At 36.2% G+C, this 72,089-nt stretch overlaps 3 protein-coding genes across 5 annotated transcripts; 2 read left to right on the top strand and 1 right to left on the bottom strand.

The window, feature by feature from the left end:
- Positions 1-1,312: 1,312 nt before the first annotated feature.
- On the top strand, positions 1,313-22,802 carry si:dkey-65b12.6 (IgGFc-binding protein). The gene is made up of 15 exons (XM_049467442.1): positions 1,313-1,852; positions 2,022-2,072; positions 8,128-9,309; positions 9,417-9,757; positions 9,887-10,460; positions 10,610-11,214; positions 12,148-12,718; positions 14,129-14,727; positions 15,587-16,151; positions 17,330-17,526; positions 17,649-17,784; positions 19,003-19,331; positions 20,743-21,301; positions 22,422-22,463; positions 22,557-22,802. The coding sequence occupies exons 1-14, from the start codon at positions 1,762-1,764 to the stop codon at positions 22,424-22,426; spliced, it is 5,805 nt and encodes a 1,934-aa protein (XP_049323399.1). The 5' UTR covers positions 1,313-1,761; the 3' UTR covers positions 22,427-22,463; positions 22,557-22,802.
- A 180-nt stretch (positions 22,803-22,982) lies between these two features.
- On the top strand, positions 22,983-38,955 carry cd22 (cd22 molecule). The gene is made up of 8 exons (XM_049467532.1): positions 22,983-23,266; positions 26,270-26,623; positions 28,514-28,780; positions 30,553-30,822; positions 31,332-31,422; positions 33,916-34,015; positions 36,248-36,369; positions 37,284-38,955. The coding sequence occupies exons 1-8, from the start codon at positions 23,206-23,208 to the stop codon at positions 37,375-37,377; spliced, it is 1,359 nt and encodes a 452-aa protein (XP_049323489.1). The 5' UTR covers positions 22,983-23,205; the 3' UTR covers positions 37,378-38,955.
- Positions 38,956-39,842: 887 nt separating this feature from the next.
- ncam3 (neural cell adhesion molecule 3) lies at positions 39,843-57,540 on the bottom strand. 3 transcript variants are annotated; one of them, XM_049467528.1, is made up of 16 exons: positions 57,316-57,539; positions 56,025-56,096; positions 54,536-54,733; positions 53,679-53,846; positions 53,071-53,217; positions 52,827-52,944; positions 51,715-51,869; positions 51,163-51,287; positions 49,949-50,069; positions 49,690-49,857; positions 48,801-48,920; positions 46,748-46,875; positions 45,641-45,803; positions 44,684-44,885; positions 43,519-43,638; positions 39,843-41,691 (listed from the first exon to the last, which is right to left on the bottom strand). In XM_049467528.1, exons 1-16 carry the CDS (start codon positions 57,377-57,379, stop codon positions 41,646-41,648), a joined length of 2,115 nt encoding a protein of 704 aa, XP_049323485.1. In that variant the 5' UTR covers positions 57,380-57,539; the 3' UTR covers positions 39,843-41,645. The 3 variants fall into 3 exon arrangements, with proteins under 3 accessions (XP_049323485.1, XP_049323486.1, XP_049323487.1); XM_049467529.1 differs by having other exon boundaries at positions 53,709-53,846; positions 57,316-57,536; XM_049467530.1 differs by lacking the exon at positions 43,519-43,638 and having other exon boundaries at positions 57,316-57,540.
- Between the last annotated feature and the right edge of the window lie 14,549 nt (positions 57,541-72,089).

Genomic DNA, 72,089 nt, shown 5'->3' on the forward strand with positions numbered 1-72,089 from the left:
GGAAATAAAGTCGAGCACAGAAAGCTTGACAAAGCTCACCAATTTTTTTTCGCAGCAGCAAGAAATGAAACGTCTGACGAGGATGAGGTACCTGAGCTGTGTGCAGGCGTCAGCGCCGGAGATCAAGTCGATGTCCGGGGCTGTTTGCCCGGCGTCAGCACTGTGGAATGAGCCGATCTCCAGGGCTATTTGCCCGGCGTCAGCTCTGTCGAATGAGTCGATCTCAGGGGCTGTTTGCCCGGCATCAGCTCTGTGAAATGACCCGATCTCAGGGGCTGTTTGCCCGGCATCAGCTCTGTGAAATGACCCGATCTCAGGGGCTGTTTGTCCGACGTCAGCACTGTGGTGAAACAAGGCAATCCCAGGGGACTTTTTCAGTAAAAAAATGATTGAAAGTTATTTGCCTAGTGATCTTTTGTATTACAGTTTCATTATTGACCCAATCAAGTTGGATAGGTGATACATTTTATATCATAATCTTTTTTTTTTGCTTTAATTTAATCTCACACAATACTGGTTCTGTTTACATAAATATAAAACCATCTCTTTCAGTGTGACAAAAAGCTAATAAATAATTTTGAGTATATGTATGTATAAATGCTCTCAACTCACCCCCAAATTTGACATACGGTAACTGCTCAATCAAATGAATAGGGTAAACATGGTGTGAAGAACATTGGTATTGGTATATATGAATTGTGTGAAACTGACACCAATAAATCCAATAATAATTCCTGCTATTTACTTACTTAGAAGTGTTTTGTTTCTCAGTAGCATAGTCTCTGTAAAGTGTGGAGAATAGTTTTGCGATATATTGAATATCGCTGAATCACATTTTTTTTAGATATCACTGTTATCATTAATTTATCACAACTGAAAGGTGCTGGAAAAACTTAAAAAATGGGCATTGAAAGTGCTTGAAAAGTGCTTGAATTTTACCTTGTAAAAGGTGCATGAAACCTGAATATTGCATTTTGCTATACAAAAGAATCCATATGATCAGGGCCCCCGAAAAAAAAAAAACATTGCTTATGGCCCCAGAACTTCCAGTTCTGCCCCTGGGCACAATGTGTTGCTTTTTGAGATATTTTATCTGCTTCATGTTGTCAGTGAGGTTCTATTTAAGGTATTTCTTGATTTTACAGGTCTGGAAGTAATCAGGTTGTGGTTTAAAAAGTGCTTTTTATATTTATTAAGGTTATATTTGTTGGACATATATATAGGGCAATCCCTATATATATGTCCTATATTTTTTTTTCTTTTTGCAAGGTGGCAACGCAAGCATCGACATACATTTCATCGACCTAAAACATATTCTATACATATCTATACTGTGTAACCAGTGTGAGGGGTATAAATGGTCTGAAGGTAACAGAGTTTTTTCCCTTAGAGTCATCCAGAAGTGCCCCAGGCTCAGGCAAGGAAAAGTTAAATATCTGTCTGTAAACAATTTTTTTGGTCCCCTGCCCAACACACACACACATATACACTCATCTAGCTACACCGGTATCTTACTGCTGTCCAAATCCTTTCCACCTCGATACATATTTACTCTGTTAGAAATACATGTATCACAGTTTTACTTTTCACTCAGGCAGATCCATCACACTCTATTTGTTTTATTGGTGGTATGAAAGTTGTTCTGTTGGACAGTTGTTTTTATTGCTGCATGTTTTCCTCTGACACCACGTACATGTGTATATTCATAATTGTGCTCTCACAAATAGGGATGTGCCACTCGTTAGATCCTGTTCCTGACACATGCCTAAGCAAACAGATGATTATTTGTCTCATCTGCTGCACTATTTAAACCTCCTGCTATCACCCATCACCCATTCATACAGGCTTGCAGGTATGTATGCATGCTGCTTCACCTACTTTACAGAATTCAGATTATGAGAATATTAAAACTATAACTATATTGGAGAAACATACTGTATTAATGAGTAAATTAATATAAATGTGTCAGTTATGCAGTGACTTTATTAAATATGGTGAAAACTGATCTTCTGTGGTTGCAGAGATGGGGCCGCAGAAATTTCTACTCTGGTTTGGCATCCTGACAGTAGCAGGTAAGCTGATGCCTTTGCTAGTCTTCAGAAACAGTTACACAGATAAATAACGGTTTTGAGGAATGACTATAATATAATTATTCAAGAATTCAAGGATTTAAGGAGATTTTATTGTCATTCACATCACATGTGGCACATAAGGTGGAATAAAATTGTATTCTAATAAATACATTTTAAAATAAATAAATAGAATAAAATAATATATATTCTAATAATATAGAATAAAATAAAATAAAATAAAATAAAATAAAATAGATATTAGGATAGATGAACAAAATATAAAGGAGAGTAGGAAAGTAGCAGCAACATTAAGTCCAAAGTGCAAGTTTGCTAATATTATTATTATAATAATACTATCAGTGCTATTGTGGTAATGTGATAATATGTTTATTTAAATAATAAAAGAATAGAAATATTCATTTTCAAAAGTGGGGGTGTAAAATAGGTGTAAGTACCTGACCTGAGGATTTAATAATTGTGGTTATTTTAGGGTCATTCTGAATGTTTTTGAGTGTTTAAGTGTTTAAAAATTTGAGATTTAAATTATATAATACTTTTTTATACTTATCTGCTAAAACTGCATTTATCATTTACATTTAAAGTGGGCTTTAATTCTATATATTTTTTATTATTACAGTACCAGTCAAAATTACCAAAAAAAAAAAAAAAAATGGACACACCCCCTCTCTTTTTACTTTCTCATTTATTTTCTTTTATTATGTAGATTACTATTGAAGACATCAAACATATGAAGGAACACATATGCAATTATGAAATTATAAGAATTAAGTGTTAAACCAGCCAAAATATGTTTTACACTTTAAAATCTTCAAAATAATCATATTTGATAATATTTGATGCCTGAAAACTGTGCCCACTCCTGACTGATTCTCTTAGTCGGCTTCATAAGTTGTGAAATGGTTCTCCAGCTGTCTGGGTTAAAGGTTTTTATCTCGTGTGTTTGTGAAGGTCAAACACTTTTTTTGTCCACTGCCTGATTGCGAATGTGCTATTTTATAGTTTAAAAAAAATCTTTAACATTATTCTACAATGTTAATGCATGGTTTAATTGTATAATTGAATTAGAATCATTTAATCATTTTCCCTGTGAATGCTGGCAGCTTATGATAAATTAATGGTTGTATAGCACTAAATAAATATACTGTGGGTAAATCACTCTCTTTTTTTGTAATTAATGTTTTATCAATATACTTAACAAGTAAATATATATAGATCACAAAAAAGTCAACAATATGTTCACAGTTCTTCACAGCAAATGTATTACATTTTTTATATTACCAACAATAAAAATAATATTTTACAATAGTATAGTTATAGCTATTGGTATATTCATATTAGAGGAAAATACATACGTATTAAAGCAAACAACAAAAAAAAGCAAACAAAAACAATTAATAAGTAAATAAGCTTAAAAGTCATGTCCATATATTTTGAACAATACGTTTATGATTATAAGAAATGGTCATGACAGGCCTCTTAAATTTGGAGTGCCACAGCAATAACAATTGATATTTATAAATTTATGTATATAAACACAATTTTGAAGCTCAAATAACTAAATTTGTCATGCTCACATTCATTCCATCAATTCTTTCTCATTATCTGTCTCTAAATCCCAAATTTATCAGCTTGTTTAATAAAAAAAACATCAGTTGGTTGGTGGTTTGTTTGGTGGTGCAGTCCTTTTTTAACTGCATTTTAATTTTAATTTAATTTAGAAAAAAATATTTTAAATTCAAGGGACTTCCTGGTTAAATAAAGATTAAACTGCATCCTTCAGATCTGTATGTTGATGGTATGGGTATGGGATTTATTTTTACACTCCTAATAAGCTTGCATTTACAGAGCTTGCATTAAGTGTAGATAACACAACACTTTTTTTCTGTGCATTAAAATAAGTTATATACACTTTGGAAACGTTGAGGGCGTTTGGAGACCTCTACAGGACACTTGGAGAAACTACATGTCCACTTTCTACTGCACTTAATTTTATCAGATCAGGATAAATCCTTCATGTTTGAAAAAAGACATATACAGTAGATAACTATGGAGTGAATTTTGTGCCAAAAGTTTTACGTAAAAAAATAAAATCCACAATCAAAATTTTAAGAATCAAAAGTAAAACATGTATGTTGCAAATTCAAAAGAGAAAAAATATATATCAAATATATATATTTAAATATACTTGGTTATTTTATTATTCTTTGCACTTATTTGAAAATTATTTTAGTTTGGATTTTGCCAGTCTTTGCTTTCATTTTTGGATTTTTTTGGATTTTCTGTGGATTTTCTGTGGATTTTGCTGCTAAAGACTTTTGCTTCTGGAATCTCTCCTTTGCTTCTGCTTCATTTTTTTGGTTCTGATTTTTGGCACACTTTTCACGGGTGGGCGGGGCTTAGAAGAAGGCGTTCCCCTTTAATCTCTATTGGTCACCTACCCTGAACCCTCGTCTGAGACAGACCACGCCCACCCCGCCAGCTTCAAGCGCTCTTCCAAACATGGCGGAGCGAACGGGGTTCAGCTCACAGCAGCACCAGCAGGTACTTTTCCAATTAAATTTCATACAGACGTTATGTTTAATGTTATATTTCTTTTTTAAGTAAGTGTTTAACTCTATTAAGATGCTCATGTTAGCGGGGTGTGCTAAATATCCATGCTTAAATTATACTAGTTAGTTAGTGAACACTAACCTACCTAGTAGTCAGTGAGTTAGCTAGTTTACCTAGGTCATCTGGTCAGTGAGTTAGTGGGTTAGCTAAGCTAGTTAGGTTACCTAGTCAGTGAGTTAGCTAGTTAACCTAGGTTATCTGGTCAGTGAGTTAGCTAGTTAACCTAGGTTATCTGGTCAGCGAGTTAGCTAGCTACTTAACCTAGGTCATCTGGTCAGTGAGTTAGCTAGCTACTTAACCTAGGTCATCTGGTCAGTGAGTTAGTGGGTTAGCTAAGCTAGTTAGGTTACCTAGTCAGTGAGCTAGTGGGTTAGCTAAGCTAGTTATTATGCCCCAGGGTAAAGCCAAGTAAGTGCTGGTTAAGGTTAACTAGCTAACTCACTGACTAGGTAACCTAACTAGCTTAGCTAACCCACTAACCCTGCGTTCACACTGGAAAGCGACAAAGCGACAGGCGACCATTCATTTCCTATGGCAGGGCGTGATTTGTCGCCGCGACACGCGAGAGGCGACAAGCGACAAAGCGACAGAGCGACAAGCGACACGGAGATGAATTTTTCTCAACTTTATGCAAATGAGTTATGACGCGGTGAAGCGACATTCTAACCCGATTGGCTCCTAGCTTTTCTTTGGACCAATCACAAACAAGGCGGTTCGACGTCCTCAAGCTCCTGCTCTCTGAATTTCTAGTTTCTTTCCCGGTTCTTTCTGTTGAACGGGGTGGACCCACATCAGTCTGTGGGAACGGCTGCGTTTCCAGCGCAGTTAAATCACAGAAACGCACAAGAGTCCAGCAAGTTTGGGAGTTATAGCTGGAGAATAAAGTGGCCAAGTGATTCCTTTTTTGTGCCTTTTTTCTTGTCGGAGGCTGGACCATGATAAACGCGGGCGTTGAGCTTGACACGCCCACAAGCGACAAACGCTGGGCGACACAAGCGACTCGTCGCGTTCCAGTGTGAACGCAGGGTAACTCACTGACCAGATGACCTAGGTAAACTAGCTAACTCACCACTGACTAGGTAGGTTAGTGTTCACTAACTAACTAGTATAATTTAAGCATGGATATTTAGCACACCCCGCTAACATGAGCATCTTAATAGAGTTAAACACTTACTTAAAAAAGAAATATAACATTAAACATAACGTCTGTATGAAATTTAATTGGAAAAGTACCTGCTGGTGCTGCTGTGAGCTGAACCCCGTTCGCTCCGCCATGTTTGGAAGAGCGCTTGAAGCTGGCGGGGTGGGCGTGGTCTGTCTCAGACGAGGGTTCAGGGTAGGTGACCAATAGAGATTAAAGGGGAACGCCTTCTTCTAAGCCCCGCCCACCCGTGAAAAGTGTGCCAAAAATCAGAACCAAAAAAATGAAGCAGAAGCAAAGGAGAGATTCCAGAAGCAAAAGTCTTTAGCAGCAAAATCCACAAAAATCCACAGAAAATCCAAAAAAATCCAAAAATGAAAGCAAAGACTGGCAAAATCCAAACTAAAATAATTTTCAAATAAGTGCAAAGAATAATAAAATAACCAAGTATATTTAAATATATATATTTGATATATATTTTTTCTCTTTTGAATTTGCAACATACATGTTTTACTTTTGATTCTTAAAATTTTGATTGTGGATTTTATTTTTTTACGTAAAACTTTTGGCACAAAATTCACTCCATAGATAACGGCAGTGAAATTATAAGGTTTGGAGAAAATAAAATCTTTTAATTCAGATTTGTATTCAGGATATATTTTTTTAAATGAAACTTTATGACTTTTATTATTTAATTACTTTTATTTTGAAAGTTGCAGATTTACTTCAATTATTCAAATATTTTTAATTACAATTCTAATTATTTAACAAATCATATTTTGAAAGTTGCAGATTTACTTTTAATTTTTTTTACTAAAAATACAATTATATAACGACTCATATAGATTTGATTATATTTTATTACAATAAAAAAATATTTTATGACATTTTGAAAGTTTCAGATTTACTCTAAATATTTTAAAATATTTTCTATTGCAATTACAATGAGGTCTTTCATTAACATCAAATATGAAACCTTTTTATGTAATGCTTCAATAGAAATCCTTAAGATTTAGTCATGTTATAACATTCAGAACATTTACAAAAATGACTGTAAAAAAGTACTAGCTGGGCTGTTGCACTAGAATATGTGATGCTGTGATGTATTATATGTATCTGTTTTAGGCCTAATGTAGCTTTGCAAATACACATACTATTTTATTTGTTTAATTCTGATGACTATTTAAACAAGTATAATCAAACAAACACTAAAAGCCTGTATTAAATAAAACCCACTGGTTGTGCCAGTCAGATTACATAGTTAAATATCAAATGGTTGCCACAAGACTCTCATATTTTATTATATGGTCATGAATTCTTATTTATATGTAGAGTATTTTGTATTGAATATGACTATAAACAGTGCTGATCTATTGTAAGACTTGTACAGTGCTGTTGAAAGGTTAGTTTAACCTTTTTTTCTGGGTGATTTTTGCTATATATTGCAGTATTAACTCTTTCAGACCTGAATTATATCCAGTGATGTGAAAAAAATGTAAGAATGCTGTTTTCTGTCTGTAATGCACAGAAAAGAAGACTCTAATATTCTACAATAAAATCTATATAGCAAATAAAAAATATATATATTTAATAGTTTTTTTTTATTTCCATTGCATTGGATGCCTGTGTGCAATATTGTATATTTCATATTGATCTTTTTATTTCATAAACTATACTTAAACATTAAATAAACATGATAAAAAGGGCTCTAAATCACATTAAATTAGTGAAAACTAGCTGTTACTTTTTTCAAAGGCTCTTTTACAACAGTTTTTCCAGTTTTTTTGCAGTGGGTGGGGCCAAGTTACTGTTTCATTGGTTTATAAACTTGTTCATTGTCTGGTTCATTGTCTATTCTGATGGACAGATGCTTTTAAACTGTGTTATTTGCAAAAAAACATTTTAAAATAAACAAAATACATGATGTCTATTGTAATGGATGCAGGGTCTGAAAGGGTTCATTATATTTATGTTAATTCTTTCATTTTAAGACATCTTTATGTCACTCACAGACTGATGTAATAGTATATAGTAATAGTATAACAGATGGATAATTATTAATAATATTTAGACACTGGAGTTGATTCATGTTAATTGGCTTCCATTAATAAAAGCAGTGGAAAATGTTGAAAATTAATAGTCCATATATTATATAATAATAATGTATCATGACAGGCCTCTTAAACTTGGAGTGCCACCACATTAACAATTGATAATCATTAGAATTTTTTTTATATAAGCACAAATTCGAAGCTCTTTTTGTTTTTTGATTATTTCCTCCAGCAGTCAGTGGATGTCCAATCGGCCGGGAGTTCATCACTGCTTTCATGCCCAATCATGTAGCTGGTGATGGTACAGCCAAGCCCACCCTCACCATCACAGCTCAGCAGGCTACAGCTAATGTATTGGTTGAGATCAAGGGCCTGAACTTCAAACAATCACTAAAGATCGAAAAAGGGGCCACCAAATACATCACCTTACCCGCCAATGCCGAGATCTCCCAGGATGGAGTCTCTGCCAAGACAGTGCTAATTACATCAGACACGGACATCACAGTAATGTCCGCTCACATCAAGCCTTTTACTGGAGACTGCAGCGTGATCTTCCCCAACACCCAGCTCGGCAGGAGCCATGTTGCCTTTACCCCAGACGGAGGTCCCATGAAAAAGATTGTGGCCATTGTCAACGGCAAAGACGTGAACACGGTTGACATCCTGCCGTACTCTGACCTGGTGCTTGCAAGCTTGAAACACTTGCAACGAGGGGTTAAATTAACCATAACCTTGAACCCCTATGAAGTTTATCTACTTAGGAGTGATAAAACACTTTCAGGAACCAGAATCGACTCAAAGCTTCCCCTGGCTGTGCTTGGAGGACACGAGTGCCTTAGCATTGATGGCACCTGTGAACACGTCTACGAGCAGCTGGTGCCGGTAGAGTCACTCTCTGATGAGTATCTGGTTCCTGCCATGCACTTGATCGTTGGAACGGACACTGCCCATGTGGTGGCAGCCCAAGACAACACCGACGTGACCGTCTATCACGGACCCACTCCCCAGCACAAGACCCTCAATGCGGGAGAACTCCTGAACATCAGGGTTCAAATGCCCACCATAATCCGGAGCAACAAAAAGATCATGGTCATGTACACCAGTAGCAACACGCCCTTTGACGAGTTCCTGACCAACATCATTCCCGTATCAGGCATGGCCAAATCCTGGACAATCCACCCACAAGATGACTACCAGAGTTTTGCAGTTATCGTCTCTGAGGTGGAGACTAAATCTTTCTTTGGCTTCCTGACGTTGAACGCGTTCCCTGCAAACAAGAAGTATTCCTGGTCAATTAAACCACTCCTACTGCAGAAAGGACCCAAAACCATGTCTGGGGACTCACTTCAGGCCGTCTACGTTTTTGGTGGGAAGATAAGGCACGGCTACAGCACAACAGGAATCTGCAACACACGTAGGAATCTGCAAAATTACTCAACATTTATGCTACATTTTTAAACCTTGGTTTCACATATATTGTATATACAGTAGCTTAAAACTGTTGTATTTTTGTCCTTTCAGCTCCTCTGCCACCTCCACTGCCAGCTGATCCTTGTGAAAATGTGAAATGCAGTGAAAAAGAGCAATGCCAGAAGGGCGTCTGCGTACGCATCGAATCAGCGACATGTTGGGCCATTGGGGATCCTCACTACCAGACATTTGATGGGAAGCGGTTTGATTTTCAGGGCACCTGCACCTACACCATGTCCGCCACCACAAAGAAGGTTTCTGGGCTTGTACCCTTCATTATTCTGGCGAAGAATAATCACAGAGGGAGCAACAGAGTGGCCTATGTGAGGACAGTTTCTGTCAATGTATATGACCAAACGGTGGTTGCCAGCAAGCAAGTGGGCGTGGTTGAGGTAAGGGTATTGAATGAATGAATGTAATGAATGGCTACATAAATGCTTTTGATACTTTATTTTGATTTAGATAAGACAGGGTCACCGGTTGAACAAATATGAGACACCTTGCTTCTGTGCCCTTTCCAGGTGAACGGTGAGATCACCCACCTGCCCATATCTCTAGCCGGAGGGAAGTTACAAGTGGTGCAAAGGGGGTGGAGCGTGTTGATAACCACAAACTTTGGCCTAGAAGTGAAGTACGACTGGAACATGATGCTCTACATCACTGTCCCAAGCACATATTTTGGTGCTCTGGGTGGCCTTTGTGGAAACTACAATGGTGACCGTGCAGATGACCATTCAGATTCCAAGGGAACAAAACTCTCCACCATCCTGGAGTTTGCCAAGAGCTGGAAGGTTGAAGACAACGACTTGTTCTGCCATGATGACTGTGAGGGAAAATGCCTCAGCTGCCCTGCGGAACTTCAAGAAAAGTACACTGAGGAGAAGCACTGTGGTCTTTTGGCAAAACCCAATGGGCCGTTTGGCAACTGCCACAAAGTTGTCGATCCACATATCTATATGGACAACTGTGTCTATGATGTTTGTATCAATAAAGGTATCAGAACCTTCCTCTGTGACAACATGCGAACCTACGCCGAAGCTTGTATGACAGCTGGTGTGAAGATCGACGCAAACTGGAGGGTGCTGTCTGATTGCCGTAAGTGATTCTTTCTGCAAGTATGTTCGTATGTTTGACATCTTTGATGGTATAAGCAAATATGACAGCGTGCTTTGCTAAGCTAGTGTGTAGTATCACTTAAATCAGTTTATTCATGTAAATATTTGTTTGCATGATTCTTTTAACAGCACTTCAATGCCCAGAAAACAGCCATTACGAACCCTGTGGAACGGCCTGTCCTGCCTCTTGCGGGGATCGAGATGCACCAACCAAATGTAAAAGTCCTTGCTTGGAGGGCTGCCAGTGCAATCCAGGCTTTGTCCTGAGTGACAGCAAATGTGTGCCAGTGAAGCAGTGTGGTTGCACCTATGAAGGCCTTTATTACCCTCCCATTGATGCATTCTGGGGTGACAAGTCCTGCACCAAGAAATGCTCCTGTAATCCAGTAACCGGGCAGGTCAAGTGCGCAACCACAAAGTGCAGGCCATCCGAAGTGTGCGACATCCGGAACGGTATAAGAGATTGCTACCCGCAATCCTTTGGGCACTGCCAGGGCGCTGGGGACCCCCACTATAAAACTTTCGATGGCAGGGCTTTTGATTTCCAGGGAACCTGCACTTACTATCTCTCCAAGCTGGTGGATGTGACTGATGCCACACTGACATCCTTCGAGGTTATGGTCAAGAATGAAAACCGAGGCATGAACAAGGCCGTTTCCTACACCAAGACTGTACAGATCAAAGTGTTTGAATACACTATTACAATGAGTAAAGACAACCATGGAAAAGTGATGGTAGGTAACATCTAACAACAAGTCCATTTATCATTAATCATTTATGTTAATTTTTTACTTCGCAGGTAGAACAACTCAAAAGAAGAGTTCATTGGAATTAATTCTTCATGTTTATTATTATTATTATTATTATTATTATTATTATTATTATTATTATTATTATTATTTTCTAAAATTATTTAACTTACAATGTTGCACTAATATTGTAGCATCACAGCAGTAAGGCACATTAATGAGACCAGGCCATGGTCCCCTTAAGCAATCTTAGAAGCTTATTTAAAAGCAGTAGTTCTCATAAAATGGAGGTTCATGGGTGGAGACCCTTATCCATCGTACAACCCAACAACAAGAGGGTTAACACATAAACACATGCACATAAGTATAACCACCACAAACAACAAATAAAACAATTAAAAAAAGAAGAAGAAGAGAGGCGGCACCCTGTGATCTCCTAAGCCCCTCTTTCTTGCTCTTTTGGGTATCATTTTATTGGGACGGCCCATCTTATAAGCCTTGTAGATGCTCGACTGATTTTCAACTATCATTCAACTGCATGTCTATTCAATGCAACTGAACTTAAATTAATAATGAAATTAAAAAAATCTTTATTGAATGTAAACCTACATCCAACTCCAACCCAAACTCTAATCTTAACATTTTAAAGCTGGGTTTATGGTCAGTTGAGCATCTATGAGGCCTCCACAGGCCTTTACAGACCATCCAAATAAAGTTTAGAAACAAAAATGAACATATTTTAATATAACACTTGCTACAGAGAATGCTTTTTTTCATTTTGTTCTTAATACATACATACATACATACACATATAATAATACTGATAAACTAATAATTACACTGTGATTTTCACACTACAGCTTTTACTCTGCATTGGTGGTGAAATTAAAATTTGCCTGTTTTCCTTTGTTTTCAAAGGTTAACGACCTGTTTGTGAATTTGCCATTTGATGGGCACGATGGGCAGCTGTCTATTTTCCGCAGCGGCTTATTTGGGATCGTCAAGACAAACTTTGGCATGACAGTACAGTTCAACTGGGAAAGTCATGTAAGCATCATTCTTCCCAGCACCTACAGTAACAAGGTCGGCGGACTCTGCGGAAACTGGAACGGCAATCCAAAAGACGACCTGACCATGCCCGACAAAACCCTCGCATCCACTGTTATTGCGTTTGGAACCAGCTGGAAAGTCAGAAATGACCCAGGATGCACGGAGGAGTGCCAGGGCAAGAAGTGTCCCAAATGCGATGCTGCCGAGCGGAAGAATAGCGTTTTTACCAAGGCCTGCGGACTTATTACAGACAAAAACGGTCCATTCAAAGGATGCCACGCCAGAGTTGATCCCACCCAGTACTATGAAGATTGTCTGTATGATATGTGCATGTATGGCGGTCATTCTACAGCCCTCTGTAATGCTCTGTCCGCCTACACAGCTGTGTGTCAAACTGCCCTCACCGTCGTGGAGAGCTGGAGAACTGATAACTTCTGCCGTAAGTAACCTAGTCCTAATCTGACCTAATTCTTCTACAGTGTTTATCCAGTGTTTCCTTTAGAACTTTTCATGCCCCAGTTACCAACCATATCCTCCCTGTTTAAACAGGGCAACAACATACAGTATGTTGCTTGAACTCATACAAAAACACATTTTAAATACATTTAGTGTCATATTAATATTTTTCACATCAATTACAAAGGATAAATGACAGTGGATAAATAACTCATTTACAAAATTGTAAAACTTTTCTCATATTAGTACATTATATCTTGATAATTGTTTTCAAGATATGACATTTTTTTTCTAATATATTTCACAATATTTAAATATATACAATATACAGTATATTTAAAAGTTAATTGAATGTTATAATATATAGTAGAGCTGATAAAGCTAAAGCATTAATTCCGCCTTAATCTTCCGCCCCACCCCCGCTCAACATGCAGATTTCATTTACTTACGGTGAAAACGTGATCTGGTCTCTATATAAGACCCAGCTTTCAAATATACTTCTTTTTAATTGAGCTAAACTGCTGATAAGCCGCAGTTTAATCTGATACGTTAACCAGATAATATGCTGTTATGAAAGGCTGAATGCTGTCTTTGCTGCTCCATGCTGTTTACACTCTGAGCTCGGTACATGCAGCCTTCATTGCTAATAGCTGTGACACTCCGAATATACAAGTACATACTAGTATTTTAATAGACACCACTAATATAAAAATAATTGCATTTTTCTTACTTTTCTCGCATTCATTATTTTATTTGCATTTAAATATCCACTATTAAAACTTGTGTTTTAAGAAGAACAAGTGCATTTAATCGCATTTAATCACAAAATATCGTTTATTAGTTATTAATTAAATTAATCGATTGATACTACTAATATGCATGTATTATTTTTTTTACATACAATAATAAGCATTGAAAATGAAAATGTTAATGAATTTGCAAACATTTTTCTTTATTCTTAATTTGACCTCATTCTTGATTTACATTCACATATTAAAATTGTACTGATTTAGATGTGAAACCTGTTAAATTGGAATATTATCAACTTAATCAAAACTAATGTTGGTCCTATATACTGACATGCCTATATACTGTCGTGAGGTTGAACACTGGCCAGTGTGCTCATGACAAGGCGACATGAAATCTCGAAGCTGAAGCGAAAGTGGGTGCTGGATGAATTGGACGTTCCAGGGCATTTAACATTTCTCGATCCACAGTGTGATGTGTGTACTGGATATACATCATAAAAGGCATTATTACCACCCACAGTGGACAGTGCAGTGGGTGGTAATGATCATGACCCCACCTGCATATCAGATTATTACTGAAATACACAGAAATCTTCTACCATGTGCATCTGCTTAACCGGTATAATGATTTTTTTTTTCCACAGCTGCTTCCTGCAAAGCTAACAGCCACTATGACATATGCGGTGCTGGTTGTCCCCAGACTTGCAGTGGTCTCGCTGAGCCCACAGCCTGTGAGGTTGGTCCGTGCATCGAGGGCTGCGTGTGTGACGAGGGCTTTGTTCTGAGCAATGGTGAGTGTGTGGCTATGGAGAGGTGTGGCTGCACCCAAGAAGGCCTGTACTACCATCTGGGCCAGATCTTTTACCCCAAAGATGAGTGCAGTCAAAGATGCACCTGTGGCGACCAAGGAGTTGTCAAGTGCGAAGACAGCTCCTGTGGTCCTAACGAACGGTGCGAGATCCGCGATGGGGTTCACGCCTGCCACCCTGAGGGCAAGGGATCCTGCTCAGTATCTGGCTCTGGTACCTACCACTCATATGATGGCAACCACATCAGCGTCCCAGGGAACTGTGTGTACAGGATGGTGGAGATGGTCCAGATTGTAGACCTGAAGAGGACTCCCTTCAGCGTGTCAGTACAGCAGCTGTCTGCTCTTGGAGAAGTGATAGTCACCAGGAAAGTCAATGTTGTAATAGATGGATACAGTATTGCGCTGCTGCCTGGTCTTCTTTGGGAAATAAGGGTAATTTGTGACTTTTTTTTCAACTAAGTGTTCTACCAAATTGTGCCTCTCTGCTGGAATCTGACTCCCTTCAAGTAGTTCACACACCTGACAGAGTAGAATGAGTATAATTAAACATAACTAAGGTTTATTCTGGGTCTCTGAGTGTTCCAGCGGACTAAGGTGCTGCCACTATGATAGGTAGAGCGCTGGTTTGAATCCTGTTTATGCAGCTTGCCATCAGCTGCCAAATCCCTGAGTGAGCACAATTGGCTAAGCTCTCTCTGGGTGGGTAGATGGTGTTCTTTCTTCTCATCACTCTAGGGTGATGTCGATCAGCACAAGGCTGCATCTGTGAGCTGATGTATCGAAACTAAGTCGCTGCGCTTTCCTCCAAGTGTGCAGTGATGCTACTCGCCAATGCTACATCAGAAGCAGTTAGACAAGAGTTGGTGGCTGACTAGGCATGTGTTAGTCTTCACCCTCCTGGTGTCACTAGTGAAAGGGGAGTCCTAATGAGTGGGTTGAGTTTATTCTACAGTTACAGTAGATCTTTTACAGTTACCATACCTTTTTCTTCTTTTGTTGTTGAACTGATACCAACAGCCTGTCTCTTCTTGTGTTACGAAATCAAAGCCAACCAAAGAAACAAGTGTTTTCACACTGCAAACAAACTGAATCACGATTCAGCAGATTCAGACAAAGACCTCCTTATTTGGTCAAACCAAACTGTGGTCTACTGGACCACTCACATTAAACTAATTACATTTTATTAGCTTTATAAGTTGTCACAATTTGTCTGTCTGCTAAGGTACCATCAATTCAATCCAATTCTGCTGGACCAGATTGGGCTAAACCTGTTCTGTTTTTTCTTGGGCAGGTGGACCAGGTAAAAGCAGTTCTTCCACTGGTTCTTGAAGAAGGCCTGGTGAAGGTCTATCAAAGCGGGGCCTTCATTATTCTGGAAACCAGCTTTGGACTGAAGGTAACCTATGACACTGTGTCCATGGTCACTGTTGAAATCCCGTCCACTTACAAAAAGGCAGTCCGGGGTGTCTGTGGCGACTACAATGGCAATAAGGAGAATGACTTGACCTTGCCAGATGGTACACAGGCAGCCTCTGCTGAAGCATTTGTGCAAGGGTGGATATCGGTTCAGGAGGAAGTAATCTGTCAAACAGGATGTGGCTCCAGTTGCACAATTCCCAACAAGAACAACGAAACAAAAGCAGAGAATGCTTGTAAAATCCTAACTCAGGAAAAGGGTCCATTCACTAACTGCTATTCCAAGGTTTCACCCACACCAATCTACGATGCTTGCGTGAAAGATGTTGCATCAAATCTTGATGATAAGACACTTGTTTGCCGTCATATCCAGAAGTATGTTGCCCAGTGCCAAGACTCCGGCATCTCCATCAGCATCTGGAGGAATGCAACCTTCTGTCGTAAGTAGCATTCTGTGGTTAGCTTCTGTCCTCTTTAAAATATTCTTTTATGTGTGAGTATAACAGATTTGTAATAATATTGTTGGATCACCAGGCCATAGTCCAGTTTGAGTCCAACAGGAAATAGCATTAAAGACTCCCAAACAAACAGTTCAATCATGAAATGATCACTCAATAGTAGAGACCCTTATCCACCCTCCAACCCAACACCCATAGGGCGACTAATGCTCCATCAGCAGAACTGCAACAACCTAAATCCATTTATCTAGAAAAACACATAAACACCCATAGCACCCCCACAGACTCAATGGACATGAAGTGCCCAAATAACCCAATCAAATGCCAGTAATAAAGCCAGGATCATTGGAGAAAACTTTATTTTGAACAGAAAATAGTGTGAATGACCATCAAACAAGCAGTACTTCACTCACAAGACGATGGCTCACCAGTGAAAACCCTTTTTCACTCTCCAACCCAACACCAAAATGGTGAATAATGCTCGATCAGCAGAACTTCCACAACTAAAACCCAAATTAAACTAAGTCCCCCAAATAAACCCCAATAAAGGCCAATAATAAGGCCAGAATCAAACTTTAGTCCAATTGAAGCAAACTTTATTTTGAGTGAAAAATATGTTTTGAATGGCCACAAAACAAGCAGTAGTTCACTCACCAGACAATGGCTCACCAGTGAAGACCCTTATTCAGTCTCTAACTCAACACCAGAAGGGTGATTATTGCTCCATCAGCAGAACTGCCACAACTAAAACTAAGTCGCCCAAAAAACCCCAACAAAGGCCAGTTATAAGGCCAGAATCAAACTTTAGTCCAATTGGAGCAAACTTTATTTTAAACAGGAAATAGTGTGAATGGCCACCAGACAAGCAGTAGTCTCACAAGACGATGGCTCACCAGATTCACTCTCCAACCCAACACCAGTTGGGTTTTATCAGCAGAACCTCCACAACTAATACACATTTAACCAATATAACCTCCCTTTCTCCACCCAAACAACATGATACCCCCAAAATAATCTTAACAAAAACATTGCTTGGAGCTCCATACAAGAATAAACCTCTCCAACTCAGTACCACCACAATATAGACAATATTTGTTGGTACTTTATACAATTTGTGTAAGCCAGTATTTCTTACTTTTTTTCTCTATTTCTTCTTACAGCGATGACATGCCCCGCCAAAAGTCACTACGAGCTCTGTGCAGACACCTGCTCATCCACTTGCGCCAGCCTTACCATGTCACAAACCTGTCCAGTGTGTCTGGAGGGATGCCAGTGTGATGAAGGCTTCGTGTTTGATGGCGGCGAGTGTAAGCCTGTAGATGATTGTGGTTGTCTGGTAAATGGCAGATATTACAAGGTAATGGACTTTGGAAATTTGTAATCTGTTTATAAATGTCACTAATGCAGTCTCACTTCTTAGCAACACAAGTTTGCCACAAAAAAGGGCAAATACGACTTAAAAATATGATTTCTGTGCAGTCTGGAGAGTCGTCAGTCTCTGGAGACTGTGTGGAGGTGTGCTCCTGCAAGGCTGGGCAGTTCACCTGTAAGCCCATGAAATGCTCTGAAGTCGAGGTTTGTCGCAAGATGGATGGCATTCCAGCATGCGTGTTTGGTAAGTCCAGCCCTATTCTTACCCATGTGACTCAATTGTCTATGTATAGTATGTTCAGTGGCTTGCAAAAGTATTCATACCCCTTTTCATATTTTGTCACATTACAACCACAAACATAAATATATTTTATTGGAATTTAATGTGAAAGACCAACACAAAGTGGTATACGATTGTGAATTGAAAAGAACGTTATGCATGATTCAAAATATTTTTTATATACAAATAAATAAATTAAAAAAGTGTGGTGTGCGAAAGTATTCACCCCCCTTTTCTTTGAGTGAAACCAATTGCATTCAGAGATTGCCTGATGACTGCTAATGACTAAAAAGAAAAAAGTCCACCTGTGTGTAATCTAATCTCAGTACAAATACAGCTGCTTAAAGTAAATAAAGTATTGTAGCATCTGGCTGGACGCTGAAAGAAGGACCGAGTAGGAAGTTTAAGTGGCTTTATTGCAAACTTAGAACACAGGTTGCTGTTGGCCGCAACCACGCCAAAAAAAATAACGGAAGGCTAGTGCTAACTCTAGCTCTCACTCTCAGCATACACACTCACGGGCAGCCTCTCACTCACTGCCGGCTCACACACACTCTGAGACCCACGGTTTCCTGCTCTGCCCCTTCCCCTGCTCCCCCCAATCACAAGCCCAGCACAGAACAGAACAGTGAATTAACAGTAAAACAGAACATAAACGCAGATTCGCTACAGTATCTATCTATCTTCGTGGCAGCCTCAAAGGTTGGTTAAGAGAATATCGGGGAGTATCATCATGAACAGTGTCATGAAGTCCAAAGAACACACCATACAGGTCAGGAATAAGGTTGTGGAGAGCGTACGGCACAACTGTAAACCTACTAGGACAAGGCCGTCCACCTAAACTTACAGACCGAACAAGGAGAGCACTGATCAGAGATGCAGCCAAGAGGCCTATAGTGACTCTGGATGAAATGCAGAGATTCACAGCTCAGGTGGGGGAATCTGACTGAGCTTGAGCGGTTTTGCAAAGAGGAATGGGCAAAAATTTAAGTTACTAGATGTGCAAAGTTGGTGGAGACATACCCTAAAAGGCTTGCAGCTGTAACTGCAGCTAACTGTGGTTACACAGAGTATTGATTCAGGGGGGCTGAATATATTTGCACACTGCACTTTCAGTTTTTTATTTGTACAAAAAATAATAAAATTAATTAATATTAAATACAATTTTCTACATTGTTCTAGACCCATGCAAGAATAAAGACTGTCGTGAGAAGGAACAATGTATGGAGAAGGAGGGTAAGGGCATGTGTGTCCCCAAGTCTAAGGCTTCGTGCCGAGCCGTTGGAGACCCTCACTACCAGACATTCGACGGCAGCCTGTTTTCCTTCCAGGGCACCTGCTCCTATGTACTGGCCAAGACATCAGGCGAAGACAAAACCCTCACAAATTTCACCATCATCCACAAGAACGAGCTTGCTCTGGGAGCACGTGGCTCCTACATCAAGTCTGTTATCATAAAGCTCCCAGGTCATGACATAACTGTTATTCACGGAAACCGTAACAAAGTGACAGTAAGTAAAGCTATTATTTTACTGTAGAGTTTAGAATAGGGGTGTAATGGTACAGAAAATTACTTAATATAGCAATCTGCCAAAGTCAGAGCACACCTGGCTCTTAAAGGGAATAGCACATATTTCACGTTATGCCCAAAAAAACTCCCATGATCAATTAAGAGAATTAGTACATGCCTTTTGCAAGCTTCGAGCCTTGTAATGTGTATTTTTTGCATCCTCAGGATATAAAACACACTGCCACGCCCTAAATCAAGCTGCATGGTGCACGGTTGATGTCTCATCTATAGATCGCTAAAATAGGCCTTTAAAATTGTGTACTGTACGCATGGCTTAAGTCAACAGTTCTCACTCCTGCTTCTGGAGAAACATTGCTCTGCGTATTTACAGTATAATCTGACCACCAATGCACCTCATGCTACTGATGACATACTTAAGCCTTTCTTAAGCCCGGGTAAACTGGGAGTGTTAGAGCAGGGAAAACACTGATGTATGCAGGATTGTTTTTTTTTAATCCAGGGCCACTATTAAAATGTTTTATTTCGTTGCATCACTAAATACGATAACCCAAACTCTTTTCCATGCAGTGCATAACTGCCGTGTTCATTAGACTAAATTTCACAAACAAGGACTGTTGAAACAATGTCAGGTAAATTTAGGAATTTTAAGGCAAGAATCATCTTTAGTATAGCACTGGAAGATGCTCAACCAATGAACAACTGGCTGCCACATATCAAGAGGTTATCCTATCCCATTCTAGACAGCAGTCGAATTTTGATCTCACTGTCCATAGACACATTTGACTGCCAAGTGTAAATTAATGTGATTAAAATTGTGTACATCAGAGTACAATCCAGATACAAGTCACATAAAGTGATCAGATGGTAATGGGGTCTATAAAATCCAATAAATTAGGCATGATGTTAAAAACACTTTAAAAAGCTTTTTTTAACCGTAATGATTAGCTATACAGGAGAAGATCTTCCACCAACCTACAACTGCAATCATCCTTAAGCCAAGTATACATGTGCAAGATTGGAAGTGTTGTTCTTTAGTGATGACTCAACACAGATGTATAGCGAAGCATATTTTGGCTTCATTTTCATTAAATGAATGGGAACGGCAACACGGCGTCCATCTTTTTTTACAGTCTCTGAGATAGATAGATAGATAGATAAATAGATAGATAGATAGATAGATAGATAGATAGATAGATAGATAGATAGATAGATAGATAGATAGCTCACTGCCAGGTAGTGGTGTTATCCACTGTGCCATACCACCCAGAATACAGTATATTGGTGTGGTGTTTATTATGTGGTAAAATGTATGCTAAAGCTGAGCAAAGTGGTTCTTTGTCTTTAACAAAGAGCATTGCCTAAAGCACTGGTTTTCTCTTCTGCACCTCCAGGTTGATGGTAAAGAAACCTCTCTCCCGGTGTATCTGGACTCTGGCGCCATCAGTATCGAGCAGTCAGGCCTCCCAGGAGTTCTTAAGACCGATTTTGGCTTGGAGGTCACCTTTGACTGGGGTGAGTTCTTCCTGGTGACGGTGTCCAGCAGCTACTACAAAAACCTGGAGGGCATGTGTGGAAACTACAACGGCGAACCCAGCGACGACTTCGTCACACCAGCTGGAGAAACCACCGACGGCATCACGGAATGGGCCGCGTCCTGGAGCGTTCCCGACAATGACCGCAACTGCTGGCACTTCCCCGCATGCACCGACGAGCAGAAGAAGCTCTACAATGGGCCGAAATACTGCGGCTTGCTGGTGGACCCAACTGGGCCCTTCGCTAATTGCAACGAGACGGTCAGGCTGTCCCAGTTTCCCAACGACTGTCTCTTCTACGCCTGCCTCACTCACGGCAGCCGCATCACCCACTGCAAAGCCCTCACCAGTTACGTAAACTCCTGCCAGCTGGCTAATACAAACGTCTCGCCAGAGTGGAAGCAGATCACTAGATGCCGTAAGTATTAAGCCATAAAACTGAACAAAAAATTGCAATTTTCTGTCATACATTTAAAAAGCTTAAGACCAGCTTTTGCTGAAATCTAACTGTCATTTAAGTCTGTATTTATCAGAACCGAGTCGCTGCGCTTTCCTCCGAGTGTGCTGTAATGCTACTCTGCAAAGCTGCATTAGCAGCAGTTTGAAAAGAGGTGGTTGCTGACTTGACGTGTATAGGAGGAGGCATGTGCTAGTCTTTACCCTACTGGTGATGGGGCATCACTAGTGATAGGGGGAGACCTTATGAGTGGGTTGGGTAATTGGACTTTTAAATTGAGGAGAAAAATGGGAAAAATAAAATATATAAATAAATAAATACCGTAAGAGTTTAGGAATAAATCTACACTGATGGGTGTGGTGGTTCAGGTAAATTTCAAGCCTGTCTCTATCTTGACTACAAAAAATACAGGTGTACCACTTACTGATTAAAACCCTGACAACAGTCAACAGTCAGCCGCCCAATCCTATCTTAGCCATGTAACCTTTTACACCCCCGCTCGTTAAATGCACACAAATATACAAGGTGTAGCATCCAAATCCACAAATTTTACTCAACAATAAACAGAATGAAGAATAAAATAACATTACTGTTCCCTTAAATAAACCGCTGGTGTGTCTTCACAGCGTGAACGCGCAGATCAGTTTCCTCTGCTGAGACGCACAAAGCGCCGTGCTGTTAAGATAAGAACACGCCAAAGTCAGAGCTCACCTGCTTCTTAAACAGAATGACAACTGGCACACTGATTGGTTTATTTCACGTTACACTCCCCAAAAATTTGTGTTTTTGCGTGGTCAGGTTATTTTTTTCTTGTAGATCAGCTAAACCTTCACAATCAACAAAATCAGACCCTATATACTGATCAACTGGCTTAATCAGCTTGGGCTGACTAAGGCTGTTATTCTATCTTCTTTTTAGTAATATATATTTAACAGGATGAACACGTGGCTGTTATTTACTACTAAAGACATTGCATGAAAATTAGCTTACACATTTTAGAAACTCCATCATAATCCAGTGTATAATTGTTCATATTTTAACATCCTTTTCTCTTTTCTATCTCTCTTTTTTACACCAACAGCTTAAAAAGATGTTCTTCTAAAGCCTTTCATCAACGCAAACAGTAAGAATGAGTTTTTTTGAAAAGTAAATAAACACATAAGATACATTATTTATGTCCTTGTATAATTTTTCTGCTGTTATTACTGTTTTACAGATGTAATAAAATATCTATAGACCTGCAAATGAAGAGGAGAGTGTCTGAGTCCTGACGTCTATTAAGATTCACAGAAAACGGCTGTATTTACATTTTTTGTTATTCACCTTCTATCTGTATCCAGTGTCAACAGTTTGACAATTATTCACTTCATCTAAATGCAAGTCATCTAAATATTTCACTGTAAGATTCAACTTTCACTTGTGTTTTCTCTTCTTGTTATTAAATGCCTACAGCAACATTAAAGTTTACTGTGTAATTTCCTCCTTCCTCTTCTTCTTAATGTCCTTTATGTGTAATCTTGCCTTGAGTCAGTAGATCCTGTTGTAACAGGAAATTCATGTGAAACTGTTTTAATAAACTTTTAGAGCAAACAATGAATTAAACATAGAAAAATCTATGAAGTACGTTGATTAAACTAGTTTACTTTAATGACATTCCCACACTAAAACATTTTTAACTATTAGTTTAAAAAAGAAAAACTGCTCCGGAACCTGAATTAGCGTGATAATTTCCTATTTCATCAATTTCATGATGAAAGAGCTTGAAAACCTCTGCATGTTCTCATGTAATCAGCTTGATAAGTCCATCATATGGGGCTGAAGAAGGAACTCTGAAAAAAATACTATTGGATAAAAAAAAGGTAAAAATGCCTAATAAATTGGGACATCTGCTTGAATTATGGTTTTTGGTGCAGTTTACAATAAGAGGTGAGTTTTAGTCACTTTAATATTTCAGTAATTTCCAATAATATTTAAAAGTATTGGTTAATATTTAAAATTTAACAGCAAAGTAAATTTATATTTTGTGGAACCTCTTTATTATTGAACCTGTATATCCATGGCTTATATTATTAAAATAAGATTTTTACATTTATATAATAATATTTTGTGAAAGATAAAAAGTGAGAAAAAGTAGATTAAAATATACTAAGCATTGTTATGCTATAGTGCACTAAAGTGTTCTTGTAGCCACTTTATTATTCAGTATATTTAAAGAGTGCTAAAACAGAACAACTTTTTTTTGTACTTATTAAACTTTAATTGTATAAAAATAGTACAAAATCTTACTTAAATTCTGCTAACTAAAATAGAACTATTTTAAATATGCTTACAGTAAAATTATAATACATTTAATGAGTATTACAACTGCATCACTAATTTACACCAGGTATATTAGAAATGTACTAAGAACTGATGTTAAATATCTTTACATTAGGGCACACATACGCTTCTTGTTTCTGTCTTTTGTAAGTAGCACACTTCTAGTATATTCTTTGGGTATACAAATATATTTTTATATACAAATTGGCTTTATAATTTTTATTTTTGAAAAGTTACATGATAAATTGTACTTTAAGTGAGCTACTGTAACACAGTTTTTAACACACCTTGCTAAAAATGTAGAAAAATATTTAGAAATAAGTATTTTAGTAGTATATTAAACTACATTAAACTAAAAGTGTACTTAATAGTAGTCTTTTAAAAAAAACACTATATTGTACTTTTTATCAAGGATGATCAAAGTTTACTTTCAAACATTTGATGAAAGCATAATATTAATGTGCTTTAAATATATTTTATAAGTACATAAATCTGATATACTAAATATAAAAATATAAATACTTAGACATTTCAAAATATGTTTTAAGTATTTTTCTTCACCAGAGATCAAAGATCTGAAGATTCCTGGTCTAATTCTAAGTCTAAGTTTCAGCAGTGAAGAGAAGAAGTAGGGGTCTGATAGGTGAAGAGCAGTTATAAAGTCATTGCTAAGATGTTATCATTGAAAAAGTTCTACAGCATGATAAACACTGGTTTATCCTCTTTATGTGACTCAAAAAGCTTTAAAGTATTAAAGTATGTTCTTATGTGATGCTATATGTAACACGAGGTGGCAAATATAATTGTTCTGTTTGACAGAAAACCTCTGTATGTATGTTCCCTATCAGTCAAATCTTTTAGAAAACTCATTATTGTTTAGTTTTCCAGTAGCACTGCTGTCTGGTCCAGACAAGCTGCTTTTTATTTTCTCATCTTAGCAATTACTTCATTACTGCTTCTCTTCTCTGCTAAAACTGAGACTTAGTACAATGTTAAGCTGAGCTAAAGGCACTGTTTCCATGTGGGTCAGCCAGACGTCTTCCTTTACCAGTTTTCTCCAGGTTCCAGAGTCTTTTGAAGGTGTAGAAAACAGTACTCACTGCACATTATTGGCTTTATTTGTAATTTGTATAGATTTGTATATTGTGGACATAAATGCTGCAGTAGAGAGTGCTGCTTTACTACAGACAAAGGCTTTGTAATATACAAATATATTTAGAACCTATTCTGATTACCTTATAAATCAATCAATCAATCAATCAATCAATCAACCTTTATTGTCACTCTGTAATACATTGAAGGTAACCCTCAGTTTTAATGCAGCTGTGCATTACTTAAAGGGACTGAAAAAAAAAAAAAATTTAAATCAAGTATTTAACCAGGTGAGCTAAAGTAAGGAGCTTCATAAAAGCTAACATAAAACTAAGATTATAAAGCATTATAAAAGTAAGTAATGGAAATAAAATATAAGTTAAAACATAAAATTAAAGATAATGGCCTTTTCACCATCCTTAACCTATTTACCCTAACTATTATATTTAAGTCCCTTTTTGAAATCACATTTTAGTATATTAGTGTTACAGCACCAGTTTTGAGTCTATGTTAAGGTGTTAAGGTTCTATACATATGGTAACAAAAATTGTACATTTCTGTTAATAAATGTATTAATTTAACTACCCAGATCTATCTATCTATCTATCTATCTATCTATCTATCTATCTATCTATCTATCTATCTATCTATCTATCTATCTATCTATCTATCTATCTATCTACCTACCTACCTACCTACCTACCTACCTACCTACCTACCTACCTACCTACCTACCTACCTATCTCTCTGTCTGTCTGTCTGTCTGTCTGTCTGTCTGTCTATCTATCTATCTATCTATCTATCTATCTATCTATCTATCTATCTATCTATCTATCTATCTATCTCTGTCTGTCTGTCTGTCTGTCTGTCTGTCTGTCTGTCGAGACATATATCTATTTGGCAAACGACAGCTTACTCTTGCTCTTTCTATTTATGTGTTAATGATGTGTAACTGATTATTAATGTATTATTATAAGGTGTTAAGGTTCTATACATATGGTAACAAAAAATGTACATTTCTGTTAATAAATGTATTAATTTAACTACCCAGATCTATCTATCTATCTATCTATCTATCTATCTATCTATCTATCTATCTATCTATCTATCTATCTATCTATCTACCTACCTACCTACCTACCTACCTACCTACCTACCTACCTACCTACCTACCTACCTACCTACCTACCTATCTATCTATCTATCTATCTATCTATCTATCTATCTATCTATCTATCTATCTATCTCTGTCTGTCTGTCTGTCTGTCTGTCTGTCTGTCGAGACATATATCTATTTGGCAAACGACAGCTTACTCTTGCTCTTTCTATTTATGTGTTAATGATGTGTAACTGATTATTAATGTATTATTGTTTAAATATATACAACCTAATTAATAACCATTAATAACTTTGCTTACAAATTATGTATAAATTCTTTATAAAGAGCCTTATTATAAACTGGTATCGACTAGCTAAATGTAATAATAAATGTTATATGCTGATATGATATAATTTCAGCTGTGGTCTCTGGTGAATGGGCGGTTTGGTACAACTCCAGAGAGCTGTGTGTGTTTAAAAGTTCTTCTGTGAGCTTCAACTGCACATATGACTACCCAGCCGGCTTCAGAGTGAAAACCCTCCAATGGTCCAAACCAGGACCTCAACCAGGCCAACCCATAATAGTGTTCCACACACAGCCTGACAAGATACACGCTTCATACAGAGGCAGAGCTCAGATCACCAGAGAGAACAAGAACTGCACTCTGAGTCTGACCAACGTCTCCAGCAGCGACGTGGGGACATACTTCTTCCGCTTTACCACATTCTCTGCAGCGTGGTCAGGAGCAGGAGGAACATCTTTAAATGTAGCAGGTAAACACAGCATGTTTTCACTCTGTTGCTACATAAAAGTTACACTACACTGTGCACACACAAGCCAAACTGCGGTTTAATAAATGAAGCCACACAGTGCGTATTTACAGTGAAAAAGTTCCTTGGAAGTTCAACAGGAAATTTACTGTTTAATTCCCAACACAGCTGCCACATGACCAACCTTCCCCACTGAACTGTGGATGAAAAAAAATATATATTGAGCTTTTAGACCTCAAATAATGCAAGGAAAACAAGTTCATATTCATAAAGTTTTAAAAGCTCAGAAATCCATATTTGGTGGAATAACCCTGGTTTTTAATCACAGTTTTTAATCACAGTTGGCATGTTCTCCTCCACCAGTTTTACACACTGCTTTTGGATAACTTTATGCCACTCATGGTGCAAAAAGTCAAGCAGTTTAGTTTGGTTTGATGGCTTGTGATCATCCATCTTCCTCTTGATTATATTCCAGAGATTTTCAATTAGCTAAAATCAAAGAAACTCATAATTTTTAAGTGGTCTCTTTTTTTCCAGAGCTGCATATATATTCTTTATTATTTTTTTTTATTATTAGCATTTTATTCTATTGTAATATACAGTAAGACCCGTTTAAATATCTTAATTACACTGTTACAGCTATGAAACAACAACAAACTTTAAAAAAGTAAAGTTTGTAAACTAAATTTTGTTTCGATCTGAAGTTTTTCAGATGCAGTTTTTCAGTTATACAGAAAAATTCACTGATAGCAAAGAAAGTTGAAATAAAAAGTTAATTTTTCATTCATTTTTGGTTCTTTTAATTTTAATATTGACAATAGAAAATCTTTAAACAAGCTTTATTTAATATTGCCTATTTGGTTTAATTTAATATTAATAAATTAATATTTAATATTGATTTGATTTAGTGTTAAAATTCTGCGCTGATTTGAAAACACAGATTTATTGTAAACACAAATCCCAAAGGGATTAATGTACACAGTACAGCAAGTTAACAAAAGTGCAGCAATAAATAGCAACATACCAGAACATAGAGAGCTAAATCAGAGTCGGTACATGGGAGAAAAAGCAGGATAAATGGGGAGAGAGAAGTCAAAGAGGAAAGCAACGTCAGTAACAAAAGATCCACAACAAAACTAGAGGACTAGTCTAGAGAAAAACTAAGAACAGAAAAGGGTCACTAACAAGAAGGTTAGAAAACAAGGAAACGTGTCGTAACAGAGCTAGAAAAGTAGATAATCACTGCAGAGAACCAAGAGAACAGAGGACTATATATACAAGTGAAAACAGGTGTGAGCAATCTGTAATCAGAAGATGGAGGAGGCTGAACTGCAGTGTCATGTGTTCAGCTCAGTCATTGTAGTTTATGGGCTGAGAATGCTGGGAAATGGAGTCTTTGGGAGAACAATTGTCCTGAATAGGCAGACTGACAGCATCAGGGTTGACAGGTAGCACAAATTCATTATTATGCATTTACACATTACTTGTATAGAGCAATTAATTTTTTGACTAATAAATGTTTAAATATATATATATAAAAAACATACAATATATTAAATAAAAACACTGTTTTTACTTGTTCTTGCTTAGTAGGTAATATTGAGATCATTAACAAAATTATTGAGATGTTCATATGTTCATGTTCATATATTGTTCATTATGTCTACAATGTAATTAATGTAACAGGCCTACGTAATGTTGAACCAATGATGGATTAATGTTGAATCAATGTTAATACATTGTGATTGGATAAATCAGTTCTGAGGCAGGAGATGGACGCTGTTTTAATGCAGCAGAGAGGGACAAATTAATATTGATTCAATTTAATGGTGCTATATTTGCTGTCTTTAATAAACACTTGGACAATTCCTCGTTATAACATCCTTTTTTCAGTTCTACCCTTTAGAGTATCTGTGAATTCCAGCAGGGAAGGCGGCTTCATCCAAGAAGGGGACGCAGTGAATCTGACCTGTGCTGCTCAAAACTGCACCCCACCAGGGGTCCATGTCACCTGGTATAAGAACAGGGTCCCAATTTCCCAAGTCAAATCAAAGACCCTCAGTTTGGTCTCAGTGTCGCTTAGTGACTTCGGCAACTACACCTGCGGCCTGAACTACAGCGACACCTCGACAGCACCTGAGATTCTGCTTAACGTGAGATGTACGAGCTTACAGTCTATTCTGTGTTTCTCATTTTTTAATATATTAGTGTCATTAATAAAATCAGTAGTTGACAATTAAACTGAGGTTTTGGTGACGATGAAAATAATATATTATATTATTCACTTTTTTTTGTATTTAATTATTTCTGTGGTTTAGCTGGCAACAGCTTTAGGTAATTTAACAATGTATCTGCAGTAAATGGTCATTTTATCAGAAGCACCTACCATATACTTTAGGGGAACTTGGTATGTTTCCGGTAACTGTCTTTAACTGTCACTAAGTGCTGCCACTACGATTAGGAGATCGCTGGTTCTAATCCCAGTCATGCAGCTTGCCCACAGCTGCCAGAGCCCTGAGAGAGCACAATTGGTCTTGCTCTCTCTGGGTGGGTAGATGGCACTCTTTTCTCTCATCACTCCAAAGGGTGATGTCAATCAGCACAAGGCTGCGTCTGTGAGCTGATGTATTGAAACCGAGTCGCTGCATTTTCCTCCAAGCACGCTGTGATGCTACTCAGCAATGCTGCATCAGCAGCAGTTAAAAAAGAGGCGGACTCTGATTTCACATGTATCGGAGGAGGCATGTGCTAGTCTTTACCCTCCTTGTGTTGAGGCAGCACCTGTAATGGGGGCTAAATTGGGGAAAAAATAAAATAAATGAATAGAATCCTGTCTCTACCCCATTTTTTATTATAGACTCTTAGAAAACAGGATACAGTATATGCACAAAGTGTTGTGACACCTGCTGTTTTATTGTTCTTCTAAAAAAAAAATCTAAGAGTTTATCATATTTTTATTTGAGTAACTGCCTCTACTCTCCAGAGAAGACTTTTCTACCAGATATTATAACATTGCATTAAGCATTTCATTAATTCATTAAGAAGCGTTAGTAATGATTCGTTTTTTTCAAGTAGTCAATTAGTCATGCTTTCCATCACTTTAAAATAAAAGAAAGAGCTAAACCTTGAATTAAATAAACGTCCTTTAAATGCCCAGATGTTTAAATATGGAATGTTCTGTTGTGTTTGGGCACTTTTGGAGACACAAATCAAGTTAAGTGTAAAAGTCTGAGTGAGCGTATTACCCCTCTCCCACTGTGCTTTCTTTCCCCTATTTATTATGATTTTGTTGAAATGTTTAAATAATTTTATACTACTACTTTTATGTAAATTTCCCCATTGTTGGATTAATAAAAGATTATACCTTTATCTTTTAGTACACCATTTTAAAAAGTAACTTTTCATAGTTTGAAAAATGTAGAAATTGTAATTAAAATTATATTACATATGAATAAAATAAAAAACACTGTTTTTAAATAAAGCTCAATCACATTAATAAGATCTCCTCAGAGACATGGTGTGAACGAAGGACAGCCTTTTTCCTGGGTTTTACACAGGAAAGCGAAAACAGTTTCTGTTTGTCTCTCATTGGAACAGAAGCTACAGATGTGCCTGAATCGCTTTATGAAACAGTGTGAAAGACTACAGCAGCAGTAGAACTGTACTCTCTGTGTTTGTGTGTGTGTGGAGTTTGTGTGAATAGCATGTCTAAAAGTAAAAAAGCTAAAAGTAACATCTCCACTTAAATACACTCAAGTGATCACAGTGAGCAGTTTTGAGGGCAGCAAAATCATCTGATTAATCCATAACATAATTATCATGACAATTGTTGCAGTCCTATTTTATACATATATGTTTTTCCTAATTCTATGAACCTCACCTTTATTCTCTAGTTCATTCATACTAAAATATGGTCATTTTTATTTCCTTAGATGGACCGAAGAACGTTACTCTTGCTGTTCATCCAACGAGCACCATACAGAGTGGGAGGTCCTTGACTCTGATCTGCCATGGCTATGCTAACCCACAGGTGGAAATATACACTATGTATAAAGTGAACGAAACAGATTTGCTCCGGATTGGATGGGGTTATAATCACACCATCCCAGTTGTCAGTCCTCGAGATAGTGGACAGTACATTTGTTTGGCTGAAAACGCTGTGGGATCGCAAAACTCTACAGTGATATCTGTTAGAGTAGAAGGTAAAAATAATAATTACATTATCGACTTATCGTACCATAAATGAATATGACCTCAATAATATTTGATAATCGTGATATCGTCTATTATGTTCATTTGAATGTTTGTTCACATATATAACAGTGAACAGTATTTTATCCAGTCATGGATATGGTATGGATGGTATGGTATGGACTGCAGTAGGTACAGAAAAATATATATATATTTTCCGAACTATGATTATTTAAAATGTTGTTGTATTTAAAAGAGTATAATTGCTTTGTTATTCTATTCTATTATTATTTTGTCATTGAAATTGAAACTGTTTTAAAATGACAATTATATCGTTTACCGCAATAATTTCTGAGATGATATATCGTCCACAAAAAAAATTACCGTGACAGACCTAGTACAAGGTAAAAACAATAATTAAACATGTAAATATTAGCAGCTGTGTTTTTTGGCTAAAGAACTGACTATTATTAATATTTCATATTATATCATATTATATCTTCTCTTTTTAATTCTGCAGATCCTGAATACTTGTCGTTTCTGCCGGCTGTTTTGGGCGCTGTATTATTTGGAGTCATTGTAGCAGTTGTCCTGTTGTTCTTCATAAAGAGGTACGTGGCTTTAACTGCATTACCCTGCTGAAAACAAAAAAAACTGCATTTTACTCAGGATTCTGGGGGAAATTGCAAGACAATTCTATATGATATTTCACAGTATCTGTGTTATTAAAGAGGATAAAATACTCCTGAATAGGCAAATACCAAGAATATGGATATGGATTTATTGGTGTCAGTTTCACAGAATTTGACAGCCAGTATTCTTCATCACAGGTTTCCCTATTCAATTCAGTTTGGTTCAGTTCATTTTTTTTCAGTTTGTAAAAGTTACACACTTTTGTGCAAACTGACAATAATACAGGATTGGAAAATATTAAATGCACAAATGCTTTCACACAAAAAAGAAGAAAAAAGAAAAAGTAAATTACTATAAATAATAATATTAATAATTAGTATTCAAAACCTCTCAGGTAATAACATAAAAGGTGTTGTCTGAAGCTATTGCGTATTGCGACTACCCTTTTTAAATCTTATATAGCAATCTTATTTAATCATATCATACACATAAATAATACAGAAGAATGGCAACATATCGTTACTAATAGTTGTTCATTCCTAATATTTATAAGTGTTTATCTGCTTATTTATAAGTGCTTATTTATTTGACTTGCGCCAGCGTGTGCCGTAACTAAGCAATAGAACACTGGAGGTCATGTGTTATTGCGAATAACATCAAGGCTGTGATTTGGTCTTGATCAACAGAGCCATGATATTATTCATGATATTATTTTTTTTACAAAATGAAAAAAGAAAATACATCAAAGAACCTCAAGAAATTCAGAATGAATATGCTTTAATACGGACTGTGTCTTCTGCCAAATTGTATTTCCACAACAACTGTAACAGAAGTGTTACTGCAAAACGGGGTACGGTTTCTACAGAGTAACACCACAAACGTTAGCTTAAAATCTTAATTGGGAATGAGCAAAGATGGTAAAAGTTAGGACCGTAAAATATCGCTGAAACTCTCCTTTCCTGCTCCATGGAGTCGTCTTCAGGTGAAAGCTGTGTGTTTGTGAGCATTTCTTCCTGTTTGCTGGGTGGTGTTAGTTAGCTAGCCAGCTAGACTGTAGTGGTTAGGTTAGCATAGCTTGCTTTAGCTTAGCATTAGCTTAGCTTAGCCTAGCTTCTTACCTTTTCGACTATCAGCCGGCGGCCAAGGTGACTAAAGGATTGTCGAGCCAGCGCTGCGGGCTGTGGGTGACTGTGCATTGGCTGAGCGCTGAGCGCAGAAGGCCGTGCTATTATCATAAATATCAGCACGGTTAGAATACTTCTCAACCAATCAGATTGTAGGGTCGGAACCAACTGTTGTATAACGAAGCAATAAATGGCAAGTCATCGAGTTTAGAGCACCTATGTTTTAATATAATTATTGATATTTAACCCCATGTATCGATATTGTATCACAAACAAAAACAACACAATACTTTTCAGTTTCAATATTTTGTGCCGACCTTATTGACTAGCATAACCAGCACTATTCCAGCTAACAGAGAACGTTATAAGAATGTTTAGCAATGTTTTGAAAAGGTTTTAGGAAGGTTAATCTGTAATGTTACAGAAATAATGTTTCAAGAGCAGTGTGCAACATGTAATAATGGTTTGCATCACAACATTATTAGACCACTGCTCACATAACTTTCCCAGCTAGATTAATATATTAACATCATGGAAACGTTAAAAGTAACATCACAAAAACTTAAAATTAAAACATTGACACAAGTTAAAGTTTAAAAATGTAAGAATGTTCAGAAAAAATGACAAAATTGAACATTCTATTATAATTCTATAACAATGGTTTGCATCTCAACATTATTAGAATGTTTCTCTCATAACGTTCCAAGCTAGATAATTATTAACATTATGCATTATATTAAAAGTAACATTCCCAAAACTAAAAAAATGTCATTATTGACACATATAATAACTATTTAATTATTGAGGTAATGTTAAAGTGATGTTACTTAAATGTTTAAAAATGATACAAATATGAGAATGTTTAGAAACCTTGACAGAATTTAACGTTCTAAGAGCGTTAAATGCAACATTTAGAAAGCCTACTAACCAAGAAGTGTTAGCTGGGCAGCTGGTTGACCAGCATAACCATCAAACCACACTGCCTGACCAGCATGAACAAGCACGACCAAATGCAAATGTATTGTACACTTTGTTTGTTTAAGAACTGGTTTAACAGCTAGTTTAGCAGTATGTAGTATATTTTCAACCAGATTACCAGCTTTTTTTTATCTACACTGACCATTGAACACCAGCTTAGACCATCTGAAACCAACTACCAGCACATGTTGGTCTTAAGCTGCATTGTTTTTAGCAGGATACTAAAGCCTGAAATGTTTCAGTTTCTGCAGGAAACCACTGCTGTACACTGACAGTTACACCACTGACAAATTAACTGACAATCTAACTTAAGAAACACTCTTGTGAACTTGTGAAACACTCCCTGTATCTTACTCTGTCTGTTTTCAGGAAAAAACAGTCTTCATCCACCAGTGAGTCTACGAAGAAGCTCCCAAAAGAAGAATTTACTCCAGAACCGGAGTCAAGAGGATCCCTGCCTAACTTACAAGTAATAATATCATCTTCAACCTTCACTTATCAGTCTTTGTTTCAGACAGAAGCTTTCACATAAACCAATAGACAAGAAGGGTCAAATAGCCAGAAAAGTACAAGTTGGCAATACTTTGCAAAGTACAAAGCAAACACCTGTTTCTACACACCAATCAAGCATAACATTATATCCACCTCCACACTGAGGTGATTAAAAACTCCAGCAGGGTAAAAGGAGGATAATAACGTATCACATACAACAGTCTGTAATTATTTTCCAAAATATATTACTATTAATAAAAAAAATGATTTTACCAAATTGAAAACCTCTGGAATATAATCAAGAGGAAGATGGATGATCACAAACCAAGCTGACCTGGTTGAATTTTTGCACCAGGAGTGGCATAAAGTTATCCAAAAGCAGAAGGTAAAACTGGTGGAGAAGAACATGCCAATATGCATGAAAACTGTGGTTAAAAACCAGGGTTATTCCACCATATATTGATTTCTCAACTTTATGAATATGAACTTGTTTTCTTTGCATTATTTGAGGTCTGAAAGCTCTGCATCTTTTTGTTGTTTCAGCCATTTCTCTTTTTCTGCAAATAAATGCTCTAAATGACAATATTTTATTTAGAATTTGGGAGAAATGTTGTCTGTAGTTTATAGAATAAAACAACAATGTTCATTTTATTCAAACATATACCTATAAATAGTTAAATCAGAGAATCTAATACAGAAACTGAAGTGGTCTCTTATTTTTTCAAAATATGTATATAGCAAAATGCACTCTGTTTTTTTTTTATTAATTTAAAGTAATTATGACCTATTTTTATTGTTAGAATTATTAATATGTTTGACCCATACTATCCTAGACATTTATTTTAGGTTATAATGGTTTTTATAAAGGTATAAAGGTTTTTATATTTTTAAGATTTTGACGGATTGTGCTATGTTTGAATTCCTGGATCCTCTGGTTGTCAGATCTCTGGCTCCATACATTTTATTTAAACATATACCTATAAATAGCAAAATCAGAGAAACTAAAGTGGTCTCTTAATTTAGTGTCAGCAGAAGCCAGTGTTAGTGAAATGCCATCTTTTCAAATAATTGTCTCAAGATAATTAATTTGCAAAAAAATAAAACCTCAAGTAAATTTCTTCACATTGCCCACTCTGGCCTGTAGATGGCACCACTACCATTCTCTATTATTCCTTAACGCTTATTGGTCTGTGTTTAGGGCTGCTGCAATAAATTCTGTAATTTTTACGCAAATTGACATCTTTGTTGCACTTTAATTTAAACTTGGTCTCAAATACATACAAAACATACAAGACATCTTTATTACAAAATCATTTTTGCTTATAGTTCTTTTATTTTCAGTGCCTTTTTTTCATCATATTTAAACCATGAGTCATTTGAATTGCAATTATTTTTACAATTGTAATTCTTCTTGCAAAAGATATAGCTAGAGCATAATTTAAAACCGTACTTAATTTGTCCAAATGTTTGTGGACAGCTCTTTTAATAAATGCTTTCAGTTGCACTCTGTTAAGTTGCATTCTGTGGAGATACGCTGTAGAGCAGTGGAACTGTGTTCTCTGGAATGACGGAGCTCCATCCCTTGTTTCTGGGATGAGTTGGGGAGTTGGAAATAATGAGATGGGGTGGTGATCATCCAACATCCTGACTTTACAAAGGAGCTTGTCGTTGAGTACAATTAAATCTATACAGCAGTGCTCTAAATCTAGTAGATGGCTTTCTCTGAACAGTAGAGACAGTTACTCCAACAAAAGCAAGATAAACTATATCCATAGCCTTGATTTCAGTAGAAATACTGAGCAGACAGGTGTCCCAATACTTTTCTCCATATTTCCAGTCAGAAACATATCTCAGACTTTCAGAAGCCCTAGAATTATATTTAAGGTGTACTTTGAATTAAGATGGGACTAACTGGTATAATACTGAACACTAAAACAATCAGAGAGAGAGAGAGAGAGAGAGAGAGAGAGTTTGCATGGCTTTATCTAACTATCAGTATCATTAGTATTATATTAGTATTTTCCCTGCTCTGGCATGCTTATTTCAACTTATTAAAACTATCTCTACCCTTTGTATTTATTTTTGAAGCATTGTATTTGTCATTTTCATGAAATGTCCACATAATGACTAGAGATTTAAAAAAAATAGTATTGTTATTAATGTTAGTTACTTCAATCCATCTCCAATCATATGTATATGTTCCAATCAGACGTCTGCAGCCACTGCCTCAGAAGAGTGTTATGATAACCTCGCCTTCCAATGCCAGTCTGACCCTGAGGATCCTCAGCTGACTTACGCAGAGCTCCAGTTCCCACCAGCTTCTTCAGACAGGTATCTCTAAAGGACTGATCATAACATACAGGGGTTGGACAATGAAACTAAAACACCTGTCATTTTAGTGTGGGAGGTTTCATGGCTAAATTGGAGCAGCCTGGTGTCCAATCTTCATTAATTGCACATTGCACCAGTAAGAGCAGAGTGTGAAGGTTCAGTTAGCAGAGTAAGAGCACAGTTCTGCTCAAAATATTGCAATGCACACAACATTATGGGTGACATACCAGAGTTCAAAAGAGGACAAACTGTTGGTGCACGTCTTGCTGGAGCATCTGTGACCAAGACAGCAAGTCTTTGTGATGTATCAAGAGCCACGGTATCCAGGGTAATGTCAGCATACCACCAAGAAGGACCAACCACATCCAACAGGATTAACTGTGGATCCAAGAGGAAGCTGTCTGAAAGGGATGTTCGGGTGCTAACCCTAGAGCACATTAACCCTACAGCACATAAGAGAGCAACACAAGGACCAAAATAACTTTCTGTGCATTCAGTTAAACTGAACGTAAAAAGATCTTATTCCACGTCAATTTAGAGACTGACACAACTGCCAGATTCACATATTGTGAAAAGAAATAATATAAAAAAATGTATGGCAAAGGAGGAGGTTGTATGTGACATAGAAATTATAGTTATCTAACTTCTACCAAAATCTCTATTAAATGCAACAGATTTTATAAAATTGATTTCTAATTCTAATCTTAATTTGACCTTCAACCTATTCTAAATCCTAAATGTAACCTTAAGATTAACCCAGTTTGAAATCGGCACATTTGTTAGTAATTTGAGCATATATAGGAGACCATCAAAATAATGTTTGACCATCTTGCAGAAATTAAAGCAGCAATATATTACAACCAATATTAACTTAATGTTTTATAAATATAATGTTTTAAATGCTCTGTTTGCAGATCCAGCTGGAATAGAGAAGAGGATATCTCTGTGGTCTACAGCACTGTCAGAACACACAGGGAACATAAGAGAGCAACACAAGGACCAAAATAACTTTCTGTGCTTTCAGTTAAAGTTTATACACTGTTTATTTGTGATAGTGCTTTGGTACAAAGACTCTACCACCCCTGTAAATAATGGCTAATGATGCTTTTCCACTGCATGCTGCCAAGAACCAAGTCTTTATAGGTAAGTCAGTCCACACTATGGCCATCTTGACAACACAACCCAATATATCCTCTTGGGCAAGACCAGTTTACTACCTTTTTGAATGAAGACAAAACAAAATTCTCTAAAACAAAGGTCTAATTGAAATTTGCCGTTTGGTTGAGGTTATTGGTGCCAAAGGAGGGTCAACCAGTTATTAAATCCAAAGTTTCACATACTTTTTGCACCCTACATATTGTGATCAAAAACCATACAAACATATACTTTTTGTGTGTGGTATTAGTTTAATCAAACTGTGTTTGTCTATTGTTGTGACTTAGATGAAGATCAGAACACATTTAGTAACCAATTTATGCAGAAACGCAAGTAATCCCAAATCGTTCATACACTTTTCCTTGCAACTGTATGTTCTATATTTCGTAAGTTGAATTGGTGTCTGATAAAAGAAAGAATTCAGTGAGTGGTGTGGTAATGGAAAACAAACCAACTACCAGGTACCAAAGCGTAGAGTAATATTGGTACCATGCAGTGGAAAAGTGCCACATGTGACCAAGGGGGTGGAGCTTAGCATATAGATCAGTTCCATGCTATAGTATATTATACACTCTTGCTTTAGTAACATAGATACCATACATAGTTTATAGATAATTTAAATAAATTTTATATGTTCCAGCATTACATGTGCAAATATTTCTGAACACCCCCTATATTGAATGCATTCATCTCCTTTAAAGTTGTCCTTTTGCTAAAATCCACTTTTTCTTGTTCTTTGTGAAATACTGTAGATCTCTCTGAGGTTCTGAGTATATGGTGCTGCATATAAAACTGTTTCTCAGCCTTCATTGTCTGTCGTAGCTTGTAAAAGAAAGTATTCAGAAAAACGAGTTGACCAGGAAAAGCGCATACAACCAGAGACTATATGTTTACATGTATTAACACACTCCTCCACTGGACTAAAACAGCGTTATAACAGATCACCGGAGCACTTTTTTTTTTTTTTTTTTTTACAAACAACAGCTTACATAGCATTCATTCATACTAGACATTTTAAAATGAATGAAAAAACTATGTAAGGAGACCTTTAAGTTACACCAATGGCTGGCATAGATCTGCAAATGCACACACACAGCTTGTCTAGTTCCTGTAGAGAAGTACAGCCAAAAAAATAGGACTCTCTGGAGCAGATAAACAGCAGATATACATGTAAACCTATTCGAGTCTCTGGAGTCATGGGACTTCATCCAAAAATTTTTGGGATGAGTCAATGAGTTGGGGATAAAAAAAACCCCACTTAAACAATCAAATCCTCACAGTAATGGTTTAACTTTTAGTAGAATACCTTCCCTTGAGTGGTAGAGAGAAGTACTCCAACCAGAACAAGATAAAGTCTTTTTATTTTATTTTTTTTAAAACCCTGATTATGGAATAAACAATGAATGAGCAGGTGTCCCAATACTTCTGTCCATGCAGTGTGAGTGAGTTTGTGTACAGTATTTATAAAATCTATAAATCACACACAGACTGCATTTTTTTTTGTAAAATATATTTTACACAATGTAAAAAAGAATGGCAAAAATTGTATGTACAAAAATATACAGTGCAATCTGAAGCCTGAATTCTACAATTACGTTTGTACATCCGCTTGTACGTAAGGCTAACATTAATCAGCTGACAATCATTATACCAATAATCATAATAATGCCATTAGAAATAATAATAATAACAGTAATAATAAAATCAAGCATTTCAACAAACAAAGCAAGACAATACATGTAAATCAAACAAAACAAAGGACTGCAATAAAACATTCAAGATTTGCTGCTGTTAATGCCATAAGCATATAATCAATTTACAATAAATTATCATTAATAATGCATTGTCTGTTCATTCATGTGAAATGATATACTCCCATAGTGACTGCTTCCGCATTACAGTATGCTGAAGTTCACAAGCCTAGTTGTAGCTAAGAGCTACATGCAGTATGTACAGCATATATCACAGAAAAGGAGTGTAACAAAAAATTAACCCCTCTATTAAATACTGAGTGCTAATCTTAACCTGACAAGCTTTTAGAATCTGCATTGGGTGCATGTGCATGCGTATGTATATATGTATATATGTACAGTATGTATATATCTATATATATGAAATAAATTAAAGATGCTTTATTTGAGGATGCATATCACGTAATTGTATCATATAATTAATTTCTCTCTAAAATTACACAAAGAATCCTGAGTTTTCTAAACTCTAAACTCCCGCAGAACATAAATTATACCTTAATCTTAAAGATTTACCACTTTTAAACATGAGTCTTTTTTTGTAACTGTGCCCTGTTCACTATGTATATATATATATATATATATATATATATAGTGTATAAACTATACAGAAGTATCTGATCTGGATTTATGCATGTAGGGGAATGGTGAATAGGGCATCACGACACAGCTATAGCTTAGGGAATTAATAGCTTGGTCAATTTGATAAATAAATAAAAGCTATTAAGAAATACAATATGACTAGGCTTGGAAAATTAGTGGATGTGATAACTAATTATTCGCATTTACCTGCTCATATTAAAGTGTTAAATATGATGTTAGCACAGTAATAAATAAGTAAGTAATACATGAGCGGCCTCACTGTCCCCTTGTCTAGTGTGTGGAGAGGCCGGAAGCCTCAAAACTGACTGAAATATCAGACTTAATATCTGACTTAAAATCAATCAATTAAGCAACCAATCCCATTCATCCCACACATGCTAAGTTAGTCCTGGCTAAGTAGCTATCTAGTTAGCCTAACAAGCTGCCTATCTTTGTTAGCATCATGGTTAGTATCATGTGTAGATAAAACTAAAAACAATTAATGATTCAATAATACACAAGAAGGAGTGCTATATTGTGAGATACTGGCACTGGTGTATAGCAAGATCCTTGATATATGTGTATTATTGCAATTATACCACAGTTCCATTTACTATTAGATTATATGGTAGAATATTTATAGATAAAAAAGACAGAATAAACGAGTCATGGTAGTCGAGAAGCAGTACATAATAGCAGTATGTTTCCCAATTATTAGGTTTATAAGCAAGGTTTTAAGGGTTATAAGCAACATGTAGTTTTTTTTTTTTGCTTTTAGTTTTAATTTGTGACTTTACTACAGTGATAAATTATACTTATTAAAGCCTCTCTTGTAATCACTGACATTATTGCTTGTTAAGCTATGTTTGTATGTGTATGTAAATTAATACTCGAAGAGCTTTGTTCAGAGTGCCATTACTGTGCAATATTGGTACTTCTAGTATGGTTCTCAGCCAATCAGCCAATGCGAGGTCAGAACTAACTGTGGTATAATCGATTTTAAGCCACTGGATGGCATATTGAGCCTTTCGCGCTAAATATTATCCTTAAAATGCATGTAATACTAAATTTTGTTGCTGTCCAATGAAAAACAAGTATCTCGATTTTTAGTTTACGACATAATTAAAACACAATTGTCAACACTGTGCCACAATTTCTTGATGAAAGGACCAATAGAAATACTTAAAATGACCTGAAATAAACTCTTTTTACATTGTTTTTTCTCTCTCCTTTAAAGTTGCTGTTTTAGAGATACTTGTTTTTTACTGGACAGCCACACTTTATTCTCTACAGGTCTGTATAAGACTCTATCTTTCATTAAGCAGGTGGGAGATGATGGTGTATACTGCATTCTTTGCACCCTAAAGGCATATATGGATGTATATGCAGCGCTTATATCAACTATTATTTCTGTACTGTCCTGTATAGTTCATTAATCAACTTTGAAAGCTTGTCAGATAAAGCAACAGTATTGGTGCCTTGCAAAAAGCCAATTCCAACAATATATTTTGACACTGTTGCTTTTATACTGAGTATATAGTATTATTAGTTAGGTACTGTAGAAACAGTTAGCTGCTTCCTTACTCTCATCAAGAGCTCTATTTTAAATTTGTGTGGTAATAACATAGTAGTCTCTGATGGGAGATTATATGCTATTATACAGACAAAAATACCTTCAAATTTCATGAGCTACACTTTAGCATCAGTTGTCCGGGACTCTGGGTTCCTTAAGACATTATTTTTCTTTGGTTTCGAAGAGTTTATATATAAAAAAACAGCGGCGTCAAGTCTTTACAGTCGTGCTTCCTGAGATGAGTCGCCATTGGCTGGTGGTTTCCTAAAGGAAGAAAATAAATATATATGTGTTATTCACACTGACATGCTTTAATAGCTTGTTCTGATCATATTAAAAAATGTGTTGCTGTCATGAGAACACCTTGTAGATCCAAAATACCAACTTTTAAATAGATAAAGCTTCCAAACAATCAATAAATTAAAATCTAATTTAACAAAATTAGGTGTAAAATTTTCTGCTGTAGTGAAAAGAGATTTCAGGGCTGCTGACTGCTGTTACGGTGTCCCATGTGGTTGCTATGTTGTTCTTATATTGTTGCTAGGTGATATATGCTATAATGTTGCTAGGCTATTTCAGAGTGCTGCTGTTATATTGTTTAGGGATTGCTAGGGTGTTTCTATGGGCCTGCTTGGCAGTTGCTGAGGTATACTAAATGACTGCTATGGTATCTCAGTTGGTTGTTGTGGTATCCCATTTTGCTGGTTGGGTGTTACTTTTGTATTTGTATCTTTATGACACAAAAAGGGCCAAAACTGTTCAGCTGCTTTGCACAAACTGAGTGTTTGATCAAAAAGCTCTACATACCCTAGTGAAAAAAGTAGTATAATAAGCATTATTATGCTATAGTGCACTAAAGTGTTCTTGTAGCCACTTTATTATAAATCAGTATATATTTTTTGGACTTATTATACTTTTTATACTTATTATTATTTTTTGGACTTATTATACTTTAATTGTATAAAAATAGTACAAAAGTCTTACTTAAATTGTGCTAAGTTTACTTAACTGTACTAAAATGGAACTATTTTAAATATACTTAAGTAACATTTAAACATACTACTTCATGTATGTAACCCCATATTTTAAATATGCTTACAGTAAAATTATAAAACATTTAATGAGTATTACAACTGTATCACTATTATACACCAGGTATATTAGGACTGATCTTGGAACTGATGTTGAATATATTTACATTAGAGTACAAATATGCTTCTTGTTCCTGTCTTTTGTAAGTAGCACATTTCTAGTATACTTGTTGAATATAAAAATATATTTTCATATACTGTAATACAGTTTTTAGCGTGTTACAAATTTACTTTTTTTTTATTAAATTGTAAAAAAATGAGTAGTAGTAATTTCATTTAATTTCTAAAAAGTTACATAATACATCTTATGTTAAGTGAACTACTGTAACAGTTGTTTATAACAACTTTGTTAAAAATGTACAAAAGTATATTTAGAAGTATTTTAGAAGTATACTGAATTATATATTTTTTAAATACACTATATTGTACTTTTTAAAAAGTATGATCAAAGTTTACTTTCAAACATTTGATGAAAGCATAATATTTATGTACTTTTAATATATTTCAAATACATTGTACATCAAGTACATAAATCAGTTTTTTTTTACAGATTTACAACATATTTAGACATTTCTCAATATGTTTTAAGTACAAATAAGTATATATATATATTTTTTTTTTTACACCAGGGTAGGCTTGTATCACATAACCAGACCAAACTATCTGGATTTGGAACAGTGCCAGTGCAAATTAAATCACTTTTAATTGTGTAGTTATAAAAAACAGTAGAGTAAATGGGTTTTTTTTAAACATTCAAAACAAAAAAAGTCACACTGAAAAAAATATATAGAAATATACAAGTTTTTAACATGACAGCAACTCTAAAATTTCTTTGAATGACAGTGATTACAATTCATAAAAGTTGTAAGATGGGGATCAAAAAATGGCTGATTGACTCTAAAATTTTTATTTACTAAATGACATGCTGGAAGTTTCTGATTGCCATTTTTTGTGGATGGTAGTTTTTGGGAGCATCCACCCCTCAGAAATGTGCACCTACTCGAATTTGGTGAGGGGGGCTTTGTCGGACGTGACCTCCGAGTGAACCCCGTTCGTCGCCCCGTTTTGAGCCTGTTGTTTTGGGATGCTATCTGTTGGTTTCTCTAGCCCATTCATGTCTCTGGATCAAAGCATACACACAGATCGAGACTCAGCGGAGGTAGGCCAGTTCACAGTAATAACTCACTATAATTATCCCTTAATAAGCCTTTTTCTGTGGTATAAGATTAGTGAACATTCTCTTTTTTGACCACGAACACATAGATCCTCTATGGAACAGACTGTTACATACAGCTCTGGAAAAAACTGAGAGACCTTTAAAAAATGTAAGTTTCTACGATTTTACCAAATTAAAAAACTCTGAAATATAATCAAGAGGAAGATGGATGATCACAAGCCATCAAACCACCACCAGGAGTGGCAAAAAGTTCTTCAAAAGCAGTGTGTAAGACTGGTGGAGGAGAACATGCCAAGATGCATGAAAACTGTGATTAAAAACCAGGACTCTTATAACTTTATGAATATGAACTTGTTTTCTTTGCATTATTTGAGGTCTGAAAGCTCTGCCTCTTTTTTGTTATTTCAGCCATTTTTCATTTTCTGCAAATAAATGCTCTAAATGACAATATTTTTATTTGGATTTTGGGATGAATGTTGTCCGTAGTTTATAGAATAAAACAACAATGTTTATTTTACTCAAACATAAACTTATAAATATATTAAAATCAGAGAAACTGATTCAGAAGCTGAAGTGGTCTCTTAATTTTTTTTGAGCGCTGTATTGTTTCAGTAATTTCATTAAATGTTCAAACGACTAAATTACAAAAATGTCTCATACGCTAAATGTAGTCAGTTGGCCAAGAAATGTTGGATATATGACGTTTGCTTTTTGTGCAGCAATTATGCTAATATGACAAAATGGTATCGCACATCTATGCCACCAATAGTTCATAGCTCCAGCAAAGTATAACAAACTTCAAAACCCAAAGCCAATGTCTTGGTCAACTTGGTCACATAGGTTTTTGGCTATGAAGTATAATAATATTAGATTTTTACATTTTTTTTAATTTTTTTACATCTACCACCCCTTACATCACAGTGAATATTAGATATATGATATCACAGTGAAACTAAGTAACTTAGTTAAACAGTAAAATATCACTTACACAGCAGCATTGTTCACCACTCCTTCCTCCACGCTCTTAGTCACAGACGCCTTGTGGCCAAACAGTTTTCTGGCCACAAAGTTGAGCAGGCCGCAGTGGTTTGTATAGCAACAGAAAGCATCCACTGCCACCAACAGCACCAGGAAGATCACGATAACGATGCCGGCCACGCCACCTTTACCCAAACTGGCCTTATGTACAGCTGCAAGAGAGTACAGAGGAGTATATATGGGTGTATGTGTTAAATAAAAAAATAAAACTGCTCAATATGGCAAAGAAAGCCAACAAGGACTTGCCAGCTTTCATTTGCCAAAGTCCACTTGTGGTAGTAATGCCTTCTATGACTTTTTTTTTTTCATTTTTCTTCCCAATTTATACGGCTAATTACTCAACCCACTCATTAGGACTCCCCCTATCACTAGTGATATCCCCAGCACCAGGAGAGTGAAGACTAGCACATGCCTCCTCCAATACAGGTGAAGTCAGCCACCGCCTCTTTTCTTACTGCTGCTGATGCAGCATTACTGAGTAGCATCACAGCATGCTCGGAGGAAAGCGCGGCAACTAGGTTCTAATACATCAGCTCACAGACGCAGCCTTCTGCTGATCGACATCACCCTTTGGAGTGATGAGGGGAGAGAGTATCATCCACCCACCCAGAGAGAGCAAGGCCAGATGTGCTCTCTCAGGACTCAGGTAGCTGATAGCCAGCAACAAAAACAGGATCCGAACCGGCAAGCTCATGACTAAGCCTCCCTCCCAAGATACTACCTCACAACTTATACTGGTGTGAAAATTCCCAAGCCATTCTCCCAGGTAACAATTCAATTCAACATGTTGAATATAGTGTACATTTACTGCTATACCAAGACTAAAATGGCTTCAGTTATGTCTTTAAGAAAAACACAACAAATGCCATTGAAATGTTGTAACACATAATGAAATGGTAAACCGTACCTGCTGGAATAGTGAAATTGAGCTTGGCCGGGTTGGAGGAGCCGTTGATGTTAAATGCAAAAACTTCCATTTGGTAGTCTGAGTTGTACTGAAGATTTTGAAGCTCAATCTTGCTGGACTCTGGAGGCATTTCCTTATCACTCCAGTTCTCGCCCTCCTTTTCCTGTCAAAAAGAAACATGCGCATGTTCAATATTTTACTCTTTATTTGTAGACAAAAATGAATAAGTTATATACAAGGTTATATATTAATAAAAGCACTGGGCTTTAAGGGCTGCAGCTTTGGACTGCGGCCACTACAAACAATCCCTTACATGTTCATCACATGTGGGGGACTTTACACTGGTTTCTATTGCAGCTAATGTCACTTTTATTGTATACAATCACATATATAGCTAGATACACTTAAAGTAACTTTAGTTATTTTTGCCCAATCCTGAGCTGATACAGTTTCAAAAATAACTATATAAGTTAAGAGTTAATTAATGGGGGCTCCAATATAGGTCCAACCAAGGGCCCATAAATGTCTAAATGATAAAAAGAATAATAAAACATTTTAAAGACCACTTCAGATTCTGAATCATTTTTTTCTGATTTTGCTATTTATAGGTTTAAGTTTAAGTAAAATGAACATTGTTGTTTCATTCTATAAACTACAAACAACATTTCTCCCAAATTCCAAATAAAAATATTTTCATTTGGAGCATTTATTTGCAGAAAATTAGAAATGGCTGAAACAACAAAAAAAGATGCAGAGCTTTCAGACCTCAAATAATGCAAGGAAAACAAGTTCATATTCATAAAGTTTTAAAAGATCAGAAATTAATATTTGGTGGAATAAACCTGGTTTTTAATCACAGTTTTCATGCATCTTAGTATGTTCTCCTCCACCAGTCTTACACACTGCTTTTGGATAACATTATTCCACTCCTAGTGCAAAAATTCTTAAATATATTCCAGAGGTTTTCAATTTGATAAAATCAAAGAAACATCATCATTTTTAAGTGGTCTCTTATTTTTTAGAGCTTTATGGTGATTCTGAAATATGTGCAAGGAAAGTAACATCTAACAACTCAGTGGAACAAGACAACAACAATTTTAAACTGACCATCTTGTATCGCACAAGGAAGCGCTCAATAGGAGAGCCGCCATCGTCCAGCTGTTTGATTGGGATGGAATAAGAGTTTCCCTCTATTTTGCCATCGTCAGAAGACAGCATAGGACTGTCTGGCTCACCTACAATAAGAAACACAAAGTAGAGGCAGATGAAAAATAAGCAAATTAATGCCAGCAAGTGAGTATAAATGATAACTACACAAAGACACACTGGTTGCTACCCGTATAACACACCCATGTAGGGCCTGCATGAACGTTTTGTCTGTGGGTTCCATGTTGGTACCAAATATGGATGCCCACCAGTGTTAGTAAGGTGACCAGGGGGGGTTAAGCATGGGCAACATCTGGGTTGTACACTGAGGATGTGGCCTAGATGGGACCCATGTGAAATTGAGGTGGACTGTAATGACAGGGCCCAGTAACAACACATATACAAACCCACTCAGAGCCCACAAGAGCATGTTGGCTGGGTAACATTTGGTAATTTTCTTCATATACTGACAAAAATAAATATATATATTTGTGCTGCCTGAAAAAAAAAATGTTTTTCACATTCTAATGTGAATCTGGACATTGTTCTTTTTATTGTAGCCAAATATAATGGGGAATGGGGCAATATTAAAACTCTAATGGCGTTTTTACACCAACTATTAAATAATATTGCTTTTATTTAATCTATACTGCTGATAAGGTGCAGTTTTAATCTGATATATTAGCCAGATAACAAAAATTACCACAGCTATCGCTGTCTCTGCTGCTCCATGGTGTTTGCACACCAGGTCTGTGCTGCATTCACTACTCACAGCTGCTTGACTCATTTTACTATGTGTATATTTCTGTGCTGCACATCCTATTGAAAACTCTGTGTTTAAACGCGTAGTAGCAAATTTTCAGTGTGTTTTATGTTAAAGCAGCTTCACACTGCACAGATATTTGTGCTGGAACACAGAATGTTCTCGCTATATTTGCTGTCCTGCTTCCATGCATAACAGATCGTACCAATCAGAGGAGACAATATGCTTGCATGGTTTTTATTGGTGCACATTTTGGTGCGTTTAGGTTTGTGCCTGTGTGAAACCAAACCAAAACATAGGGAGAAACACTCCAAATAAACAAACTCATCAACTGATCTGGACCATAGAAACCAACTACATGATTGAAAACACCCTAGAAGACTCGGTACTATGAATTAATTTTTATTGAAATTTGATTATTTTTGCTTTTAATGTTAAGTTGACAGTCTTTTTTTTCAGGCAGCGACTACACAGTGATTCACAGCTAGGCAACACAGCATATTTCAGATCAGGCCTGCTGATTTACCGTCTATGATGGAGACAGTAATGGAATTACGATGAGCATCACAGGAAACAGGAAACAGGTCACAGGCGGATGAGGTATGGAAGAATGGATCAGTTGGGTTGGTTAGATGGATGATGAATGGAAAATGCAAAATATAGAAACAAGAAATTAGCAATGAGAAATACAGTACACAGTGTGTGTGTGGTAAGAATAAATGTGTACAACATTATGTACAGACAGTCGTTAAAAAACTAATAAAAAATATGAAAAAATATACGGCTATAAAATATGGCTAAATAATGTATATTTTCATACATTTCTTGTAGCTGTTGGTTTAAAAAAAAAAGCAAAAAATATAATGATCTAATGAAATGATCTAACCGCATCTTTACCATGTTATCTATTCCCATGGAACTTGTGGTAATGGTATGTTTGCTTTTAATTAAAATTAAATATGTTACATATCTGTTGTTACATAATTCCTCAAGTTAAAGCTAGCACACTATTTGATATTTATTTAAAATATGAAGAAATATGCAGAAATCCATTATAAAACTATTATAAAAGTTGTTTATCTTGTTATGTACACATAAATAATAATAAATAATAACAAAATTTACATTTTCTGCTTAATACAAATCACTGCTTTTTTGTTATATAGAAAAAATGATCAAACTGAGACTGCACAATATCATACATAATACAGGCATAACATTTTGAGCAAAAATGAGTTACACGATACTCACGTTTGGCCTGGGTTCGGATCTTCTTCTCAGCAGACACACCACCAATAAAATAATCATTTTGTGCCGCAAATCGAACAGAGTACTCAGTGTATGGAGCCAGAGATCTGACGACAAGGGGATCTAGGAATTCAAACAAACAAAAATCTTAAGAATATAAAAGGCTAATTTGTTATAACCTAGAATAAATGTCAAGGATAGTATGGGTCAATAATATTAATAATTCTAACAATAAAAATAGGTCATAATTACTTTAAATGAATAAAAAAACAGAGTGCATTTTGCTGTATACATATTTTGAAAAAAATAAGAGACCACTTCCGTTTTTGTATTAGATTCTCTGATTTTGCTATTTATAGATATATGTTTGAATAAAATAAACATTGTTGTTTTATTCTATAAACTACGGACAACATTTCTCCCAAATTCCAAATAAAAATATTGTCATTTAGAGCCTTTATTTACAGAAAATGAGAAATGGCTGAAATAACAAAAATATGCATAGTTTTCAGACCTCAAATAATGCAAAGAAAACAAATTTATATTCATAAAGTTTTAAGAGTTCAGAAATCAATATTTGGTGGAATAACCCTGGTTTTTAATCACAGTTTTCATGCATCTTGGCATGTTCTCCTCCACCAGTCTTACACACTGCTTTTGGATAACTTAATGCCACTCCTGGTGCAAAAATTCAAGCAGTTCAGTTTGGTTTGATGGCTTGTGACCATCCATCTTCCTCTTGATTATATTCCAGAGGTTTTTAATTTGGTAAAATCAAAGTCATAATTTTTAAGTGGTCTCTTTTTTTTTCAGAGCTGTATGATTATGTTGTACATTATTAAGCTAGCAAAGCTAATTGTGAAATCAAAACTGCCAGTAACCAGTAAATTACCAGTAACAGGGATAGCAGTCTGACTCCACTCATCTTGTTGACTTTTCCTCCACTGTATAACATATTTAGTGATATGGGAGCCTCCGTCTGGTAACGGGGCATGCAGGGCGATGTGGGCTGACGTTGGCCCAGGAGAGACGGTAAAAAACTGGGGTACTGCTGGTGCAGCTGGAGATGGAGAGAGAAACAACTGTTAATAAGGCAAGATTACTCTAGACCAGTGCATACTTTATTCAGAATAAAGGATCCCAACACTTACTTATTAGCCTGAACTCCTCTTTGTTGTCTCCGGCCCTGTTGTTGGCTTTGCAGTAATACACACCACCATCTGTGGTCTTCACATTCTCAATAAAGAGAACTGAGTTAGATCCTTCCACAATCTGCCAGCGAAGGATATTAAAACACAAACACAAGAAAACCAAGTTAGATAATAATTACAATATAAAAAATTAAAAAGAGCTAAAAGGAGGTCAGTCCTAATGTCAATATGAAGACCAACCTTTAAAAAGTCAGAAAGCATGATTAGTGGATAAAGTTAAAGCTAAAGATAAGTAAGAGTTTCGACTATGGAGAAGGGGTTGATACATAAACAGCAAAGCGGTGTAATCATTCTAACACATTGCAGTACACCAAAGGAACCATAGGAGTTCAGAAAACAATATTTGGTGGAATAACCCTGGTTTTAATCACAGTTTCCATGCATCTTGGCATGTTCTCCTCCGCCAGTCTTACACACTGCTTTTGGATAACTTTATGCCTTTACTCCTGGTGCAAAAAAATTAAAGCAGTTCAGCTTGGTTTGATGGTTTGTGATCATCCATCTTCCTCTTGATTATATTCCAGAGGTTTTCAATTTGGTGAAATCAAAGAAACTCATATTTTTTTTCCAGAGCTGTATACAAGGTAAAGACATATTAAAAATTCCTCCCAGTACACCCAAAACACCAATAGTAATTGCTGCTCATTGAGTGATTTAGGATATTCCATCGCACACAGCAATTGTTTTGCAGATTTTTGTCTGAATATCAAGTGTAAATGCAAATGGATTCAAATTTTATCAGAATACAATCCAGATGCTAGTCACATGAAGTGATCAGGTGTAAACAAAAGTGACTTTAAAACACCTTCCTTTCCCCTTAATGAACTCTAATTCCCAGACTGCACTTCTCAATCATGTGTATCAGCCATCCAATCAGTACCTTATTAGTAGATCCGCCTCAACTGAGTTTTGATTGCATTCAACTGTAAACTCATGTATAAATATCTGTCTGTTTGTTGTTTGTCTATTTCTATTTATGACCTATTTTTAGCTTTTTTTACTTGGATTTTTGTCTACATTTTTGGTCCAGCCCTATTTATTAAAGTCTCTCCTAATGCTATAACTGCAAGCATCTCACTCTACAAGTATGTTTTATTATGCAAAGCTTCTAAAACTGTTCTGGGTTATGCTGTGCTCTGCTGTTTTTTTTTTACCTTGTCTTCATGGTCAACCCATTCAATGCTGGGTGCAGGATGTCCGGTGGCATTGCAGGAGACAGACACAGACTCTCCCAGTTTCACTGCCATCTTATTCTCGCTGAGGATCACAGATGGGCTTTCTGAGGACATTTGGGGAAAAGAAGTGTTAACCACCTGGAGAAAAGGGACTTTACACATTTTGACTTAATATTTAAAATATCCTTGAGAATAAAAAAAACACTTAATTAAATAGCACATAAAAGCTGACATAGGGTTAATGAAACCTCCAAATTAAATAAAGTTAAAAATAATTACTTTTAAAGGCAAGAAAGGGGTCAAATTCAATAAAATCTCTGAATGAAAACTGAATGGAAGAGGGTGCTTACACAATGCTAAATTTTCCGTGTCTCTGTTTATCACTGCAGTAAACTTTAGACAACAGAACGCTCTACGTTTCTGTCAGACGTATTTGCTATCTAGCACTACAACTAGCATACCAGTGTTCTCAAGGCCTATAAGACACTGTATGGACAAAAGTATTGGGACACACGTTCATTGGATTCTCACCTGAGACGTCTAGAATAAATGCCCTGCTGTCCTCTCCAAGCTTGTTGCTGCCAGTGCAGACATATTCCCCAAAGTCACTTCTGGCCACGGCTGGAATGGTGAGTTCACTTTTGTCTGAGTTGTAAATGTAGCGAGAGGAATCTGAGGTAGAAGGCCTGAGAGAGAAGATGTATAGAAACAGAAAACCGAGACAAGATTATCAAACCCATAAAAACATTTTTTTAAATATCCTAAGGGCAACACTGTGCCACCATCACCATACATTACCTTTTTCTTTTGTATTTATTTGTTTATTTATTTGTATAATAAAATGTTACAATGCATATCTACGTCCAATTCAATGAGGTGTTAAAATAAGTCATAGATAAAAGTGTGTATATGTGCAAGATATTCTTTCATTCTTGTTGTAAATAATGTTTTTTTTTAGTTGTTGCCTTTATTTATTATGAAAGTAGACCACTTTTGGTAAAGTTTAGAATTATAAAGATAAAGCAGTAATTCTCATTTCCTGCTAAAAAATATAACTTATAAAGGGTTAAAGCTTGCCTATACTTTTTAAAGGGTCACTTAACTTGATTTTTGCTGATTCCACCCTCAGCTCAAATTTGAAAAAGGCCAAAAAATGGGAGGGGTAGTTTGGGAGGGGCACTGGGTGATGTATGGGTTTAGAGGTGGGGCAGGAGGGAGAGCTGATTGGCTGAGCTGCAGCAGCAGCAGTGTGCCTCTAAAAGCAGTGAGACACAGATGGTTGGGCAGGGCAGTATCAGCAGGGGGGTGGTATTATTGACAGACTGATCTGCATATTGTAAATGAGAGCATACCAAAGTACTCAGAAATTACCTTACTTAATAGTAGGTTACCATAATAATAGGTTAGGAAAGTTTTATAACATTTTAAGCAGAACTGGTATTTGGGAAGGCATTTGGAAAACAACTCATTCTTACCAGTCTACTTACTTTCTCTATTGTCATTTTGTTAGTTTGTAAAAAAAAGTTTAGCATTTTAGCAAATGTTTCTCGAATACAAAATAATAAACTGGATAAACTCCAATCCTTTAACTATTCTGGTTATTTAAAGTTTAAAAAGGTCCATTGTGTTGTTAATGTACTTACATTGTCCAGGTGATGTTTGGCTTTGGTATTCCAGTGACCAGACAGATGATTGACACGTTTGTGTTTGGTCCAGCGTGGACATGTGACCGTTCTTCACGAATCACCACAGACGGTGGAACTAGAGAAGCCAAGAAGATTAGGACGTTAACACTAACAATCTTCTCCAGATTCTAAAAGAGATTATACCCAATGGTTTAGACCATTATTCATCAAAGTCATCAGCTTTCCTTGTGCAAGTACTCACTATTAACAACAACAGAGACGTCGAGCCTCTTCGATAAGGTTGGGTGACCTTTGATGTTCGCCAGACAGGTGTAGGTCCCATGATCATCCTTCTTAATGTTCGCAATCTGTAGGTTCCTGTCCGGCAGGACGGTGAGATGACGACTTCCTGTGGAAAATAAGCGGTGAAGCCATTATCAGAGTCGATCACTAACTACTCCTTTTTTTTCTCATTGCGATGAAGCGAAGGCTAAGACAGCACATGCACTTTTAAGGTTGTCAATGGTGGCGTTTTGTTGACCTGGGGCAGTGCAGTTTTTTGGAGAGTTAGTATTTTCTCACTCTGAGGGTTAGACAGATGAGAAATCAGATCAAATCGATGGAGTTAGTATCATCTCACTCTCGCTGTTAGACAAATGAGAAATTTGATCAAAAGCCATGGTGAAGATGTTCTCCAGCCCACCGTCCGGAAACATCTCTCAATTTGATGACAAATTGGTAAAAAAAACTAAAAAAAAAGGCGCCGGTGAGCTCCCGACCCCAAAACCATTGTCGTCCACCATCACCACCCCTCCACTCTGCCGTATGCAGGCATCATAGAGAATGAGGAAGGCGAGGAGACCACCGTACCACATGGATAGCCTGTAGTCAGGGTCCTACCATCATTGGTCACAAGTTGACCGTCCCGATACCAGTTGACCTCCACCTCGGGTTTCCCGGTTGCCACACACGGAACGCGCACTGTCTTATCAACCAGAAACTCGTGGTAGGTCTTCGTCTTGCCAAAGTTTGGTTCCTCTAAAAATGAATTACATGGATTTATAGAATTAGAAGATGCAACAGAAGACAAAAAAAACACTTTAAACCAATAACTGATGTGAAAGCGACAGGTCAAAAGCTATGAAAATTAAATGTAGTGATTTATTTTCAACATTAAATGGATTTTAAATCTGTTAGCTATTGACTACTAGAGTCTAATCTGGAGTTAAGGCGTAAGATTTAGATTTTTCAAATTTATTGTCATTGCTCAATACAGTTACATGGCAATGAAATGCAAAAGTGCAAATAGCAGCAATAGTGCAAAAGAACAGTGCAAATGAGCAATAAATAAATATAACTAATAAAGATAAGATAAGATAAGATAAGATAATCCTTTATTAATCCCGCAATGGGGAAATTTACAATGTTACAGCAGTACAGAGGAAAGGACAGAGAAACAGGCCAGGAAAAAAAGATATATAAAAACAAATAATGATAAATCTATATATACAAAAACAATTACAGGAAATATATAAAAGCTACTTTAAAAAAATTATATATAGTAAAGGAAATATATATATATATATATATATATATATATATATATACATCTAGTGCATAGAGATATAATTGGTATAAATGGTATAGGTATGCTATTTACAGGACAAATAAAAAAACAGTAATAATAATAATAATAATAATAATAGTAATAATAAAATGACTCTTACCGTAGACAAAGATTTTGATGGATGACTCGTCTTCATGACTGCCATAGTCACACTTGCACGTGTAAGTTCCACTGTCTGTCAGATCCACCTTCTTCAGATACAGTTTAGTAGAAGTCTCGTCCACTTTCTCCAGTACATGTCGGTCTTCATCAACATCCTGTCCATCCTTTTGCCACACAATGTCAGCATCTTTACCAGCTGGAGGACATGAGGACGACATAAAGAGAATACAAAATAGAAGAAATGTAAATTACTGATACATGATACAACATAAATCCAGCACAGATCCATAAACTTTATAAAATTCGAAACTCTGAAGGGTTCATTGACAAATCCTGCCTTAAACATAAGCAGCATTTCTGTATTAAATATAAGTGTATTTTGTTTTTCTTTTGTAATTTAAAATGTTTGATTGTTTTAAATGTTTGATTAATTTAAAACGTTAATCTTTGTGAAGACCAAACATCACTTTGATTTGGAAACATAAAAAGGCATAACTTTATTGTTACAAAGAAAACAAAAGACTGCGTAGCAAAAAATAAAAAACATGATATGACACCATAAAACTTCTCACATTCAAAAACTAATGTAAATAAACTTATAAGAACCCATTGAAATTTGGATTAAATCCACCAAGATTGGCATTATCAGGATATTCATCCCTTGTAAAAGAAAATCTATTAAATATATATATATATTTAAATTATGCTTAACATGGAAAAGTACATACTTTTTAAAATATGTTCTTAAATAAATACTAAATTTACTATTTCTGAACAACTTATGGCAACTTAAGTATATTTCAGTTGTAATTAAGCTATAGTTAAACACAACATAAAAGCATTAAATGTTGCGTTTGAGTGCTTCTGAGAACTTAAGTAGATTTAAGTATGTGTTTTTAAACACCTTTTTAATCCACTTGAAGTATATTGTAAATGTATTGCAAAAAATACATTAAAGTGCAGTTTAAGCAGTATTTAATGACAATATATATATTTTCTATCAACACGATGTTTACTTTAAAGCATTGCTTAAAATATGTTTTATGGAAATACAAAGAAAGTATATTTAATTAACTTTTAGTATTCTTTACCTAATTTGAACATACTTTTAATGCTCTTAAATATACTTCCTTTTCACAATTGATTATTTGACTTTATCACTACAGAGAACCCTAACTTTTTTAAATACATGCTGTGTTAATTAAGTAAAAATAGGCGAAAAGTAAAAAGTAAGTACAGAATTAAGAGAATTATTTTCTCTCACACAGTATAATTAAATAATAATTACTGTCTATTTGCTGTGACATTTTGGGACAAAATATGAGCATAAGATATTAATTAAGCAATAATTGTTGCCTAATATGTGAAAAAAATTCATATTCTGTTTTTTTTCTGCTGGATTTTCATTTCCACTTGTTCTCAATCAACAAAACATGTAATTGTAAAATAGATAACTAAACTTCGGCATGTCGGACCAGCACACTAACCTTTGCACAGTAATAACTGTTCCTTTCCCACTTTAATTTCTGTTTCACTGCTGATGATCTCCACTTTAGCATCTGAAAAAAAAGACAGGAGGATTGTATTATAAGCTACTGAATATAACATCATATAGGACCAAAGATGCTGTAGAGAGAGAGAGAGAGAGAGAGAGAGAGAGAGAGAGAGCATGTCCTTGAAAGTTATTAGCATTCATAAGTCTGCATACAGCCTCATTGTTAAGGACAGATGAGAGTAAGGCCAGAAAAAGCTCTGATGGTCTAACAGTAGATTAAAGACAGGCCTACAGGAAAGGAATTAATGGCCCTTGGCAGTGGTGAACTTCCTTTACAGCACTCTATTTCTTCCTGTACAGTAGCCCTGGCCACTGTTAAAATATATACAGAGACATGACCCTCATTATCTGACATACCAATATGATGTTTTACAAAATAAAGGTATTTTTATATAGTTTTTATTTTTTTTTTAAGTTATATTATTTATTTTAATAACCACAATATGTGTAAGTGTATTAACTCTGTAATCTTGTGTATTAATTAATTATTTAGTTAATTAGTATAGGTGTGCAATAAGTAATTGTGTAACACATAACATAACACATAACAAAGAATTTTAAACATAATTAATTTGTTTTAAATGCTGACATTTTTATATACAGCTTAAAAAAAAATTATGAGTTTCTTTGATTTTACCAAATTGAAAACCTCTGGAATATAATCAAGAGGAAGATGGATGATCACAAGCCATCAAACCAAGCTGAACTGCTTGAATTTTTGCATCAGGAGTGGCATAAATTTATCTAAAAGCAGTGTGTAAGACTGGTGGAGGAGAACATGCCAAGATGCATTAAAACTGTGATTAAAAACCAAATATTGATTTCTGAACTCTTAACGTTTTATGAATATGAACTTGTTTTCTTTGCATTATTTGAGGTCTATTTCAGCTATTTTTCATATTCTGCAAATAAATGCTCTAAATGGCAATAATGGCAATAATTTTATTTGAAACTTGGAAAATTTGAAATTTAGTTTATAGAATAAAACAACAATGTTAATTTGACTGAAACATAGACCTATAAATAGCAAAATTGTTTCTATAATAATTTTAATTAAATAAAATAAAATAATTATCATTAACAATCATTTAATTTCCATACAATAACAATAATGTATATCACAATAATACATTTCATTATTTGCATTAGTATTAAAGCATTTTTTTCCCATCATAATTAATAATGTTATTAGCAGTAGTAGTTTATAAAGCAGTCATTCTTACCTGCTCTCCTTAAATAAAGAAATAAAAGAGCAAAGTATCTCAGTGTGAACAGGGATGTAGCCATCTCTGCAGGAATGCTGATTCTTCCTCTCTTCCACAGTTGATCCTCCACTCTGAACACCTGCTGGGTAAAAGCTCACAGAACTTGGTGGTCTCTCCGGTGGGCCGCAGGTTTTATAGGCTCTGAGGAGAAAGAAGACAGAGACAGACAGGAACCTCATTATCAGTAAAATCTAAAATCTGTTCTTCCCCAGCCAACACTCCCACCTCCTGATCTTTTATTCAAATTATCCGCCGACAAGCGGGATCCCAAAAGCTGCCCTGCCCTCCCAGGCGCCGAATGCACTCCCCTCCCCAACCCCTCCTCGCCCCCTCCCTGACTCTGGTTCTGAGTGCCGGATGGAGGGAGCTGGGCTGTCTCTGGAGGCTTGATAGAAGAAGATAAATTATCGCACTGTCATTCGCTTTACTGAGGAGTTCATCTCCAGGCTCTGACTTATAGTTGCCCCAAGACTACTTTATAAAATTAATTTGATAAAAGTATGTTTTTTTCTCTGTAATGTAAAATATTTAGTTATGAGTGTGTTTAGATCATCAGTTATGAGGATGGTGGAGCATGTTCTTACAAGGGAACAAAATACTGAATGTTTATTACCCTTTATTTCTTTTACAAAATACTCATTTACACAGATATAGCTCTGGAAAAAATTAAGAGACCACTTCAGTTTCTGAATCAGTTTCTCTGATTTTGCTATTTATAGGTATATGTTTGAGTAAAATTAACATTGTTGTTTTATTCTATAAACTACGAACAACATTTCTCCCGAATTCCAAATAAAACAATATAGAGCATTTATTTGCAGAAAATGAGAAATGGCTGAAATAACAAAAAAGGTATCAAATAATGAAAACAAGTTTAATAACTTTGGAATAACTCTGTTTTTAATCACAGTTTTCACAGTTTTTCATGCATCTTGGCATGTTCTTCTCCACCAGTCTTTCACACTGCTTTTGGATAACTTTATGCCTTTACTCCTGGTGCAAAAATTCGAGCAGTTCATCTTGGTTTGATGGCTTGTGATCATCCATCTTCCTCTTGATTATATTCCAGAGTTTTCCAATTTGGTTAAATCAAAGAAACTCCTCATTTTTAACCCGTCTCTTTTTTTTCTAGGACTGTATTAACCCCTTAAAAATCCTATAGCTCACACCTCTTCACTTTCATAGCTATATTACTGTCACAATTAACCAATTAACATCAATGCCATAGGTCCTAAAACAGAACCCTGTGGTACTCCTTAACAGAGTGCTGCTGTTATATTCACACAATCACACTAGTTCCACCTTAAAAGCCTTTATGTACAGTTTGTACTTTTTTGTTTCACCTTAAACAGTATAGCAGTTACAGGTACCTGGACTAAACCACTGCATCAATGTCAAAGAATAAACAGCTACTCTGGCTTCTTTTTCTTCTATTACATATTAAGTGCTGCAGCTGAATATGATGATTGATGATGATGATTGATGTTGATGATGATGATGATTTCTTGTTCCACCTCAACCCTTTCAGACTTTGCAATCATTGAAATAGACAACACCTGTTTTCTTATTTCTGGCGTATTCTTGAATTTAACACAGATTGAGGCATGTTGCCCAATAGAATTGACATTTATTAGCCAATCAAATAGCATTTTAGCCCTGCACACTGCACTGGACAAAATACAAAAAAATGCATTAGAAATTATTTTTATTGCTTAGGTATGATTTGTACAATACAAAAGTTAAATATTCTTCTTAGATTTCTTATTTTTTATCATTGGAAAATAATTCAGGACTGAAAGGGTTAAATAATGAAGCATTAAAAGTAAAAAAAAAAAAAAAACTGACTACAACTTCTTTTGTTTCCACTTTCCACTTTTATTTCCACATTTTCTACTAATGTAGCTTAGGGTGCCATGTACTTCTAAGCACCAAAGTAAAAGCTTCTGAGGTGGATTTAAAAGCAGCATTTAGGAGTTATGAATCTTTACCAGTATCTTGATAATTATACATGACAAAGAATGAAAATGAAAATCGTTGTATCATCGTTTAACATTTAACTTAATTGTTACTTGAAACAACGGTTTCTCATTTATTTTCAGTTATGTAATTTGCAGGAAACTAAGGAATGCCTTGATGATTTGATTTGATTTGATTTGATATGAGAAACAACGGCAACAAGCTGTGTGCCATAATGATAATGTAAGAAGAGCGTCGAACAAACATGAGTTTTGGGATGATTTTCAGTTAAATGATGAGATTAGTGACAATCCCTGTGTTTTTTGCAACATTTGCCTAGCAGTTTCCCTTCTAAACTAAAGAAGCGAACTTGTGATATCAGTCATGTCTTTATTGAACAACTGGATCTAGAGAAAGTGATAAATCGTGTTCATTAAACTGTTAACTGAACTGTTGCTTCGATATCTGTGTGTCATATGTTCTCTGAAATGTTTTCAGTTAATAAAGCCATGTGGAAAACACAGCTTTTACATTTATTACACAAAATACATGTAATTACATGCAAGGCCAGTTGTGCTCTTATAAGGCTCTGGCAGCTGATGGGACGCTGCATTAGCAGGATTCGAACCAGCGATCTCCCGATCACAGTGGCAGTGCTTTAGACAGCTGGACACTCAGTGCCCAAGATTTTCTTTATTTTTATATCCATATTATCCATATGATATGATATGAAGTGTTTAATAGTAATAGTATGAGAAAACAATATTAGTAATATTCCTATTACCATTAGTACTACTACTAATAATAATAATACTATTACTACTACAACTACTTCAGTAGTAGTAGTAGTACTATTAGTACTAGTACTAGTACCACCAATACTTCTATTACTATTATTATTAGTAATACTACCACTGCTGTTACAAATACTATATTAGGAGTAGTGGAGGAGTAGTAATACTACTACTACTACTAATACTATGACTACAGCGTCTAACTACTAACTATTACAGCTGATAACAGTAAATAAAACAAAACAACCAGAACCAATTTAAGTACATTGCGTTAGTTGATGAATTTTCCTTAATTTTAACCAGGTTAGCATGTAAACATATAAACTCAAATAGTTCTGTAAAATAGCAGTTTTAGGGGGTTATATAAAAAAATCAGTAATGATTGATGATGAACTAACAATATAACTCCCTAACTTACATAAAAGGGGCTAAATAAAAATATATAACCAGGTTATTTATCCCTATAAAATTTTTTGTTGAATGGGTAGGTTCATTCCCTCATTCTCCATCAGTTATCACAGCCAATGTTGATGTCCACAGTGTTCTACAGTGGTCTGTAGTGTTTAGAAACAGTAGTACTAGTAGTAATAGTAGCTGCTTTGTTGTACTGTGTAATAGGATGTGCCCCCACCTCGGCTAGAGCCGGGCTGACATTGTGCGTCAGCTCCACAGCAGAAGGAGCCGTGTGTCAGGACAATAGGCCAACGCTCCACTACGTGTCGTCTAGTGTATACGTGAACAGTTGCCACGAGCATATGTGATTATGCAGTCACGCACGGTAGTAAGCAGCAGGATAGGCTTTTAATAAACAGGCGGCGGGTTATTTTTAGAAATTCCAATTGTTTCTCTCACCTGCTCTGGCAGAGGACAAACCAGCACTGGTTGCGTGCAGGAATACAATGTCTTATTGTGCTGGGGGCATCCTCAAGGGACATACCCAAGCAAATCCCAGCACGGCTACAGTCGTAAATTTGGGTATTTCAAAGAATTGTTAGCGGATAAATGAAATATTTAGTTCTACCTTAGTTTCAACAACCTTCAGACAAGGAAATCAGACATTCAGGCTTGTTCTTGTTGCTCTAATGCAAGAGTATGGGGATTAAGCATGAGTTTGATTCCCAGGCAGCATACACTTATCAGCCATAACATTAAAACCATCTTTCTGGTTTTGGGTTGGTCCTCATTGAGCTGATGCAACAGGGGTGGGTTTCACGAAAACTATCAAATAAAAATAAATAGATAGATAAATCAATCTTAAAGTGTCAGTCCGTATTATTTTGTTTCTAAACTGAAAGCAGAAGCATTCCTGAGTGGACAAGGGATAAAATATTGTGTTTAATGGTACCAGTGTGCTGGAACGACCATCCCTCCTAAGCCAAATATATTCATTCTAAAAACTGGGGTGTCAAGTCGCTTTTTGCGGGAGTTCTTCTAACCACGTCACGCTTCTCAGTTGGTGGAGCAATGGAGACTTCAGAAGGGGAAACTCAGAGCTCAGTAGCTCATTCACTCATAGTAAAAACAAAGAAACGAAGGAGTGAAGTTTCTGACTAAGCACGCTCTCTCTCTCTCTGACTAAACATAACCTGGAATCGGATTCGTACGCTCTGAAAGGAGACCGCATCACACCCGCCCAGTTTAAAATTATTCTTCCGTATGCTCACCAATAAGAGCCCTTGGGCAAGACGCCTAACACGATATTGGCCCACTTCTGTAATAGAAATAACCTTGAAGGTCACTCTGGATAAGAGCATCAGCTAAATGCAGAAAAATATAAATGTAAATGTAAGCACTAAGTGCTAGCTCTTTCACCGCTCAGAGGTAAAGTTTATTGGCCTGTAGCCAGCTGCTAACCCCGCCTAGCACTGCTGGAGCAGCATTAGCATTAGTGGAATATATGTATATGATTAAGGGCCCTCTCTGGTGAAAATGGGTGATTTCACAAAAAACGTACGGACATCAGCTTTAAGTACAAGTTAACAAAGTTCTTAGCGTTACAAAGCTTTTGGTAAACCCACCCCAGATCGGGCCATGGACTCCACCAGTCCTCTGAAGGTGTCCTGTTATATCTGGCATCAAGATGTTTGCAGTAGATCCTTTAAGTCCTGTAAGTCCTAAGAGTTTAGACCTCCATTGGTTACTGTTTTTCACACCTGCTTAATCAAACCGCACTAAAGGTTCAAACAAACCATAGTTTGTTTAAACAAACCATTAGTTCTGGTGTGAAAACGCCCATAGTCTACTGAGACACTTTGAGCCATTATGATTTTGATATTTTTGATTTTTAATCTCGTTTCCTGTCATTTTAACCTGAATTGATTTACTTCATGATCAAACTGTTGTCAAAGCGTGTCAGCGCTTGTGTACCATATATGAGACATTTGAAGTGGACAGACATTGATTGGCTATGACTTGGGAGAGCCCAAAAGACAAAACCATATTCTCACTATGCATACCCAATGTAACTTGATTTCATTCTAAGGATTTTGTTCTTATGGTTCACTTATCGTGACCATTTTCACACAATATAAAAGGAAGCTGGAGTTATGCACGATATACAAGGTTTTGTCCCAGCAGCCACAATAACGTTCAAAGGAACAATTCACCCTCATACTGCATCACACAACATAAGGGAGAGAAAATCTTAGATGATGATTAGAAGGCAGCACAAACCAAAAAGATACCACTTTGGTTTAGAGCCAGCAGGGCCTTTCCAAACACTGAGGGACAGTCGCCAAGCCCCCTTTAGAATTCTGAATGATTTCTGAAAGTGTGGTCAAAACAATTGTGACGGCCCCACACGCAAGAACTGAATCACTCTGAGCGCAGCTGCCCACTTCCCCTGTCTCGCGCTGACGTAATGCTGAAGTCATTTCAGTCATTGCATGCTGGAATGCACAGGGGGCACTTTAGGAAATTCATTATCATACAATGCAGGGGCAATCAGGCAGAATGCAGCGTGCCACTACAGAGCACGTCCGCAAATGCCCCTCCACCGCAGCAGCGCCATGCCATCCATCTCCGTCAGCTCGGAGTCTGAGAGCTAGATAAATCAAAGTCACGAGGAGAAACAGAGTAAATAAACTTAATGAGTTATTTTCCGGTGGTAATGATTTGTTTAATTGACGACATAAAATAAAATACTGTATCTCTTTGATCTGTGTTTGGATCAGAACTGTAATGCATGAAGCATGACCCCCCCCCTTGATACAGATGCTTAACTTCAAAGAATAAATGGTGGAGAAGACCAGAGTAAATGAGATACATTACAAGGGAAGACTTCCAAGCACCCATCAGAAGTTAGATAGAACCACTATCCTGGAAACTAGGCCAGCATTTACTGTAAACTGAAAAAAAAAAAAAACAATTAGGAACCAAATTAAATATTTAATGTAAAAAGAAAATGAATTAAACTCAAGATATGAGTAGAAAATTTGTTTAGTTTCAACAGTGTGTACAGTGTGTGTTTATTGAAAATGTGTTTTGATATATGTTTTTCACAAAAAATGAGCCAATGCCAATGAGTTTGAGTTACAAAAAAATATTTTTGTTTGTATCATTTGATGAAAAATGAAAACAGGTCCCACAGACCCAAACACCACACAAGGGTTAAATCCAGGTGGAGACTTTTTTTTGGCAGTGTATTTAAAGGGTCCCTTGGCCTATTGGGGTCCCTAGGGGACTGCTTATTATTTTCTATTGCAAAGCTGCCCATTGAAACAAATGGAAATATTCAGCATTCATTGTGAATTCAGTGCAGACATGATGGTAGATGGTAGATGTTCAGAACCACAATTATATGCTGTTAAGTTTATGTATTTAAAATAAAGAAACTGTGTTTGCCCAATGGGGCAGTGGTGGGTTAGTGGTCAGAGCAGTAGTGGGCCATCAACCACAAGGTTATGGGTTTGAAACAGTGCTGCCATTGTTGGGCCCTTGAGCAAGTTCCTTAACCCTCACTGCTCCCTGGGTGCCGCAGCAATGGCTGCCAACACCCCAGACACTTGTTCTCATGGTATAACTGTGTGTGTCTTCTGAGTATGATCACTGGAGTGATCTTATCTTTATTTCTTTGCCTTTTCTTGTCTTGGATAGAAAAGCTGTCAAATCGTAGCTCAATTGATACCAAACAACAATGCTTATACTGTTATGTTGTGAGGCTTTTATGTCATCAGCCTTAGCTAAGATGGTTAGCTTTGTCCAACAGTGACTTACCTTAAAAAAGTGTATTTTATGATCAACACAAATGCAGAACATTTCATAGAGATCCTAGAGTCTTTTACTATCATTTGAGCAGACCAATATAAATTATACTCTATTGCCAAAAGTATTCACTCCCTCATCAAAAAAATTAATTTAGGTCTTCTAATCACTTCACAAGTATAAAACCGAGTACCTAGGCATTTAGACTGCTTCTATAAACATTGGTAAAAGAATGGGTCTCTCTCAGGAGCTCAGTGAACTCCAGTGTGGGACAGTGATAGGATGCAGCACCTGTGCAACAATTCTAATCGTGAAATTTCCTCACTACAAAATATTCCACAGCCAACTGTCAGTGATATTATAACACATTGGAAGAGACTGGAAATGACAGCAACTCTGTAATAGTGATAGATCATGTAAAATGTCAGAGCAGGGTCAGCAAATGCTGATGTATGTAGTGCTAAGAGACCAAATTTCTATATAGTCAATCGACCTCAATCGACCTACAGACCTTCAAACTTCATGTGGCCCCTTTAGATAAGCTCCAGCATAGTGTTTAGAGAGCCTAAAAGAAATGAGTTTTCATCACAGAGCAGCTGCATTCAAACATGTCTAGAGGAATGGTCAAATATCCCCATAAACACACTCCTAAACCTTGTGGAAAGCAGACGGGTTGAAGCTGTTATAGCTGCCAAAAGTAAGCCCACATCATATTAAACCATATGATTTAAGAATGGGACGTCACTCAAGTTCAAGCCATCGCATACATTAATTTGGTCTTAATAACTGTCTCAAATGATTTCTCATTCATAGACAATTTGGGTGCATACGATTCAGCAAGAGCATTATTACCACTAAATACAATGCATTTCATTTTAGCTATGTTTTTTTTGTGCTCTCTCAGGGCTCCGGTAGCTGATGACAAGCTACATAAACAGGATTCGAACGGCAATCTCCTGATCATAGTGGCAATGCCTTAGTCTGCTGGACCACTAACTCATTCATTTTAGTGGTTCCCTGCTTTAAGGCACTATAAATGCTTTGTAAGTGAGCTGATTAGATTATTCAGGTGTGCTGGGAGCAGGAACAGCAATAAATGTGCAGGACAGTGGGGCGCCAGTAGAACCAGGACTGAGAAACACTGCTTTAAGGCATTGTCAACATCCGCAATGTGAAATAAATTCAGTGTCTGTTTAATCTTGGTTGCAGGAAAAGCATCAGCCTTGTCATTTCTCTGTCAGATCAAGCAGGAACATTAAGATTTACCATGCTGGCCGGCTAGCTTCCTGGAAAAACGACCAAACACGCTTCCAAAAATGGAAACCCCCCAATTCTCTTCAAAGAAAGCGTCCAATTTAGCCTACGTGCCTCGGTGGACATCTGCAGTGGCTACTACCTCACTTACTGTATGTCAACAGGCAAAGGGGTTCTCTGGCACTCATCCCACAGCCGATTGCACTGGTGAAGCCCATTAACACCACTGGGATCACAGCTGGTGTTTCCACTAAAACTCAAAGTTCAGTCTACTCAACTCCAAAGCCTTTGATACCAATACTTGATGAGCGATCCCTGGATATATAATTTAGATGTGTCTCTATTAGTTTAAGGCCTGTTTCTATAAGTTTTATGATGAATTAAGTGGCAGGGGGAAAGTATAATGTCCTAAAAAACAAAATGCTCTTTATTTCTACCTGAGAAACTCTTGTTATTATTACAACATTTCGTGTGGAAGCTTATTTCAAACACTTGGAAGAGAGAAGGTTTTCTTCTTCTCATAATAGTGATAGTATCTCAAAATATTATTTACATTTACCTTACATTGTGATTGAACGATTTTTAATTTAATTAAAAAACATTTTTAAATGTATTATGAATAACATGTTTACAGAGTACCACACACCATTTGATGTTCAATGCAGTGTTAACTTTTATTTGTTATAATAATTTGACATCTAAATTAAATAGAAAACAGTAATTTCTATTATTAGTAATATTATTAAGCTTTAGCATGTTCATATTGATATAATGCCTTATATAATATACAGTCATTAAAAAAAACATTGCCAGTAACGCTCTGGAGCACATGCACAAGACCATTATTATGCCTTATTATAAAATAAAAATGTGATGTTTAATGCAGGGTTTACTTTTAAAATGTACCTTTAAAGCATAATATATAATTAATATTGAGCTTTAACTCTGTAATGTTGATTTAATACTCTATATTATATGCAGTCATTAAAAACATAGCCAGTAAGGGCTCTGGAGCACCTGCACAAGATCATCATTATGCCTGAAGCAAAAAGAGAGTTATAAAAATTAGTTTTTAAAAAAATATATTTTACATCTAATTTAAATATATTAAATTGAAATCAGTTATAGAATAGAAAAAGATTCAAAGTTATACTTTTTAAGCATATTTTATCATTAATATTGAGCTTTAAAGTGGTAATATTGATTAAATACCTTATATAATATGCAGTCATTGAAAACAAGGTTCTGGAGCACCTGCACAAGACCATCATTATGCATGAAGAAGATAGCATCTAATAAAAATGTGATTTTCAATGCAGTGTTTACTTTTATTTATTATACTTATTTTACATCAAATTTAAATATATTGAGTAGAAAACACTAATAGAATGGAAACCATTTGAAAATTATACTTTAAAGCATATTAAATAATTCTGTTTTCTGAAGTGATGGAGCTCCATCCAGAAACTAACCATCAGCATGTGTGAGTGCAGTCAGGTCCACACAAATAATGTCTAGAAAACAGCCTTTCTAGGAAAGTAGAAGCTTTCTTTCATTTTGAACATTTGGATGACTGATATTTTAAGTTATTTCTATACATGAAAGATACTATCTTCCCAATAAGTTAATTAAAAAAAACAATGAAAAAAATATTATGTTTTCCTACATGATTAATTGCACACATATACTCACAATAATTACCTATACTTGTTTGGTTTATATTGTGCATTATCAGACATTTTTGTTCAAAACATGGCCCAAATTCAATCTTTTTCTTAGATCATAATATGAATTCATATAAAATGACAACATGCTTTAGGTATTGCTTATGATAACAGTGACATAATCACATTCAGTGTTTACCTTCAGCAGAAGTCAAGGTCAAAGCCCTTAGACAATAGTCTAAACAGACAATAGACACAATAAATACACACAATGAACTAAACAATAAACAATACTACATAATAAACTATTCAGCGGAGTAGTACAGAACAATAGAGACTAGACAATCCTCAACAGCAGTAAGTGTGTTTATGTAAGTATGGAGGCTGATGTACTGTATGCATATATTGAGTTATCTTTATTATTATTATCCGTAGGTCATTATCAGAATATTGTGCAATTTGGCATTTAACATTTAAATGTTTTTATATATTTTTTATATATTTTCCAACTTTATCACTTTTTATGTCCTGTCATAAATGCAATATACACAGGGTGGACAATGAGAGGGTTATTAATTTTAATGAAAATTGCCATTAGATGACATGTTGAATTATTCATTGTGACCATGTTCTCTTTCATATATTTAAATTTACAAAATCTATTTTAATTACTGTGAGCTCTGTAAAAAAAAAAGACCACTTAAAAATGATGAGTTTCTTTGATTTTACCAAATTGAAAACCTCTGGAATATAATCAAGAGGAAGATGGATGATCACAAGCCATCAAAACAAGCTGAACCCCAGGAGTGGCTTAAAGTTATCCAAAAGCAGTGTGTAAGACTGGTGGAGGAGAACATGCCAAGATGCATAAAAACTGTGAATAAAAACCAGGGTTATTCCACCAAATATTGATTTCTGAACTCTTAAATCTTGAACTTTAACTATAACTTTTTTCTTTGCATTATTTCAGCCATTTCTTATTTTCTGCAAATAAATGCTCTAAATTATAATATTTTAATTTGTAATTTGGGAGAAATATTGTCCATAGTTTATAGAATAAAACCACCATGTTCATTTTACTCAGACGTATACCTATAAATAGCAAAATCAGAGAAACTGATTCAGAAACTGAAGTGGTTTTCCAGCCCTTTGAAAATAAAACACTATTATGGTTTTGATGCCACTGATAATAAAGATTGCTTTCTTAAAGGGGCAGGTTTATCCCAGCATGACAGGGTAAACAGAGAATGCTCAGACATGAATAAATCAACATGATATTTAAAACAAATAGCTAAATGTATAATATTCTTATGCATTTAATAATTGAAACGCCCAATCTCCAAATCTTAAAAAATTGGAAATGGCAAAAATACCCCTATTCATTTCAAAGAAAATTGCATGACATTTACAAAAAGTCCTTTAAAGTAAAGGTTATTTTAATGTATATGATGATATGTGTATATTTAGAGTAAATCTATATGGTATAAAATTTAATAATGTATTCTCTGGACAGAAAAGGCATGTTATATTGATACAGACTCCAGTATAGACTGATTCCTCAGTCAGAAACCTGTTCTCTCTGAAAACTACTTTATGCAGGCTAACTTTCTCCGCAGCTTATCTTTTCCCATTTGCGAGGCGATCTCATCTGAGCAGTAAACCCCCTCTTGCTCTCTCAGCAGCTCAGGAGAGCTTTAATCAGGCCCGCCACCCAGAGCGAACCCTGCATCGCTCGGCCTTCTCCAAAGCACCGCCGCCACACTTCTGACCCTATCGTTCACGGCGGCTGCAGGCAGGCGGCCCTCCACAACACTTTCAAACGATAGCGTATCCATCGCTGCAGCCCTGCACGGTCTCCTGCACTGGTCCGCCTGGTCACTGGGGAAGCAGTCCGCCCATTACGGGGCCTGGTATCGCACCGATTATCACTGTGCTCATTTTCTCTCATTAAGGCGGAGCGTGCACTTTCAGAGCTCACCAATGGCAGACGCTTCCACCAGGGGTTTTGTTTTTGTTTTTGTTTTGCTTTCCTTACCCTGACCTCTTTTCTTCTGAGGATCTGATGTCATAATCATCGTGATGACCATTAACTGCACAGAGACCAGTGATTTAATGCAAACTTACACACTGTTTTCCCCTTATATCGAATGTAGTCAATCAGCCAAGACATGTATGAAATTAGCTTATCTAGGTTAGCACTAGAGCTAAGAGGCTAATGAAGCTATTATGGAAAATACTTGTGGAAGAAAGCTCTAGATCATCCTGATACATCTTTTGGTTCTATACAGAATTTATTTTTTCCTAATTGTATGACTACACCACTATTTGTCTAAACTCAAATAAATTAAGTCTGTTTTACGTAAAAAAAATGGATATTTCCAAACATTACTCAACTATTTTAAGTTAAGTGAACATTTTTGGCCGCCATATATATTCAAACTTTAAAAATACTGCTTTTAGGGGGCTCTGAGTGGTCGAATCCCAGTCATGCAGCTTGCCATCAGTTGTCGGAGCCCTGAGAGAGCACAATTGGCCTTGCTCTCTCTGGGTGGGTAGATGGCACTCTTTCTTCTCATCACTCCAAATGGTGATGTCGCTCAGCACAAGGCATCTGCACAAATAATAATGCTTGGCCACGCTTTACTAAGGCATGGGAATGAAATCCTAAGGAGTTGGAACAAGATCCTAATGCGTGGGAATGAAATAATCGAGATCATTAAGGCGAACAAGTTATTTAAATCGTAGCCATTAAAACGTGGCCAAAAGGTCCTTTTGTTTCACAGCAAACAAAGCAAGCAGCTCTCAGAGATTGTGCGAAAGGAAGGTCAACGGGTCTGCATACTGTCTGTGTCTGAGCCAATCAGCTTTTAGTATGAGAATTAAGAGTATTTTACTTAGAATTATACTTTGTCTCACTGCAAGAGACTCCGAAATAACACCATCATTTATTCCATTTTCTTACTAAAGATTATCCCTGGATTGGAGATCTGATGTAATGTCCAGTCTTCTATATGTACGTTAATTTACAGAAAAGCAAGCTTTATTATTCTCCAGCTAAATCTCATTAATTTGTTCCCATGCTTTAATGATCTCATTCCCACGCCTTAATTATCTCGTTCCCACACCTTAGGATCTCGCTCCCATGCCTTAATAAGGCGTGGCCACTGATTTCTTTTTTTTACATTATGCCACCTTAGGGGCTCCGTATGAGTGGAGTGGAAAATTGGCCTTGTAAATTGGGGAGAAAATGAAATAAAAATTTTAAATAAATTAAAAAAGAAAAAAGTTTAATCTGTTGCCATTGGCAGCTTCTTTTCTACTGGCACAATTTACATACTGGATGTGTCCCCTGTTTTCTGACACTCACCATCAGTGTGTAGTGACTCCCCCCTTAAGGCTACCTTGGGTAAATCTATAACCTAAATATTATGATTAACTGCCTGGTATCTGTGTTGTAGGCTATAAGAACAATCATCAATTTCTGAGCTGCTGCTACATTAACTCTGTGCTGGCTTTGCTCTCAGTACTGTTCTCTCTATAACAAAGGGTTCTTAACTGATCTTAGCCCAGGACCCACATTTTCTTGTGGTCATTAATCTGCAACCCCCTTTTATAATATACAAACCAAAAAAATATTTTTGAAAAATAGCCTTCAAAAACCTATTTAAACATACATCTGCATGCAAAGTGAATTTAAGTGCATTTTTTTACTGAGGAGGAACATGAGAACTAGATGTATAAAAGTTACTACAATAAAATTAAATATCAAGACTGCACACAATAAGACCACAAAATTAGATATTTCACTTCTTAGTAAGAGTACCATGCCATCTGCATGTTTAAAAGGTACAACAATACATTGAAATATCATAATGGCATAAAATAAACAAGGCTACTAAACAAGGTGCTTTCACCTAACCTGTCTTTTGTGGAAGTCAGTGAGACAATTGAGCCCCCCAGCCATGAAAAGCACCCCCTCTCAGGAGGTGACGTTTTTTTTTTCATTATATGTTATTAGTCAACATAGCTTAGAACAGCATCTTGGGTAATTCCATTTTTGGTGCGTATTTCTAAGTAAAGTTAAAGCCAAGAAGACAGTGAGTGCACAACTCCTGAGAGAGGGTGCTTTTCCTGGCAGGGGTGCTGGATTTGGCACAACAATGAATGTTTATTACCATGGCAATGAGGCAACTCTGACGCATGCCTCTCTCCGTCTCTCTGGTTTTTTTCCAATATTAAAGACGAGTACAAAATCAGATAATCATTTACAGACATGTTTAAAGTTAAAAGGCACATTTTGTATGAATTGTATAAAAGAAAATGCTTTCTGAGTCCTGGATTCATTGCAAAAAACAAAGAAACACACTGGTTAAGTGTCAATAGAAGTGAGGGCATTATGTGGTTAAGACAAATCTGGTGTGTTCTATTGGTTTAATATACCAGTAAAAGGGCTCATTACTGAAATAGTGTAGGGCCGAAAAATAAGTCCTGAGGTATACCTCAAAACACTGCAAAAAATGTAAAGCAGCATTATGTAAGAAGTGGTATTTCCTGCTCCTTGACTTTCCCTACAGTTTTGAAGTGTAATTCACATTTAAGCACACTCTGAAAGACATGCTTCACACATGCATTTGTGAACAAGTAAAGAGTAATATTACAGTATTTATACTTAAATATGTCTTGAGTTACACAGCGTTGCTCAGTTCCTGGAGCAGTGTCTTGCCAGTTTCACCAGAGTTACATAGTGCAATATATGGCATGCTAAGCTCATACAGTAGTAGCAGTGTTAGAGAATGATGTTCCCCTGATTACAGTCAGTAAAGCATCAAAATAAAAAATATAAATCTCTTATTTTACTATA

The sequence above is a fragment of the Astyanax mexicanus genome, chromosome 1 (genome assembly GCF_023375975.1).
Source record: "Astyanax mexicanus isolate ESR-SI-001 chromosome 1, AstMex3_surface, whole genome shotgun sequence".
NCBI classification, from domain to species: domain Eukaryota; kingdom Metazoa; phylum Chordata; class Actinopteri; order Characiformes; family Acestrorhamphidae; genus Astyanax; species Astyanax mexicanus.

Bases quoted from the DNA above. Each gene is read 5' to 3' on its own strand.
- si:dkey-65b12.6 (XM_049467442.1), top strand. From the start codon at position 1,762: ATGCCTAAGCAAACAGATGATTATTTGTCTCATCTGCTGCACTATTTA. The intron at 9,758-9,886 runs GTAAGGGTATTG...TGCCCTTTCCAG, and splicing joins AGCAAGTGGGCGTGGTTGAG to GTGAACGGTGAGATCACCCA. The intron at 10,461-10,609 runs GTAAGTGATTCT...TTCTTTTAACAG, and splicing joins GAGGGTGCTGTCTGATTGCC to CACTTCAATGCCCAGAAAAC.
- ncam3 (XM_049467528.1), bottom strand. From the start codon at position 57,379: ATGGCTACATCCCTGTTCACACTGAGATACTTTGCTCTTTTATTTCTT. The intron at 56,097-57,315 runs GTAAGAATGACT...CTTTTTTTTCAG, and splicing joins TCTTTATTTAAGGAGAGCAG to ATGCTAAAGTGGAGATCATC. The intron at 44,886-45,640 runs GTACGGTTTACC...ACTCTCTTGCAG, and splicing joins CAATTTCACTATTCCAGCAG to CTGTACATAAGGCCAGTTTG.
- cd22 (XM_049467532.1), top strand. From the start codon at position 23,206: ATGCCTAATAAATTGGGACATCTGCTTGAATTATGGTTTTTGGTGCAG. The intron at 31,423-33,915 runs GTACGTGGCTTT...GTCTGTTTTCAG, and splicing joins CTGTTGTTCTTCATAAAGAG to GAAAAAACAGTCTTCATCCA. The intron at 34,016-36,247 runs GTAATAATATCA...TGTTCCAATCAG, and splicing joins GATCCCTGCCTAACTTACAA to ACGTCTGCAGCCACTGCCTC.